This window comes from Miscanthus floridulus, chromosome 19 (genome assembly GCF_019320115.1).
Source record: "Miscanthus floridulus cultivar M001 chromosome 19, ASM1932011v1, whole genome shotgun sequence".
NCBI classification, from domain to species: Eukaryota; Viridiplantae; Streptophyta; class Magnoliopsida; order Poales; family Poaceae; genus Miscanthus; species Miscanthus floridulus.
In genome coordinates, this window is record NC_089598.1 from 59,901,420 (window position 1) to 59,973,508 (window position 72,089).

The 72,089-nt window shown below is 42.9% G+C and overlaps 1 long non-coding RNA gene and 1 other non-coding gene across 2 annotated transcripts; one reads left to right on the forward strand and one right to left on the reverse strand.

The window, feature by feature from the left end:
* The first annotated feature begins 38,705 nt into the window (after positions 1-38,705).
* LOC136530003 (small nucleolar RNA R71) lies at positions 38,706-38,814 on the forward strand. The gene has a single exon (XR_010777514.1). It is a non-coding gene; the product is annotated as a small nucleolar RNA R71 (small nucleolar RNA).
* Positions 38,815-44,562: 5,748 nt separating this feature from the next.
* Positions 44,563-48,374, reverse strand: LOC136528701 (uncharacterized). Its single transcript, XR_010777128.1, has 4 exons — positions 48,000-48,374; positions 46,476-46,597; positions 45,946-46,376; positions 44,563-44,838 (listed from the first exon to the last, which is right to left on the reverse strand). It is a non-coding gene; the product is annotated as an uncharacterized lncRNA (long non-coding RNA).
* Positions 48,375-72,089: the final 23,715 nt, after the last annotated feature.

Below are 72,089 nucleotides of genomic sequence, written 5' to 3' on the forward strand. Positions count from 1 at the left end.
GGAAGTGTGGCAGAGTTTCACTATGAAACCCTTAGCTAGTTGCACTAACAGGTCGTAGCTACAAAGGAATGGCACGCATGGGCATCGTAGCACGGTGCACACCCTAACAGAAAAAGGAAAGATACCCTCTTACCCCTTACTAGAGCGACAGAAGAGCTAGTACAATCTAGATAATAGGTTAAAGTCAGAGCCATGTGACACTCAGGGTTGTATGGTCCCTCCTGGGTTGCCGCTTCAGGATTAAGTCCTTATGGAGAGGCACTAGAGTACTCAACCCCGTACTCCAGCCCCTATCTATTGCTAAAAAGTTCCATTTTATCACATTGCATATAGTCTTTAAACATGTTTAACAATTACTTCATGTTAAGTGCTGCAGCATCTATCCAAAATGCCTACCCAATAAACCCAGGTATCAAGGATATGTGGTACAAGGAATCATCTAGGTAAAGTCCTTAAAGGCAATTCAAATTAAACACATGCATGAATGTAAAGTGGTAGTAGTTCATAGGTAACAAGGGGCCTTTGGTACACTTGCCTTCCTCAAAGTCATCCTAGGAGTACTGCTGATCCTGCTGGGGGTCCTCAGTCACCTCAAATGGCTCACCCTCTAATCGTGATCCAATCATCAATCAAGCATCATTCCAATCATTACATGCATACAAGATAGACCTCCATTAGAACAGTACACCAAACAGTGAAAACATATGTTGAAAAGCTTACAGATCTATTCTACGCTTTGCTACGAACACATGAGCGAAAGAATCACTCAAATCGGACTTAAAACGTGAAAGTTATGCTTGAAATAAGATGTAATGGCAATTCTGTAAATAAACCAACCTATTTTCGAATTAAAACAATTAAAAATCTGAATTTAAATGAAATTTGGACTGGGCATACTATTTCTAGAAACTACAGGGACTTGAACGAATAAAAACAGGACTGAAAAATAATTATTTTGAACTGGACTGGACTGCGGGTTGATTTACTAAAAACCGAGGGGCTAATCTGCAAAACAGATGCTGCTGACTGGGGGTTTGACCCAACGACTGACCGGGGCGACACGTGGCGGCTGCTCACTGGGTCCACGAGTCTATGGTGGACCGGCCACTTAATCCCCGAAGGGGTACGCAATCTCGTCCGTTCGTTCCAAATCCGATGGCGCAGGGGTGTGGGCCGGGCGGTGGCTCGCCGGGGAAGAAGAAGATGCCGGCGGCGCCATGGCCGGTGTGAACTGGAGCTTGGGCTATGACTTCCTAGGGCACCAAAACAAGAACTGAGGGCATGGGGACGGTCAGGAGCTCACTGGGAATCCGACGATGGTGGTCGCGGCGTCTAGAAGGCTCCGAAGTGAGTCATCGACAGTGGCCGCAAACTGGAGAGAGAGAGAGGGCGCGGTTGAGGTGGAATCCAAGGAAAACGAGGCCAAAATCGTGAAGTGGAGGTACCTACGGCTTCGGTGGGTCGCGGTGGATCTCCTGGGCACGTTGGCGTCGAGTTACGTGCTCGGGCGGAGGGATTAGCCGGTGGCGGTGGCTCACGGCAGTGAGTAGGGGATGGAGAAGGGCAGAGGGGGGGGGGCTCGACCTTTATAGGCGGGCGGCTATGGCGTACAAGGAAAGGGAGCAGGGCAGATTCGGCACCTTCCAAACATGGGCGCCGGTGGCCTTCCAATCGGGGCTGCGCCATTGATGGGCAGGCCCACTACCCCCTGATCGATCTCAAGCGCCTGGAAGCTAGATACCCGAAGGAGGTAGACCCAGACAAGGCGGAGGAGCTTCGGATGGCCTAGCTAGACCTGTCATCAAAGATAATTGGTGACATTAACCTGTGTGGAGGTGGGACAGCACCTGTACAGGGAACGCCATCGACAAGTCAGCTGGAAACGCCATCAGTTGCGAGCCAACCGACGAAGCCTGTGGTCTCGACCAGCCAGGCATCGGCGGGGCCATCCCCTTCAGCTCGACCAGCACAAGAGTCCTCAAGACCTAAGTAGGGTATCAGAAGCAGCGAGCAGTAGGTGCCGCGTGCCCCGACCAGCCAATGTAATAGGCTTAGAGCTGTAGAAGGGGGGAATAGTTGTGTTATTGTAAACTTGGGCCTCTTCAGGCAAGCTTGTAATAACGTAAATGTATATCATTATAAGCTTATTTCCTTTGTATAAAATGTTTTTAAGCTTGAAACTTATGCTGGTGTAACTAAGTGAGAACATGTTAACGTTCTATTTAGTTGTACCATTTTGCTTGACACATCATCCCGAAAAGTTTGTGCGGCCCTAGTTTGCCATGTGGTCGGAGTGTGAGGTTCATGACCTGTGCACACGTAGACACAGACAAGTCAAACTAAGGGGGACCTGCCGATCACCCATAACATAGAGAGCGGATCCCATGCACGTGTTGGGAGGAACCAGAGATAGGGCCTGCTCCAAAAACCGTAGAAGGAGTGGTGGTCGGCTTTTACTGGCTAAGTTAGAATAACCATAAAATTCGAAGTGACGCATTAGAGTGGTCGGAGAAATCATAATAGCTTTATTGAAGTAAATCAAAAGTATAAGAGGGGTACATATCTTAGTAGTTAAGCATAGAAACGTCTAAGCTTGTCGATGTGCCACGAGTTTGGTACGTCAGTACCGTCCAGGTGAGCTAACCTGTAAGACGTTGGTCGTGTGACCTCCTTGATCATGAAAGGACCCTCCCATGGGGTTGTGAGTTTATGGACACCAGCCTGGTTCATCTTCCACTTCAGGACCAGGTCCCCGACCACGAAGAACCGCTCTTTAACGTTCTTGTTGTAATACCTGTGCAAAACAGCAAGGTATTTGGCCGTATGTACACAAGAATCGAGCCGTTTCTCTTCTGCGCTGTTCACTTCTAGTTCCCGTACTTCATTGACCCTTCCTTCATCGAAGTTCTCTACCCGTGCTGATCTAAAAGCTATATCTGCTGGAAGGACTGCCTCAGCGCTGTAAACCATAAAGTACGGTGAGACGCCGGTGTTACAACTAGGCTGAGTTCTGAGGCCCCAGACCACGGTTGGTAACTCTTTGAGCCATCTTCCGGGAGCTTTGTCATTTTCTCTGTACATCCTCTTCTTCAATGCGTCCAAGATCATACCATTTGCCCGCTCGACTTGTCCATTAGCTCTAGGGTGCGCCACCGAGACGTATTTTACTACTATGCTCCTTTCATCGCAGAAGTCCCAAAAAGCGTTCCCGGTGAACTGAGTACCCAGATCAGTGATGATGCTGTTGGGTATGCCGAAACAGTGGATGACCTGGTCGAGGAACGTGACAGCCTTCTCTGAGGATGCCTGTACCAAAGGCATGTATTCTATCCACTTAGAAAATTTGTCGATCAGCATAAAGACGCATGTAAATTTCCCAGGAGCCGGCTTGATGGGCCCGATCATATCCAGTCCCCAGCATGCGATGGGCCAAGAGGCTGGTATTATCTGGATCTCATGTGCTGGTACGTGGATTCTCTTGGCGAAGAACTGACAACCCTCACAGTGGCGGACTAGCTTTTCTGCGTCGGCTACTGCTGACGGCCAATAGAACCCTGCTCGGAAAGCCTTGCCGACCAGTGTTCTTGAGGCCGCGTGGTTGCCGCAGGAGCTAGAGTGGATTTGGTCTAGGAGATGTTCACCTTCTTCCTAGGTTATACACTTCATCAAGATTTCCTCCTTTGCGTTTTTGTGCCATAACTTGCCATCAACGAGCAGATACTGCTTACTGCGACGTATTAGGCGCTCGTTTTATGTCCGATCAGTATAACCGCTGCCATCTGTTAAGTACTTGATGAAAGGTATTCTCCAGTCAGGCTCATGAGTGGTCGGAGGCAGCTTGATGGTGCTCGACGCTAGAACCGTAGCCACCAATTGCTGGTCTGGAGGCTTGTCTGCCGTGGAATCTTCTTCTTCGATGGAAGGCGTGAGTAGGTCTTGGACGAATACGCCATGTGGGATTTTAGCTCAGGATGATCCTAACTTTAACAGCGCATCTGCTGCTTGGTTCTTGTCCCGGACCACGTGTATGTACTCGATGCCATAGAACCTGCCTTCTAGCTTTCTTATCGATTTGCAGTATGCGTCCATCTTTTCGCTGGTCGTGTCCCAGTCCTTGTTGAGTTGGTTGATGACCAGAGCCGAGTCTCCATAGACATAGAGACGTTTAACACCAAGCTCAACCGCAATGCATAAACCATGCAGGCATGCTTCATACTCAGCGGCGTTATTAGATGCTGGGAAATAAATCCTGAGGACATACCAGAGTTGCTCCTTGGATGGTGACATGAAGAGGACTCCTACTCCCGCACCGCCAATGTTGAGAGAGCCATCGAAGTACATCGTCAAATACTCGTCGAATCCCAGGGAGGCAGGCATGCTTAAGTCTGTCCACTCGACGATGAAATCGACGAGTGCCTGAGACTTGATTGTAGTACGGCTTGCAAATTCCAAGGAGAAGGGGCATAGCTCCATTGCCCATTTGACGATGCGCCCGTTCGCATCCTTATTGCGAATGATGTCCCCCAAAGGGTACTCGGTCATGACCACCACATGATATCCATCGAAGTAATGTCTCAACTTTCGGGATGTTATCAGTATGGCGTAGAGTAGTTTCTGAATCTGTGGGTACCTGGTCTTGGATTCGTTGAGTACCTCACTGATGAAATAAATCGGCCGCTGTACCTTATAGGCATGGCCCGGCTCGTCGCGCTCGACCACCATGGCAGTGGAGATCACTCGATTGGTTGCCGCAATGTAAAGTAGGAGAGTTTCATCTTCTCTGGGAGCAGTGAGGACCGGTGGTGATGTAAGGTATTGTTTTAGCTACGTGAAGGCAGCGTCTGCTTCATCCGACCACTCAAACTTCTCGGATGCTTTGAGCAGTTTGAAAAACGGTAGTCCTTTTTCTCCCAATCTTGATATGAAACGGCTGAGAGCAACCATGCATCCGGTAAGCTTCTAGACATCCTTCACCTTTTTGGGGGGCTTCATGTCTAAGACAGCTTTGACTTTCTCCGGATTAGGGCGTATGCCATCGTAACTGACGACGTTGCCTAGCAATATACCAGAAGGAACACCAAAGATGCACTTCTTTGGGTTTAACTTCCATTGGAATGTATTGAGGGCTGCAAAGGTGCGTTCTAGGTTGTCAACAAGGGTATGTGCTTCCTTGGTTTTGACAACTACATCATCCACATAGGCCTCTACAAGGTCGTCTTTTATCTCATCTGTGAGGCAGGCCTGAATGGCGCGTTGGTATGTAGCCCTGACGTTCTTGAGCCCGAGCGACATAGTCATGTAGCAGTAGGCGCCGAAGGGCGTGATGAAAGACGTCTTGATCTAATCGTCCTTTTTGAGAGCGATCTGGTGATAACCAGAGTAGCAATCGAGAAAGGAAAGGAGCTCACAACCGGCGGTTGAATCTACGACCTCGTCTATGTGAGGTAAGCCAAAGGGGTCCTTAGGGCAGTGTTTGTTGAGATCAGTGTAATCAACGCACATTCTCCATTCATTATTCTTTTTGCATACAAGAACCGGGTTGGCTAACCACTCCGGATGATACACTTCTTTGATAAATCCGGCTGCCAGAAGCCATGTAACTTCTACCCTAATTGCCTCCTTTTTGTCGCGAGCGAACCATCGTAGCTTCTGCTTGATAGGTTTGGCCTTGCTGCTGACATTCAAGGAGTGCTCAATCAAATTCCGAGGTACACCGGGCATGTCGGCAGGTTTCCATGCGAACACATCCATGTTGCTCCTCAAGAACCTGACAAGCGCGTCTTCCTATTTGGGATCCAGGTTGGCCCCGATAAGGGCTGTTTTGCTGGAATCGCTGTCGACCAGCTGGATCACCTTGTGCTCCTCTGACTTGATGTTCTTGCGTGGAGCCTCGAGCTCTGGGATCTCCAGGTGGTCGGCTGAGGTCTTCTTAGCATCGAGCATGGTCTCGGCCATGTGAATAGAGAGGTCGTGGGCCTCTGCTATTTTGAAACTGTCGTCTTCACAGGTGTAAGCTGCGTACATGTTACCTTGGAGGGTTAGGACTCCTTTCTCGGTAGGCATCTTGAGCACCAGATACCTATAATGAGGTATGGCCATGAACTTGGTGAGCGACAGTCGACCAAGAATAGCATGGTAGGTGCCATCGAAGTCAGCGACCACGAAGTTGACGTAGTCGGTGCGGAAGTGGTCCGGGGTCCCAAACTGCATAGGTAGCGTAATCTGCCCGAGAGGTGTAGAGCTCTGTCCGGGGAGAACACCCCAGAACTGTGCCTCGTACGGCTTGAGATCTGCCTAAGCTATTTTCAGGGCGGGCAGGCTGTTCTTGAACAGAATATCGATGGAGCTGCCGCCGTCGATTAGTACCCTATTGAACTGAACCTTATCGATATAAGGATCGAGGACCAGGGGAAAACGCCCTAGCTCAGGTATTGCGGCCTATTGGTCCTTTCTGCTGAAGTAGATTTTGCGGTGAGACCACGGAGGGAGCCGTGGATCGGTGAGAAGGTTGTCAGTGTTTGCCACGTTCAAGCAAGCGCAGGCGAGCAGCTTGCGTTCTCGTTTGGTCTCAATGGACACTTTGCCACCAATGATGGTGTGCACGCGATCAGTTGGCTTGACGTATTTATAATGAGGGTCTGCATCGTTGTCGTCGTTATCCTCGTTGCGCTGTTCCCCTGTGTCGTTAGGCTTGTCGGACGTATCCAGAGCCTGTTGACGCGTGTAGATAGTCTTGAGGATGCGGCAATTCTCCATGGTATGGTTTGACTTAGGATGGAGCTGGCAGGGCCCTTTCAATGCTTTGGCGTAGTCGTCTTCGTAATTATGACGTTCGCCACCCTTTTTAACGGTATTGACCTCGCCATCGTCTTCCTGAGCATGCTTGCTCCTATAATCGTCATGGCGGCTACGCCGCTGATTACGTTGGTCGCGGTGGTCACGGGAGTCATTGCGCTGGTTGCGGCGGTCAAAATTGTCGTTCCCACCACGGTTGCCGCGGTAGTCGTCGCGGTGTGGGGGGTGGTCGGAGCGTGGAACCCTTGCTGCTTCTTCAATAATTATCTTCTTAGCGTCGTCGGCGTCCGCATATTTCTTAGCAGTGGCTAGGAGCGCTGTGACCGATTTAGGTCTCTTCCGGAGGAGCTTGTCTCTTAGGGCGTTGTGGAAGCGGAGGCCAGTGATGAAAGCCTCAATTGCCTCATTATCGGAGATTGATGGGACCTTGATGCGTATCTCCGAGAAACGCCAGACGTACTCGCGTAGTGGCTCATCTTTTTGATCTTGGATCCATTGCAGATCGTACTTGTTGCCCGGTTGTTCACAAGTAGCGATGAAATTGTCGATGAAGGCTTGCTTGAGCTCCTGCCAAGAATCAAAGTAGTTCGCCGGCAAGCTGACCAGCCATTGGTGACCTGCATGGCCAACAGCGACTGGGAAGTAGTTAGACATGACGTGCTCGTCAGCCATGGCTGATCTGCACGCAGTTTCGTAGAGCATGACCCATAATTCAGGGTTTTCCTTGCCGTCATACTTCTGAAGTTTCTCGAGCTTGACATTCTTGGGCCATATGACTTGGCGAAGGTGTGGAGTAAACTGCTTCAAACCCGGCGGGCCGTGGGCAGTGTCATACTCCATACGGCGATAGCTTTCATAGGACGCTCGATCGTTGGCTCTCTAGTTGATGCGAGCACGCAGATCGCGTCCACCGAGGTAATGGCGGAGATCGTTATTGCCGTCGCGGCGATCTTGATTGCCATCTGGATTAGCCCTGCGACCATGGTTATCGCGGCGATTGTCGCGGTTGTCTCGGCGATTATCGTCCCGGATGTCGCAGCGGTTGTCCTCCCGATGGCGGTTGTCATCCTGACCACCATCATGGCCACCGTTTCTACCTTGATGGTTGTCTGATGGGTCATTGTTGCGCGAGCCACATTGGTTGAGTGGCTATGAGCAACTTGGGTGCTGGCGGCTATGGCTTGACTCGACTGAGATGGATGGAGCCTGGACTTGATTTACAATCTCTGTGGTCTGGGCCATGGCAGCCATCAGATAGGCTTGTATTTCATCGTGAACCGCTTGGATTTCCGGGGTGTTGGGTAGCCATTGCATTGTCGCCATGGCAACGGCTACGTTGGCACTGGGAGTCCTGAAGACCTATTTGTCCCCCACCCTGTCGAAAGCATCATTGAGGTCGTGTGGCTTGACCCTTATGCGTCGCGCCTCCTGGTCTGCTTCGGCTTCGATTTGTCGACGATTAAACCGGTCAATATTGCGTGCTTTGCGTGCAGTCCTTTCTTGTTCTGTTTCGCCAACTGCTGGTGGTTCGTCATTGCTGACAACATGGATCAAATCCCCTCATCTTGGCGGGAAAGACGGGAATTGTGAAAACCCCGGGGCGTGGTCTGGCAGATCCAGATCGTACTTGACGCCTTCATCTTCGTGATGCTGAAGCTCGGTGTGGACAGATGCATTAGATGCGATGCCAGACGAGGAGCTGGAGTCGCCCTCTTAGACGGTATGGACGGATCCTTCTTGATAATCTTCAATCCGGACCATGTTGACGAAGTTGCGTGGCTTCGGCCGAGGTCGGTGTATAGGACACAGATCCAAGCGGTGTTGTAGGTTATACACGTAGCTAGAGGCAGCGTTTCACAAGCCGTAGGGCTGGACCTGGTGGTTCTCCGTCGAGGCTTCGTACTCGGAGAGTCGAAGACCCATCGCGAAGGCTGGCCGGCGACGAGTGGAGCGCCCCTCAGGAGTAGATATGACCATGAGATCTGTACCAAGTCGTGCAGGACGACTGGCCCGAGCTGGTCGGGTAGATCTATTGTGGGGAGCGGTTACCTGCTCATTAGGTTGACTTTTTATCGTACTTACCAGAGCTAGGGTTTCAGCGAGTTTGGTGTCGACACAATCGATGGAGTCGAGCAGGTCGGTGTTGTCGATCTGCTTCCCTTTGTAGTGGGGAAGCGGACGATGGGTTGTCGGCGTGGCTGAAGATGATGTAGGCGTGGTCGGAGCCAGATGTACCATGGTCGGAGCCATATCCATCGTGGTCGGAGCCGTATCCGTCGTGGTCGGAGCCGTATCCGTCGTGGTCAGAGCCGTAGCCGATGCAGGTGAAGTAGTGGTCGGCGCAGACTGAATCCACGCCTCCTCCATGGTCAAGGTGATGAAGTCGTCGGAGCCGGTGGTCTAGGTGATCTGGCCGACGGTGAACGTGAGGCCGTTCGGCGTAGCCATGGAGCCGGAGATGATGACCATCTTGTTTGCTTGGAGAGCAGTACGCACACCCCCTACCTAGCGCGCCACTGTCAATGAAATATGGTCGGCAGTCTACCTAGGGGTATGCCCAAGGTAGTAGATTGTCGGCAGACAGATGCTCAAGCCACAAACAATATGGTGACGTAAGACAGACATGAGGTTTTATCTAGGTTCGGCCGCCTGGAAGGCGTAATACCTACGTCCTGCATCTGATTTGTATTGCTGTATGTCAATGAGAGATGTTTTTTAGAGGGATCCCCTGCCCGCCTTATATAGTCCAGGGGGCAGGGTTATAGATCTGGAAACTAATCCTAGCCAGTTAGAATTGCCATATGTGGCCAGATAAGGATTCCTATTCTAACCGACCAGGATCTTGCTTGATCGCCAAATCCGCCTTGACTCCTTGTGCGGGACTCCGATCAGGTTGGCTGGGCCGCACGTTGTCTTTTGGTGGACCGGACCCGCCGATCCAGGCTGGCCCAAGCTTAGCCGTAAGGATATAGGGGTTAATACCCCCACAGGCAGAGAAAAGGAAAGGGGGCGTCGGGGAAGAAAGGAAGGAACGGGACGTGGCTGACGGGCGAGTCCTGGCCTGCAGCGAGGGAGAAGGGAACGGTGCATGCGGGCGAAGCTGAGGTGGGCCATGGCTGAGCTGGGCTAGGCGGAACGGTGGGCCGCCGAGCTAGCTAGAAGGGCCGCGTGCGGTGCGGGCCAAAGCGCTGATGCAAGGCAGGCCACCGGTTGATGCCAGCGTGGGGAAAAAATAGGAAGGGCTGGGCTGGGCTGCTTCGGTTGGGCTGAAAAAAAGAGAAGATGAATTCTTTTCAAATCCAATTTTTTCCAATTCTATTTTCTCCATTTCCATTTTTAAGCCAAATTCAAATAAGTTTTGAATTCGATTTCAAATCATCTAGCCCTACACTCAATCAAAAACCATATGATTCGGCATGAATGCAACAAACAAGTTTCTAAACTTATAGTTTATTTTATTTATACAATATTTACTATTTGGCCTAAGTTAAAAATACCTAAAAAATGTATTAAAAGGGCAAGAATTTAATTGCTAATTTGTAGTAGAATTTTGGGTGTTACAAACCTACCCCCTTAAGATGAATCTCGTCCTCGAGATTCGGATGGTTCAAAGAGATTGGGATAGTCAGTTCTCAGATCTTCCTCTCTTTCCCAAGTTGCCTCATCCACTGAGTGTCTGTTCCACTGAACCTTGCACATTCTTATTATTTTGCTCCTTATGATTCTCTCCGCTGTTTCTAGGATTCTTACTGGATATTCTTTGTATGATAGATCCCCTCAGATATCCAGTTCTTCCAAAGGTAGTTGTTCCTCAGGTACTCTCAAACATTTCTTAAGTTGTGACACATGGAAAACATCATGAACACCTGAGAGCTGCTCTAGTAACTATAGCTGATAAGCAACTTCTCCTCTCCTGTTGATGATCTTGAATGGTCCCACATACCTGGGTGACAACTTTCCCTTGGTATGAAATCTCTTTACTCCTTTCATAGGTGAAACTTTGAGATAGACAAAGTCACCAATTTCAAATGCCAAATCTCTTCTTCTCGTGTCCGCATAGCTTTTATGTCGGGACTGTGCAACCTTTAGGTTTTGCCTTATTGTTTGCACTTGTTTTTCTGCCAGTTGCAAAACATCTAGTCCAAAGACTTGGCTTTCCCCTGTTTGATTCCAAAACAATGGTGTTCTGCACTTCCTGCCATACAATGCCTCAAACGGTGCCATCTTAAGACTCTTTTGGTAGCTATTATTATAGGAGAATTCAGCATAAGGTAAACTCTTATCCCAACTTGTACCATACTGCAGAGCACAAGCTCTTAGCATATCCTCTAAGATCTGATTTGTTCTCTTGGTCTGTCCATCTGTTTGAGGATGGTAAGCTGAGCTAAAGTTCAACTTCGTATCCATTGACTCATGCAATTTCTGCCAAAAATGTGATGTGAACTGTGTACCCCTATCCGAAACAATCTTCTTTGGTACTCCATGTAAACACACAATCCTTTCCATGTATAACTCTGCTAACTTTGCACTCGAATAAGTTACCTTGACCAGAATGAAATGGGCCACTTTTGTTAGATGGTCAACAATCACCCAGATAGAGTCAAATCCTCTCTGTGTACGGGGTAATCCAACTATAAAGTCCATTCCAACTTCTTCCCATTTCCACTCGGGTATCTTCATAGGCTGTAGTAAACCTGCTGGCCTCTGATGTTCTGCTTTCACTCTTTGGCACGTATCACATATAGCCACATGTTCAGCTACATCTCTCTTTAGTCCATACCACCAGTATCTCTCTTTAAGATCAAGATACATTTTAGTACTTCCTGGGTGTATGGAATAGGCTGAGTCATGAGCTTCCCTCAAGATAGACTCCCTAATAGATTTTACTTCTGGCACACAAATCCTTTTACCAAACCATACTGTCCCTTGATCATCCATATGGAATCTTGGGGCTTTACCAATCACTATATGCTCTGCAATATCCTTGATCCTCTCATCACCCAGCTGTCCCTTATGAATCTCTTGTTCCAGAGTGGATTCTACCTCTAACTCCATGGTGTTGGCCACAATACCCAAATTCAAGTATTTGAACTCCTCACACAACTCTTCAGGTAGTTGAGTTGTATAGGCCATGTTCACATAACTCCTTCTACTCAAGGCATCTACTACAACGTTAGCCTTTCTCGAGTGATAGTGGATATCCAAATCATAATCCTTGATTAACTCGAGCCATCTACGCTGCCTCAGATTCAGATCTGACTGTGTGAATATATACTTCAGACTCTTATGGTCCGTATAAATCTCACACTTATGACCAATCAAGTAGTGCCTCCAAATCTTAAGAGCATGCACCATAGCTGCCAATTCCAGATCATGAGTTGGATAATTTAACTCATGTTTTCTCAGCTGTCTGGATGCGTAGGCAACAACTCTGCCTTCTTGCATAAGAACACCTCCTAGACCTTGCCGTGAGGCATCACAATAGATAGAGAAACTTTTGGTGAGATCAAGTAAGATGAGCACTGGAGCAGAAGTCAGTCCCTTCTTCAACTCCTCAAAACTGTCCTGGCATTGCTTAGTCCATACAAATTTGGCATTCTTCTCTAACAACGCAGTCATGGGCTTGGCTAACTTAGAGAATCCCTCGATGAATCTCCTATAATACCCAGACATACCCAGAAAACTCTGAATCTCACTAACATCTTTAGGTGGCTTCCAACTCAACACATCTCTAACCTTCTTGGGATCTACTGCTACTCCTCCATTAGAGATTATGTGACCAAGGAAAGATACTTCTTTTAGCCAGAACTCACATTTGCTGAACTTGGCATAAAGTTGATGTTCTCTAAGCTTCTACAACACCAATCTCAAATGTTCTTCATGCTCTTCTTCATTCTTAGAATACACTAGTATGTCATCAATGAACACGACGACAAACTTGTCAAGGTACTCCATGAACACTTTGTTCATCAGATACATGAAGTAGGCAGGTGCATTTGTCAGACCAAAAGACATGACTGTGAACTCATACAGTCCGTAATGGGTCACAAAGGCGGTCTTGGGGATGTCAGTATGCCTTATCCTCAACTGATGGTATCCAGATCGAAGGTCAATCTTGGAAAACACACAAGCCCCTTTCAATTGGTCAAATAGGTCATCAATTCTAGGTAATGGGTACTTGTTCTTAATTGTGACCTCATTAAGTGACCTGTAGTCTATGCATATCCTTTGTGTACCATCCTTCTTTTCTACAAACAGTACTGGTGCACCCCAAGGTGATGAACTAGGTTGAACATAACCCTTGTCTAACAATTCCCTTAATTGTTTCTTAAGTTCTGCTAATTCATTCACTCCCATTCTATAGGGTCTCTTAGCTATGGGTGCAGTTCCAGGTAAAAGTTCAATTATAAACTCGATGTCTCGGTCAGGTGGCATACCTAGCAATTCCTCAGGGAAGACATCCGGGTACTCATTTACTATCCTTATATCTTCTATGGTTGTGCCTTCCAACTGATTAACCCGGTAGATTTCTGCAGCTGACTGAGTTGTCACATACACCACTTCTTCTCCAGTTGAAGTGATAAGATTCACAGAACTATTACCACAATTAATAACTACTTTCTGCAACCTTAGCCAATCCATACCCAAGATGACATCGATACCAGTGGAATTTATGACTACAAGATTTGCTTGAAATTCTACCCCCCTTATGCTGAGACTAGCAGCTAAGCATATCCACTCTGCTTTCATTACCCCACCAGGTGAGCTTACTAACATGTGTTTCTTCATAACACTTACTAGAATACCATGCTTCTTTATGAATGTATATGTTATGAAGGAATGCGAAGCACCAGAATCAAAAAGTACTGTAGCTGAGTTTGAGTTGACCGGAAATGTACCGATCACCACATCCGGTGCCTCCTGAGCTATTTCAGCAGTAACATGGTTCACCTTTCCCCGAACGTAGTTCTGCTGTGAGTTAGCCGTCTTCTTGGGACATCTATTGGAGTAATGTCCCGGCTCTCCACAATTGAAGCACTTGTTGTCATTAACTACATTTGGCGCTTTTGGTGCGCCATTCCTCTGCAGAGCATTGGGGGCATTATTCCTCACTGGTACATTATTGGGTTGCTGCTGGCGCTGAGCTGGTGCCTTGTACTACTATTGCTGCTGCTATGCACGCTGCTGCTGCTGGTTGTGGTTGGGACCTGTCTGACCTTGATAGCGCTGCTGAGGTTGAGTTTGTTGAGGGTTGGTACGGAAGCGAGAGTTGCTCCCTGATTGCTGTCCTTGAAATTTCCTCTTCTTGTCCTCCATCTGGCGGCGCTTGTTCTCAATCACTAAAGCTTTGTCCACCAGCTACTGGAAGTTAGCAAAGGTATGGGACAACAGCTGGTACTGGAGACCATCATTGAAGCCCTCCATAAACAGCTCCTACCTCTTTCCATCCTCATCTACCTCAGTAGGTGCATACCGTGACAATTGTATAAACTTGTCATGATATTCAGCAACAGTCATGATCCCCTGCTTGAGAGCCAAGAACTCCTTCTTCAGCTTTATCAGTCCTGCAGGTACATGGTGAGTGCGAAAGGCACTGCAGAACTCAGCCCAAGTGATGGGATTAGCTTCAGTGTGGCCGAAGCGGAATGAGTCCCACCAATCCTGTGCAGCTTCCTGCAACTATCCAAAAGCATATAAAACTTTCTCCCTATCATCACATTGGGCAATCTCCAGTTGCCTCTCAATGGCACGTAGCCAATCATCAGCTTGGAGTGGGTCGACAGAGTGCTTGAATACAGGTGGGTGTCCTTTCAGGAACTCTCCCCTCTTATCTTTGACATGAGGGGGTGCATTCCCATTCCCTTGCCCCATGTTCTGCATGTTTTGGGCCATCTGTTGAAGCAACTGGGTCTGCATCATCATTAGCTGCTCCATGGTGACTGGGGGTGGTGGCGGCGGTTCCTCGCCTCCCTGGTTGTTCCTCCTGGTGTTCACCATCTGTAGAGGCATCAAATAAGTCTCACATGTCCAAGCATAATAAGTCTCACATGTCCAAGCATATAACTCTTACAAGATACTGGTGTAACAAGAGTAGGTGTAGACAAGAGATATATGTAGGGTATGCAAGAAGATATTTGTTCTGAACTTTTCCAGCAAGTTGGATAACAGCTGTGCTGTAAAACGAGCATATCTCACTCTCTGATTATCATATGACTGCGTAGCATACCTTTCTGGAAAGCTTATGAAATTCTCTACAACTTTTGTTTAGAACACTTTTTCAGATTCTGACGTTTACTTAGTCAAATACAAACGATAAGCAGTACTGTTTCGGAATCCTGACAGCGCAGAAACCTCAACTTACAACAGCTGTATCTCACAATTTATAATAGCTATTGAGGTGATTCCAGAGCCAAAAGAAAGATGTTGAAGTCTACTTATCTCCATAAAAATTTCATGACCTTTGAGTACCTAAATTACGAGATATGAACTTATAAAGACAGACTGTTCCTAATGATACAGAATGGACAGCATGATAAAACGAAACCCAACTATTTATTCATAATATCCTTAAACCATAACCTTAACTAAATGACCGTGGACATGCCCACAAGTCATCACAATCATATCAAAGATCCAAATCAAACATTATTCATAATGATAAACATCCAACCATGCAACTAACACTTGTCCAACCATTAAAAGAAAGAAACTAAATACTCTCTCGCGTAGCTACGCGTGCTTATTACATATTTTAAGACTCTCCTATGGGTACGGGTCGATGTTGGTGCTGGTGCTGGGGTCTCCAGACTCTCCTCTGGTCCTCGGGGGCTACTGAGCGGGTACTCCTGAATCTTCCACATCTAGACCTCCTAGCTGCTGCTTCAGTGTAGCGTTCTCACGAGCCAGCTGCATGTAGGCCCTCCCCATGACATCGAGCTCATCCAGGGCCTGATCCAAGTCAGTGTGGGTCTCAGCCAAGCACAACAGGGTAGGCCTCAGCCTCAGGTTCGCCTCTCCAAGTGGTGCAGCGATGTTGCACGTAGACTGTCTGCTCCGACGGCGGGGAAGATAGCGGTCATCCTCCCAGGCGATGTCGTCGAAGTGACGGTCGCGGTTGATCATCAACGCCTATCGAGCTTTAGAAGACAGATGTGGGTGTGTTTCACATTAAGAGAAAGATGAAAGAACAGGAAACCAAACATTTTCGGTGGACGAGAAGGGTGTGTTATGGTTTAAGGATCGACTAGTGGTACTGAAGGACCATGAACTGAGAAATCAAATCTTAGATGAAGCTCATTCAACCAAGTTGTCTATCCATCCAGGTAGTAGCAAGATGTATCATGATTTGAAAACCCATTTTTGGTGGACCAAGATGAAGAAAGAAATTGTCGCCTATGTTGCTAGATGTGATACTTGTAGTAGGGTCAAAGCGGATCATCTAAAACCTACTGGATTGCTCCAACCTTTGTCTGTTCTAGGATGGAAATGGGAGGAGATCAACATGGATTTTATTGTTGGACTCCCAACTACATAGAAAGGTTTCGACTCGATATGGGTAATTGTAGACCGTTTGACCAAGTCCGCACATTTCATTCCCATCAAGACCGGTTATTGACCACATCAATATGCAAAGTTGTACGTCACTCATATCATACGTTTACATGGTGTACCAAGAACCATTATGTCAGATAGAGGATCTCTATTTACTGCTCATTTCTAGGAGTAGTTGAACAAGGAGTTAGGCACCAACTTAGTCTGAAGTTCTGCTTAACACCGTCAAACCTCCGGACAAACTGAGCGAGTGAATCAAATCTTTGAAGATATGTTGAGAGCATGTGTGATCTCTTCCAAGGGTTCATGGGAAAAATGGCTACCTTTAGCTGAGTTTTCCTACAACAACAGTTATCAAGAGAGCATCAGAGTGGCTCCTTTTGAAGCCTTGCATGGTCGGAAATGTAGAACTCCCTTGAACTAGGTTGAGCCTGGGGAAAGGAGGTACTATAATATTGATTTTGTCAAAGAAGCTGAAGAGCAAGTGCGTATTATCCAACAACATATTGAAGCTGCTCAGTTTAGACAAAAAGAGCTATGCTAACAAAAGAAGATGGCCTATCGAGTTTGAGGATGGAGACTACGTATACCTAAAGGTATCACCTATGAAAGGAGTACAACGGTTTGGTGTAAAAAGAAAACTTGCACCTAGGTATGTAGGCCCAAACAAGATCATTGAGCAAAGTGGAAGGGTGGCTTACAAGCTCCAGTTACCTCTAGAAATGCAAACCGTTTTCAATGTTTTCCATGTTTCTCAGCTGAGAAGGTGTCTTCGCGTACATGATGAAGCTATTGAACCCACCAATATTAAACTCCAATTAGATTTGACTTATGAGGAGAAACTGATACAAGTTTTAGAAGAAATGGAAAGAGTAACCCGAAGCAAGGTCATCAAGTTCTACAAAGTGGTGTGGAATAACCACAGTGAACACAATGCTACGTGGGAACGAGATTATTACCTACGTGAAGTTCACACCACCTTTTATGAAGAATGGTAGGTCATTCGAATCTCGAGATGAGATTTCTATAAGGGGGAGGGGCTGTAACACCCTAGTGTTAAGCATTGCATTAGGCACTTGCATTTCATGAGGACAAGCATCATCCAAGCATTCATGAGCATGAACATGAGCATATGAAGTTTCATTTCATTCACCTTATCTTTATCACATGTGATGTTGATTATATGCATGTATATGCTTGTGATCATGTGTGACCAATGCAAGATATGGTTGTGAGGTCACAAAAACACCTTAGACACATCTAGGATGGAATATGGAACAATGTTTGTATTCATTACATGAGCCAATTTTGCTTCTAAGTCCTAGTTTACTCAAAACTTCATTTTTCATGATACTACTTTGACTAGAGTGTTTACATGACAGTGCACCCTTAATAAATATTGTAGTTCTTGACATGGGTAACAAACTTTATTTAAGGGTCATGAGCTGAATTAGTGCCTAGCTTAGTCAAATAGGGCCCACAAGAATCAAGTAAATGCTGTTTTCAAGACTTGAAATTTTTTCTAAGTCAAAAGCTAGTTTCAGTTTCAATGTAGCCTACTTTGGAACCTTATAATTTGAAAACCATTGTGAATTAGACAAAACTCCTTTAAGCAATCTTGTAGTGTTCATGTAGCTCTATAGTTTCTATTATGGAGATTTTTGCTAACTCGAACTGGTTTGGGAGATCTAGGGGTTCAAAGTTGCTTCGTTAGTCAGCCTGATTAAGCTCGCTGGCTCAGAGTTCACAGCGGCAGTGGCTGATCAGGCGAAGGCTGTGGCCACCGCATGGCACCACGCGTGCCACTGTCTCCTTGCAGTGCCATGCCAAAAGGCCAAGGCCAGGCGCTTGCTCTCTCTCATGTGCGCATTCCTTCGCTCTTCCTCGCTCTCTCCCTCTCGCTCACGCTCGCTCGCCGTAGCGACAGAGTACCACGCTGTTGCCTAGCTATGTTGGCCGAGCATGCCACCACCATAGCACCATTGCTCAATCCATCTCACCCAAAGCTCTACCACCATCTCCTCTACCTCCCTAACCAACCATTATAGCCGCTCAAGCCCAGGTGAGGCCACATTCTGAGTCACCATCGCTGCCATGGCCACGGTGCGCCGCCGAGCTCAAGCTCACCCATGGCTAACCATCTCCACTACTCCTACCTTCCTCTCATTTGGTCCATCATCACTTTAGGTCATAGAAGCTCATGTCGTAGCTCGTTTTACCGCTACTGCAGCAAACGTGCGGGAACGCCATGGTTGTGAGCTCAAGCTCACCGTGGCCAGCCCTAGCTGGCCTCCCTTTCCCCCTCTAGCGCGTGTTTCAGCGCCGCCATGCACCCTAGCACCATCAGTGAAGATGGAGACTCACCACCGGCAGCCGTCTCATCAGAATGGGAAGCATCGCCGCTGTGCGCTTGCACCGCCATGCCGCCACGCACGTGGCCAGAGCTCACCTCTACTTCACCATAGCTCAGACCTAGCCCTAGAGCTCCGCTAAGACCTCCTAACACCGTAGTCCTACTTGCCTAGCCTTATTGTCGCCGGAGATGGTGAGTCCACCACCATGTGCTACCGCTGAGCCACCATGCTCACCGGCGAGGTAGCTCCGATGATCCATCGAGCCAACCGAGGGTACCATTAGGTGCGCGAGAGGGTGGGGAACACGACAGTGGTGACCTCATCACCGCTGATCTCATCATTGGTGAGCTGTCCATGGTCAACCACCGCACCCTACTTCAGTGCCAATGACATGTGGGCCCGTTGACCCACGGGGCTCAGCTGTCAGCCAGGGTTTTAATTTTAATTTTTTTATTTTATTTATTTTGTTGAGATTTTGTTGGAAACTTCAAAAATTCATATCTAGAGTTAGGAATGTCCAAATTGAGTGAACCAAATTTTGTTGGATTCATCATGAAGTGTAATATTTGGAAAAAAAATATGAATCCTACTGTTTGGGGTATTTTTCTAGGGGAATTAAATTGAGCAAGTAAAGTGCTTTTAAATTAGTTTCTATCTTGTAAAATGCATAACTTGAGCTAGAGAAGTGCTAAAAATGTGATTCGAATTTTGTTGGTCTTATGTTGACATGCTATAGCTATGAAAAATACTAAACCTATAGTAGGCATACCTGGAATATGGTTTTACTATTTAACCTTAATTAATTGCTAGTTTCTGGTGAAATTAATTGGGGTAAATATACATAACTTATGATGATGAAAATTTTTACACAGTATTAGTATGCTAGGATAAAAGTAAGAAAAATATGAAATCTGTTGTTTGACACTTTTCACTAGGCTAAACTATTTTGATAAAATAAGCCTATGCAACTTGTCATTTTCGTAGAGGTGGCTGTACTTATCCAAATGGCATGAAATTTGTACAGTAGACTATTGGGGTCATGCATAAGCTATTGTAATTTTCTCAAAATTGATTGTGTGCTAGAAATATTTCTCCTTTAAATCACTCTATTATATGAGGAAATTAATAAATGCATATAAGTAAACTATTTTGCCTTAACCATGATGTTTTCTGTGGTGCTTGTGATGCATATGATCTGTTGATATGAGTAGTTGTGCTCAAAACTAATTGGTTTTAGGCAGCTAGTAATTATTGCTTTATAATTCAACTAGATGGTTGCATGTGTAGTTTCTGTTGTGGTGACAATTTTGTGGTGATAATGATCTCTTGCTATGAAGCTTGTTAATAACAAAGTTGTAGATAATTTTATAAGCTTTCCAGAAAGTCCTAGATCAGGTTAATTGGATGTGTAAAACTCTAGTTATGGTCAAAACAAGTGACTGCTGTTGCAGTCTAGTAAATACCAAAGTAAGTCCTTTATTAAGTACTAGAGAAGATATATGCACCTACTCAATAAAAGAAAGTTAATCTTGATATCACCCTAATGCCTTGCTATTAAGAACACTTATGATTTTGCATTTCATCATCCATGTCATTACATATGCATCCATGATATCTTATTTCATGCTCATGCATATAGGATCGCCTGAAGGAATCACCCTCTTAGAGTTCGAGGCCGGAGAGGAGGAGAATCAGGAGACACCATAGTCAGTAGCTCTCAAAAGTGAGGAGCAGGCTCCAGAAGAACTATTGGAGTGCCCTGATCATAGACCTACATCTTTTCTGAAAAGGCAAGCCCCGGAGCATTCTAAGCCTCCTATGTTTTATAAATACCACTTGAGTCCTTTATGTTTGATGCATTAGGTTATAAGAGTTGATTGGAAACACTTGATGCATATAACTTCCTTGTCTAGAAATATACCTTAAACCCTATGTAGGTCTAGGATTGAATGTATGCTTAGCCATGCTTAGACTAATAGAAGTCAGGTGATTTTCTATCACCTATGAGATATAGGTAGATACTATAGCACGATTGGCTATATTTGCTATCATGGAAAAGAACCATGGAATAATGTAACTAGAGGCCAAGCGGAGTCTAGGTGTAGGTTGACTCATTTGATTCCATCTGTGTCAATTTTGAATGCATGACTCTCACTTAGCTAGCTGGATAACTCAGTTCGACCGTGAAGCCGAGTAACTCAACTTAGGCTGGGACCCGTTAAGTGAAAGTGCACACACTAGAGGTAGTAAGGATGTGCAGGGAGCCGGTGTGAGGCCAAGGGTAGGTTAAAGTCCTAATCGACCTAGCATCCGGTAGTGTCCCTAAAGGTGCGGCGCTAATCGGACACACGAATTGTGTTCCTGAGTTGTACTAAAGGTGACCTAAGACTACCTTGGCGTAGGTATGTTTGGTTTTGTATTAGGAATAACTACCCAGCTGGTTGCAATCAATTCGAATCGCCGTCTCTCCCAGATAGTGAGAAACTTGACAGAGCTTCTTCATTGTAGTAATTGGCTATGGAAGGTGATGGTTATGTTGAACATGGAAATGTTACACCGGCTATGGTTATTATTGTTATGCTAACTAATTCTACATCACATGTTTGGCATAGGTTCGTTGCTAATCTAGAGATGAATAGCTATAGTTAACTTGATGATTGAATTATAAAATGTGTAGCTAAACTAGTGCCTTTTTGCAAAAATGTCGTCAAGCTAGCTCCTCTAATGTTGGTGTTAATCAAATTAACATTTATTTATGAAAGATCAAAGATTAGGCCCTAATCTGCTTTTAGTTTAAAAGGCATTCCATAAACATTAATCAAATTAATATGATTAAATTCATAAATACATAACGTGACATGGTAAACATAGTTAGTAATGCGTAGCTTACATCGGCACGGTCACAAAACAACAAGAAAGTAATGCGTAGCTTACATCGGCACGGTCACAACACAACAAGAACGTAGTTACAACCCTAGGTGGCTTTTAATTAGGAAACTATTAAATAAATATTAGTCAGATTGCATTTAAATTAATAAATTAACAATTGAGTGACACGATGAACACTAGCACTACTAAAATATTTGGAGCCCATAAAAAGGAATTTTACAACGTCCAAAAATTGGATTTTGCTCTAGGAAAAATGGCAAAACATTCTGAAAAAGTCCTGAAAATTCTCAGGAAGGATCGACCGGCGTCTAAACATGTTTTGAAAATTTACCACTCTCAAAAGCACCCAAAACAAGCAACAAGCAAGCATCACATCAATAAAAACCTGCCAAATTAATTCTAAAACATTATGAAAAGCACCATTTTCTTTAATGAAAATATACGGGAATCTAAACTAATGTTGACTAATTTTATCCAAATATTAAAAATCATTCATTTTGTTTAGTGTTTTCTATTCACAATCCAAAATGGAAATTTTGGGGTGTGATACAGGATGGCTTTAGGGAGGAGGTAGGGGCTGCTATATATAGGGGAACCATCAATTTTGAGCCCTCGGATCAAACCGACTTGAAACAACAGCGTAGATTTGATCTTTAAGATGGTGGGAAACCGACGTATGAAGGAGAGACTGACATGTGGCCCCACTAGGCCGGCCAGCCTATAGGTGGGGCCAGCTAGCCTATCTCTATGATAGGTGGGCCCCATCTTTGGTAGAGTCTTCTAGAGTGTTCTAGAGTGTTCCCAAGTCGGCACCGTCATGGATAAATCTGATTTGCTTTGACGAATACGTCCTCCTTGATGATTTTCTAATTAAATCCTCCTGCATTTATAGATTCATCAAAACTCATGAAATTTATTTATTTAAACCCCTAAACCTATGTTTGGTGATGGAATTAAGTACATATGCCAGATAAGTTACATGAGGAATTGGAATGGGTTGTCAACTGATCATCGAACAACTGACACCTTACCAAGTTCTTATCGCCTCTTGGCTTCAAGCTTAGGAGCTCCACTAGATGGTCTTTGCCTAAAAGCTATGACTTCAGACCCAACACCTTGTTAGTTACAACGAGCACCAGAAGAGCAGTCATGAGCTCAATGGGCTCTCCTAATGGACTGACAGCGTCGGGAGAGTCACACATCAGGGACATGCGTTCCCTGAGGGTTGGATCCACCTTCAAAAAAAGGCTGCCAGGAAAGCCAGATCAGTATCCCCTCTCCTCCGGTGATAATCCCATAGGTCACTTTCAAGTTCGTCCACTTCTTCCAGTTCGGACTTGAGAACTTCTTCTTTCTTTACCGCTGGCAGAGGGGGTGGGAACTTGTGGGAAAAGTCCAAAGTGGAGCAGTCATAAATATAAAACCACTTCTTCACCCAATTTGGGACGTTGGAAGGGAGATTAATGTGAAAAAATGGAGATTTGTCGGTGTTGGTATAAATTAATGCACATAGAGTAATCCGCAAGCGCACGGATATTATACCAATGTAGCACTTCATCGGGAGTACCCAGTTTTATATCGATCTCAAGGTAACATGTGTGAGAATAACCAAATCTAAGTTAACTCAACTTCACAATCAAGGCTAGATAATAGGAGCACAGAGGAGACCATTAAGGTCTACTAGTTCTAACTTTGGTAAGCTTTGTCTTCTATTATTTAATTTTGGGGATATTACTAGAGAAAACACATGCAGAGTATGTTCCCTATACTAACGGGAGGTGGACTACGAAGGATTCAATGAGGCTATAAGAGTTACCCTCATGAGCTACCACTGATCCAAAAAATAGGGTACATCCACGAGTAACCGAGTCTAAGCACAACGCTTATACTATGAATACTACTTTAACCCAGAAGCTACAAGGATTAAAGTACTCAAAAGAGAGTTGCAAACCTGAAGAACAATATGAACAAGATACTTACTTGAATTAGAAGTCGATTACCAGAGAAATCTTAGAAGCAAGCTCAAGAAGAACTTGATTCTATCAAGGTACAAGCCGTAGAGAGAGCACCGATAGGCCAGAACTCCTCCAAAACTCTTCCCTCTTACTCTATCTCTCTATCTCTAATACAAGACTAGATCCTATTGAGGACTAATCTTCTCTTGATTGCATCAAATTCGGTATGCCCTAGAGGGGGTGTAGCCAGGAATATATAGGCCACAGCATCAATCCTAAGCCCTTGGATCAAACCAACTTGAATAAGCGATGGAGATGCAATCCTTAAGGCGGTGGAGTACCGATATAGCAATGGGGGCCTAACATGTAGGGCCCATAGGCCGGCTGCCCTGCAGGTGGGGTGACCGGGCCCACATGTCAAGGGCACGGACTTCGCTTCGGTGGAGAGCCTCCTGGAGTATTCTAGAGTCTTCCTACGCTATTTACACTATAGAATTCCGTAATTTCCTTTGACGAATAGGTCCTCCTTCGCGGTTTTCTGATTAAACCCTGCTGAAAACACAGATTCACCAAAACTCATGAAATTTGTCAGTTTAAACCCCTAAGTCTACAGTGGTGATCCATTTTAGCCATTTATGCAAGTTATATTGATAGTTTGTGATGAATGTTTACTACCATCAACAAGTTCCCCCACACTTAGGCTTTTACTCATTCTCGATAAAAGGTTGGATTACTCAAGAAAAAACCTTAGGACAAGTCATCAACATAAAACTATTCCTAGTCATACATGCTCTGTAGGATTCAAAGTGTCTACCATGAAACTTTGGGCGGTTGAAGAATGGAACAGCGTGAAATAGATCACCATCTTCCTTCAGTCAAGTCAATTGGAGAAACATTTAAGATTTTTAAAAACAAAACATAGCTTAACTTCTCCTTTTGTAGTACTCTCAAGTATATATGGTATTTTTGGATCCTTACCAAGGCAATGATGACCTTGCCTTTTTTTGCATACTTCAAAAAGCTTATGTGGAGCTCAGGTAGGGGTGAATATGAAAACATACTTGCAATGCATATATTGTAAAGTCAAAACAAGGATCCAAAGAGAAAAATGTCATACTCTTAGATGAAGATGTGCATGTGTGTGGATATATAAGGTGGCTAACCTAATTCTGCTATGCTCCTTGAAACATATCTCTCTTATTTGAAACTTGAAAATACTTTGCAAGAAAACATGGGCTATCTTATTCATCTTACCTTTTTTAGGTGGGCATCTAAGTACCTATTGTTTTAGATATCTTGGACACTTGTCCATTTTTTCCAATACTTTTTCTTCTCTTCTCTTTTTTTTATGAATAACTTTTGCATAGCCCATGCCTCTTTTTCTGCAATTGAAACTTTTCAAGAGAGGTATTTACAAGAACTTGGAGTATTTATCCTAACAATCATAGTTTTGTGTCTATTTCCAATATAGGAGTAGAACATTTTTTGGTGGATGGAAACATGTTTTTGTGTACTCCCAGTGTAGGAGCAGCAGATATATGTGGAGTGTATGTGATCTTGATCTTAAGAGCATCATAAGTTTCTCAACAAGGGTCACATGGTTTGACCAAACTCAACACAACGGCAAGTAGTATATGTAGAAGGTTTCTCTAGTCTATATTTGGCTCTGGTAGGACATTACTTTACCACAAAGGAAAGGTGTAGCTATTCTTTTAACTTTTTGAAATAAAATTCTCCAATAACGAGACATCAGGAATCAAGTTTTAATTATTGTACTATATCTCATTCCACAACAACTTAAGTAACATGGGGTCCCTAAAAATAAGTTCCCAATAGTAGCATGACTTCTAGGAAAAGAGTTATGTGAGTCTATCCTTTAGTCATGAATAAAATAATATTTCCTTAGGTTTTAAAGTTGTTTATCAGAGGATTTTTAATTCAACTCAAAATGGAAAGCATAACATGTGAAAGTAGATAATATGGGCCACAAACCTGACCGTGGATGAAGCGTGAGGCGAGGCAGAGCTGAGCTAGGCCGTTCGGCCTATGTAGGAGGCCGGGCGGCCCACTCTCAGGCCCATTTTAGTCCAAATATGGCGAGCGTGGTTTTTGGTCAATTGCTTTATGAATTTCGTGATTTTCTCGAATCGAATTCTATCTTGTTGTCACGGTGTGTCTCCCCCACACTTGTTTTCCTGTATACCTTTATGCACAACATGTGGAGACAAAACACATATCCAAAAGAAATAGAGAGTAGATAATAATAATAAGACTCCATTAATATCATAAGACACTTTATTACACAAACCAACCTAAAGACAAACTTCAACCACTCTAACAATCTGAGGTAAGCGAATAACCTAAACATACTATGACCTAACCACTCATGCCTTATTATCAACTACCTAATTCTCACTTCCTCATCTTAGCAACAAAATGATTCAAAGTGTTTAAATCTTGTTGCAGGCTCTTGCGATAAACATGATCGATCGTTGATCCTCTATTCTAAGGTATAGATAACATCACTTAAATCTTCAATCTTCTTCTCTAAGAGTGCAATAGTCATCTATGGATGCTTATCCTCATTCTCTAGAATAGCTGGTGGCATCTTCACTTCTTAGAGGGAACATCCTTGATCTGATCCGGCATAGCCTAGACTCCATCAATGGTTGTACGAGGAGTGACCGATTTATACATTGCGCAAGTAATATCTCCAAACTTATTAGTCTTTACTTCGGTCGGTGTCTCGTTCACCCTTAGAGGAAGGAGGTTGATCTCCTTTGGGACCTTGATTGTCGGTGGTGTGTCGGGTTGATGTGGCTTGTCCTTGAGGAGTAGACGCAGCGGTAGCAGAGGAAGGACTGGACGATGGATCGCCTAGGCAAAGTAACATTGGTTGGAGGAAACAGGAGCTCCTCCTCATGGTAGGATGATGCTTAGCCATATGGGTTCATCGACTCCATAGGGAATGATCTGCTTGTTGGCCATGGGGACTAGAGAGGAGGAGAGCTTTGCTGCTGTTGGAGATGGAATGCTTTGATGGGATGGCTATGGAGGCAGGCAGGGGCTCACTTATATAGGGGGGAACAACTTACAGTAGGGGTCAAGATCTGTCCATTAGAGGTCTCATAACAAGGAAAAACTGAATGCATAAAAACTATGAGATTAATCAGGAGCTTTAGTTCCTTATCTCAGAAGTGGTGATAAAGGTGTTGAGGTCAAACCTATGAAATTGAGTCCCAACTTGAACTTGGACAACACCCCTTGCTTACATGTGGACCCTTGTGAAGATTATGCAAGAGTAATGTTAAACATGCTTATTTCATGTATATTACCTCAACATGCATCCATAGTCAACTTTGAAAAAGTTTCATGAAGTTTGAAATCAAGAAGTCACATGGAATGATGAATTATATCCTTGCTTGAATTGCGTTGTCAAGTGAATGGAAATATGTGAGTTCAACCAAACCTTGCAACCTTTCTCAAACAACTCTAATTCAACTCATGAACAAAAGTTAAGAAAGGTTCATGTTGATCAAGTGCCAAGAAAATGTCTCAATCGGTCTAAAACTCTAATTTAGGCTTTATCGGGATGCTGCTTTGACCAAGATGAAACTATGATTTTGGGACCAGATATGAAGTTTGACCTTTAACAAAAGTTGAAGTTTGAGTGGAGCACAACAAACTTTTTTTGGACCAAGCCCTGATTCAACTCCTCAGTGGCTCAAATAGTGACCTCTAGTTCGAATGTAGTGCTGTTTTGGTTTCACCATAATTTTTCTAAGTCCCTGATTGGCAGAATTAAGTTGACATGTTCCTAGCAATTTCTCGTCCAAATTCATATGGTAACTCAACTATATTCCTTAATATGAGTTAAAGTACACTTTGGGAAGGAAACAACAAAATAAGTCTCATCACTTTTGGAGCACGTTTGGACCGCCAAATTCAATTCCCAAAACTGCTAGTTTCACTGAACTTCGTGGACTTAACCTGAATTTCTAAATCATGATTTCAGTTTTCAAGTACCCTTCTTTGGGAATTTATATCTTTCAAACCAAGCCGAACCAATCCTAGATCCTTTAAGAAAAGTTGTAGTTTAGTTTAACTAGAACAACTTTTGTTTAAGTACTAAGACCTAGTTTAGTCTCTAACCTAGTATAACAGAGCCCCCAAGTTGGAACCCAATGTTGTTTTCAGGTTCCTGAAATTTAGCTGTCTGAGAACTTAACTTCGTCGGTTTCAGTTTTGATGGAGCTCTCTTTGAGAATTAATATCACGCAAACCAGTTCGAATTTGTCCAAGCTTCATTAATCAAAGTTGTAGTACTCATGTAGATCTACAATAAGGAATAATTGGTTGATTGAATCATCAAATGGTTTTTGAGATATATGGGGAGAAAGTTTGAGGTTTAGTCATTTTTTTGGCCAATTGGAACGCCTTCAGCAGAGCATCGTGGCCGACCGGCTGTAGCACGTTGCTGTCGTGTGGCCTCATGCACCTGCCTACATGTGCGCCACCTCGCCCCATGCTCGAGAGGAAAAGGAGACCCGACGCCCTCCTCTTGCTTGCTCTCCCTCTCGGTCTCTCTCTCTCGCTCTCTCTTTTGTTCTCTCTCCCTCGCTCTGGCCGAGCAAAGGAGCTCGCGTAGCCACTGCTCCTGCTTTGCTGCACCCCTCCTCTAGCCACTACTGCTAGCCAAGCTAGGGCTGGCCACGGCAGGAATCCAGCGCCCCCAGTCCTCCCAGACGTTCTCTATCACCGCCCTGCTCTGTTTCCCATCAAGGAAGAAGAAGAAGAAGGGTATAAAAGTAGATAGAAACTCTTTGTAGGGTTCCTGATGCAAGATTACTAGAGAGAAGGATTTTTTAGATCTAGGCTTATTTGATTCCTAGAAAGTTTAAGGTTCCAGATGCAAAAGTGTTTTTCCTTTTCTTTTTCTTATATGCATCTAAATCGGCTGAAACTTTGAAATTCGTAGTAAATTATAGAAAAATCATAAAATAACAAATGAACATGTTTTGGAATCCTTGTGAGTATCTCTATGTAGTAGTTCCATAATATCATATGTTTTAGTAGAAAAGTTTTACTGCACATATTTATCTTTGTAAATTAGGGTTTTCTAGGAATAAATTCATATCTATAGTTTTGGTGCTCCAAATGAGGTGAAATTTTTATGGTAGTTTACTGATGCTATATATGTGTTGTGGTAAAAATTTCATGTTCATTGGATGCGGTATGACTAAGTTATTGATTTATCTTGTTTAGTGTTTTTTAAATAGTTTTAAATGGTTCATAAATAAAATAAGTCTGTAAAAATAGAAAATATTGTTCCTTTGCTTTTGTATGATATTATTGTGACCTGAGAATACTTAATGTTACTGTGTGTTTATAGAAAATATTGATTTATAGATTTATCTTGCTCTCACATGCTTAATTTCAATTAAAACTGAATTGGTTGTAATAATGAATTTACAAAACCTGAGCAAGTAATCTTTCTACTGCAATTATGTTTTGTCATCACTTATCACCTATAAAAATCTCAGCTCCAAACTAGATGTTTGCCACATCACCTAAATATCTATATATACAAATAGGAGAGTGAAAGTTGCTAGTAGATGCATGTAGTTAAGTCATATGATGCTCCCTTGCTTACACTAAGTTGAATGTTGCTAAGCTATGATAAATAATAGTTTAAAGCTAGTTCAATGTCTTATGTGCTTGCTCTCTTGTTAATATAATAACTAGTGAGTATGTTGCTTATGCATATTTCTAGTCCTTGCTTTAGCTCTTGTGTGAATGTGTCATATGTGTATGCTAGTACATGTTTGGGTGTTGATAGGACCAGCCCTAAATCATCTAGAGGGCAGGTTACTCTTATTTGCATGTTGCTCATGTTTATTACTTGGTAAACGGAGGTCCAATGAATTGTTTGAAAGATGAACATTGCTATGTGGCATCCATGTTAGAGAAGTGTTAATGTGTATGTGGCTATGACTAATGTTAGTTTTCTATGTTAATAATAGTTTATGATCCATGTAATTAGTCATACATGTATAATCTTGTTAAAGAACTAGATGAAGAACCTTGACGCATATGTGCTGAAATGGCTGCATGTGCAGTTTCTGTTAAGTGAGTGTTTCCATGATACAAATGATGTTTTCTGTGAATCTGGTCAATACAAAAGTTGTAGATAACTTCCATATCTTGCTTGTCCTAAAATTTCATAATTTTAGGCCTGATGGTTTAGGTGTTATAGATTTTACAAGTTTGCTGTCAGCTTTTGCATGTGCTCTGAAGAGATCTGAATGATTATATTGTTTGGCTTATTTAAACCTAGAATCATGTATTGGTGATAATACAAGAATTGTCGTGCTTTTGTTATGATTTCCAAAATATCTAAGAGCACTACATTTTCTGGTTTAGAACTCCGGTTATAGCTACTCAAAGTGGAATAGCAGGTTCTGTCCAAATCTGGATAGAGATGCCTTCTTGGTGTGGTTTGACCTTGATAACTGTAGAATCATCTTAAGATGATAATAAGAAAGTTATAGGTAACTTAATAAGATTTCCATAAAGTTAAGAATCATGTTTGTTGGATGCTTATAACTCTAGTTATGGTTAAATTGAGTGACTGCTATGTTGCTGTCCAGATTTTGTGCATGTACTTGAAGATTGATTGCTCATGCTTGATATTGTTTGTATGATTGCTAGGATTAGCTTGTGCTAGATGATTGCTTAAAGTAGCTTAACTTGAGTGCCTCAATGGTGAATGCTTGGTGTTATTTTCTTGCTACCTTACCATGATAGGTTTGTGCAATAATTAGTTAAATGACTTGCTCTCTAGTGCTTAAGTCAATATGATGTTACCTTGCCCTTGCCTTGTATGCCTGTTGCAATGCATCATGAGTTGTTTTCTATGCATTCATACATCTACATTATGCATCTCATCTAGGTATGCTAGATGAACCATGCAAAGGACAGAAGGACATGATGTTGGAGTCGAACCCGAAGATGGTGTTGGTGGACCTATCCCGAAGATGGAAGGGCTAAGCAAGTGCTAGGGGCTAGAGATGCCACCAAGATGGTGCAAGCTAACTAAACTAACTTTGTGATGGATCCCAAGCAAGCCCCGGAGCATTCTAAGTCTCCAACCCTCTCTTTTTACAAATGCACATAAGTATAACTTTTGTATGCTGCATTAGGTGATAGGAGTTGAATGAAACCATTGGTGCATAATTCCTACCTTGTCCACTATATATAAATACATGAAATCTTACTAGTGTGAGTAGGACATTCTATGCTTAGCTATGCTTAGATCGGTAGAAGTGGATGATTTCCTATCACCTGCAATATAGGTGGATACCTGGTCACGGTTGACTATATTTGTTATTGTGGAAAATAACCATGTGATGATGAATAAATGGAGACCGGACGAGATCTAGTGATTGAGAGGTAGCAGGACATGGAGGTCTTGTGTTCATGTTTTATCCCATCTATGTCGATTAAGAACTGCATCATTGCTGGTCCTCGGTCATTTTGAACACAACCACTCACTTAGCTGGCCAGATAACTCATTCCGACCGCAAAGTCAAGTAGCTCAACTCTGGCCGAGAGTCATTCTATAAAAGTGCACACTCTGGATGGTAGTAAGGATGTGCGGGGAGCTAGACGTGAGCCCAACGGCAGGCTGGGCCTAACGGTCCTGGCAGCTGGTTGTCCCTAGTTGTGTGGTGCTGATCGAACCCACAGAATGTGTACCTAAGTTGTACCAAAGGTGACCTAAGACTACCTTGGCATAGGTATGTCTAGATTTGTGTTAGGAATACTGCCCAGTTTGTTGCAATCGATTCGAATCGCCCTCTCCTAGATAGTGACAAACTTGACCCTGGGCTTCCTCCATTCATACTAACACTTGATGGAACATGATGGTTATGATGATTATATGATAAGTCTGATATGGTTACTAATGTTTGCTTTAGCTTAATCAAGTGATTGCTCTAGAATAGGTGCAAAGCTAGCCATAATAAGCTTCACTAAATTTGTTGCTAAAATATTGACTGAAAGATTGAAAGTAAGGACTTATGGTAGTAATGTTTTTTTTGCAAAGTTATGCTATCCAACCAGCTCCACTAAATAAGCTTTGCATACCCTTGAGAGTCTTTTTATTTCTCTCCTATCGGGTAAGTCAAGCCGAGTACATTCGAGTACTCAGGGTTTATTCCACCATGTTGTAGGTGAAGTTCTTGGCCTGCTGAAGATGGTGGCTAACCGCCAGTGGGCTAGTGACTCTATATTTATTTCTCATCTATATGCTATTGTTGGAGGATGTAACTTATGCTAGCAGTGTATTTGAAACTTATGTTCTTGTAAAAACTTTAAAGCTATGTTGTTTTAGCCATCGCATTTGTAAACTTGGCAGCATATTATTATTTGTGAACTCAATTATAATATTATTCCGCTGAAACTCTATGTATATGATGTGTATTTTCTTAATCATGCGATGTTGGTTGTGATGTTGATTTACCGAGATCCTTCGTGACACTCGACAGACTACCAGATTTATATAAGTGCAAGTGTGTTCATGCCAATGTGTTAAGTGGGGGTAGCTGTGCTTGAGCTTGTATAAATTGGACGGTTCTGTCACATCGGACGAAGGCACACGGTGACCTTCACCTCGCCTTCAAGCCTTCATGAGCATGGATGATGCTCGAAAGATGCTTCGGGGAGTCTTACCTCATGGAGCTTCCTCTAACATCCAAGAGGAGGAGGAGCCTCGTGAGTAGGACAACTCGCGCCATCTTCTGCGGTGTCGGGGAGGAGCGAACAGTGATGACTCAGTGGATCCAAGCCTCCAAATCGATACACGAGAGCACCTAGGTCAAGATCTATGGGGCAAAGGGTTTCCCAGCAACAACATGCTGCCCTTTGCCCTCTAGGATTTTGTACAGATATTCTGACCTAGAAAGCCCCCATGTGTCGACCATCGGCAAGCTCGGCCGCAATTCCTTCGATGACCCAAGCCACCAATGGTATTGTTCCTCCCCTTCTTCGTGGAACATCCTCTAACACCCAAGGAGAGCGGCCACCATGGAACCCAATCTTGAAAGCCTTCTCCCATCGATGGCACGACCACCAAAGAGAGCCGTGAACCATAACACACGGATTGAATCACCACTCTCGCACCCAGTCTAAGGCTAGGGGATTTGGGGAAGGAAGGAGTGAGACTCACTGGCCTCGATACCCTCTGCTTAAATAAGCACCCCAAAGATGGTAGTGGGGGAGTTGGTGGTTGTCATTAAAGGTAGACTCAGGCATCGAGAGAGTTCCATAAAATAAAAGCGTGGGGAATGGAACGGTTGGAGTCCCTAGGCACCTCCATCCTTATCTTTCACAGGATTCAATGATGCACAAATGATGCGTTCAAATGGGTGGGAGACTTCCGCCCACACGGTTCTCGTGACTCGAGAAGGCATTACTGCCAGTAAGTGCGAAGCTCACAGTCATCCCGATACTCGGGGTCACTCTGGTTGTATTCAAACATCTCGACACCCGAGAGATGGTCATCGGACCCAAAGGTTATAGGGACCTTTAGTACCTGACAGATTGTGCAGCTCTATGAGCCAGTCATTAAATCCTATGGGGGCTACTATCAGAGATATGGGCCCAAGGTACCCTCACCAGCCATGTATCTAGCCCATCAAGGACGACCAAGGGGGAAGCCCACGAGGACTAGGCACAACTACCCACTTAGAGATCACGACGTATCGAAGATATCTGCTGCCATCATAGCCGTGGTAGGATAGAATTGATCTGTTGTAACAAACTAGGAATCCAGTCTATAGCGCCAATCGCCCTTGCTATAACCCTACCCCTCTGCCTATATAAAGAGGGGTAAGGACTCCACAATCATCACGTCCACCATGACACCATCCGCCATTCCAATCTACCTCATAGCTAGGAGCAACAACCTCTATAATTGAGCTTACAAATACAAGAAGTGTACCTGCACCACTGGAGTAGGGTTTAGTGCACTACCGTGCCCTTTGCTAGTATAAACCCTTGTGTCTCGTGTGCTACCATCTGGATCTATCTACGCGATCACGTTGCTAGGCATTGCCGAAGCTAAATAATCCGACAAGCAGTGGTGGCCGTCTACTTCACCAATGGCGAGTGGTACGGCAGTGATGACAAAACAGCCAATGATCCTTACATTCGAAGGTGATAGAATTGCATCCAGTTATCACAATTTATTTACTAATTCAGCTAGCCTTAATAACTTACTGAACACACACCATACAAATATAATCATTACACACCATTCACCATGTCCACAACAAAGAGTACTTTTTATAATAATAACAAGCGACACTAACATAACAATTGTGTCAACAAAAGAATTAACACAAGTGGTACATAGATGGGAGAATAAAGGTTATGCTCCCTATAGACTTACATAACAAAAAACAAGGTAGATGTGCTCTGCTCCTTCAGATTGCACTCCTGCTTGCAAGGCAAAGCTTCCTTTAGCTTGGTAGCTAGTGCACCATGGAACCCCTCTTCTTCCTCCCTTAGCCATTGCACGAAAATCATTCAAAAGTACTTAGACTCCACAACCTGCACAAAGCAGCAACTTTAATAATATTCAATAGACAATTGCTTTAGTTACCAAGGCAAAATTAGACTATATGTAGAATCAAAACAACTCCCTACCAGAAGAAAGACATGCCATAACAAGAAAAATAGCATATGCAACTTTACTGCTCTCCTACTGACTCCACGAACAATGGAACATAAGGAAGATAGTGAGGTCCCTACGGACATAGCCTCTAGGTAGGTTGTTGACATTTCTTAGCGTTGCTACTAAGAACAGAGTTTTAAATCTAGTCCCTAGTAACAACACCAGAAATGCTTGTTGGTATTTATTAACGTGTCACTTGTTTTTAAATAGCCAACTATTTTAAACATATATCTCCTAATTTTACTAGGTTGTCATCCCTAGTGATGATATTAAAGATATTTGTTGGTACTACATAGCATTCCTACAAGAATAATACTAAGCAGTTCTTTATTAATTATGTGACTAGGAAGAATAAATAAATATATGAATGAAACCCGAGAGTATTCCAGGTATCGTTATTTATATTTTTACCATAGGGAAGGTCTAGCATGGCCGTGTATTGATAACTTATACTATTGAAGGAGAGGTAAATCATAACCAATATTCTACTCATAATAGGGGTAAGTCAAAGGATAAGATATATATATATATATATATATATATATATATATATATATATATATATATATATATATATATGATAAGTATTGATGAATGATAATAACAAATCACTCGGAGTACTCCTTTCTATGGCATTAGCATGGTCATGTAGAATATTAAAGGAATAATTCCTAAGTCATTCTTAATTATAAGTGAAAGCATACATTGATTAGTGCAATTATACCTAGTAATCATCATCATATCTACACGTAAGGGATATTACTAAGGAAGATTAAGAACAAAGCTTGCTCTTCCTTCGTCAATGAACCCTATATGTGCCTATATTCGGGGAGTGGACTACAAAGGACTCTATGGGAGTGTCACATTCATGATCTACCACATGGCCTAGAATATAGGGTGTATCCACAGGTAAACAACATATAAGCACCACGCTTACACAATGTCGACCACAAACCCATGGATCCTTAGAGTGAGCGCTATACGAACTTATGCATAAACATAATGATAATCCAACTATACAAAGCATATAATCAAATTAGACCATGAACATTATAACAAAGAACATGAATAAGATGAATACAAATATTGTCATAACAATTTTAACTAGCATATAAAAGTAATGGAGATACAAAAGAGAGAGGGGTACAAAGATTATATCAAACCATGCTCTTGACAAGATCAGGAATCCATGTGAAGCCTGCTTGCCTCCCTCTAGACCTAGCCTAACTAGTTATGACCTAGAATATGGTGGAGCTCTAAGGATGATTAGGGTTTCTGTCTTCTCAAATGACTTATGCCTTCTTAGGGGGGGCAGGGGCTGATATATATAAGCCCTTAGATCAAACTGATTTAAATGATGGCGTAGATGCAACCTAGGAGGTGGTGAAGAACTGATATAACAACTAGGGGCTGATAGGTGGGCCCTAGGGGCCAGGCGGCTTACAGGAGCCAGCCCCACCTGGTAGCGTCTCGCACTCTACTTTGGTGTGGAGTCCTCTTGAATCTTCTAGAGTCTTCTGGTGTCCGTTTTGCTGTGGATAAGCATAATTAAATCTGACATGTAGGTCCACCTTGATGGTTTTTTGGATAAACCCTGTAGAATATACAGATTCACCAAAACTCGTGGAATTTGTTAGTTTAACCCCCTAAACCTTCATTGGTGATTATATTTATGCCCTTATACATGTTATATTGATGGTTTATAATGGTTATTAACTACCATCAACAAACTCCTTTGAGCTTAACCTTTGCTAGTCACTTAGCAAAGCTAAACTCAGTAAATGGATCAAGAGTTTAAGGATTTAAAAAAAATATTGATGCAACTCCTCAAAAGTACACATGGGCTCAAATAAGAATTCTCCTCCAGATTAGAATAAACCGATCTAACTTTCAAACTCACCCATATTACCTTCAATCATGGGGCTCCTCAGCCTTCACTTGGGTCTTGAGCAATTGAAAGACAGAATGATCAAGTTAAGCACACTATCTCAACTTCTTTGCTCAACCATTATTCTAGAGTTTTTATAGGTTTTCAAAATAAAACTCAAAATTTCCATTGTATGACACTCTCAAGTCTCACAACATATGTGGTATTTGTGGATCCTCAACAAGGCAAAAGTGATGTTATGACTTTCTCTCTTCCTACAACTAAAGCTTATGTGGAGCTCATAGGAGTGGAGAAAGCATAAAAGAGCATACTTGCAGTACATATATTGTAAAGTCAAACCTCAGATCCAAAGAGAGTTGAGTCATACAATCAAATCAAGATGTGCATATGTATGGATGTATGTAGGAGTAAAACCTTTTTGGGTGGATCTAGATAGATTGTCATGGTGTTGCGCCTACCCCTAGTATAGGAGTAGTGCATATTTGGGTAGTGTGTACGTGATCTTGATTTTAAGAGCATGACAAAACTCTCATAAGGGTCAACAAAGTTTGACAAAATGCAATACAATACAATCAACATATATGTGGAAGTTTTCCTAATCTAAATATCATATAGGCTCTGGTAGGAATTCAAGCTTTGTCATATAGGAGCTCATCATGTAGGATTTTCATATATTTTTTTTGAAAAGATCAATCTCTAGAACTTTAGTGTCACTTGGAACAAGATAAACAACAGCTCAGACCTTCTCATATCACATCCGTCAATTACCTAGACTTAGATCAAGCATATGCTACCCACGAGTTTTAAGTTCAGAGTAAATTCTTATATCAAAATAGTCGTATCCAAAACTCAGGAGAATTGAAGGCTAAAAACTAAGTACTTGAAAGGAATTATGACAGAGCAACTATTCATCATTTCCATTACAAGAGATTATCCTTAGAGTCCATTTATTTAGCTTTTTAAAAATAGAAAACTAGACACACTCTTTATTTTGTTTTCATTTTTAGATCACGCCTTACTAACATATATATTTCTAACACAAGGATAAATTTTTATTTTGTTTTAAGTTATTCATCTTTTTATTTTATTATTATTATTATTTAGCAAATATATAGCAAACTTAAAAATAGCAAATGAAAAGTAATACTTAGCTAGATACACGGGGATGCTCCTCCCCCAAGCTGGATGTTGTCGTGGTCTTTCTTAGAGTGAGTCTACCAACAGAAGTCTTTGTGACTGTCTGGCTTTGTTCTTCCTCCTTCTCCTATTCTTCTTCTTCTTGGTCACTATTGTCTCTTTGGGCAGGTACGACATTTATGGATGTCCAGGAGATTGCAAGATACGATTCTTGAAAGAGAACTTCTCCTTTTTATCCTTGATTGTGAAGAAAATCTTGGCACTATCCACGTAGATTATGGCTTTTGAGGTGCTTAGGAAAGGTCAGCCCAAAATAATGGGTGCCCTTACATCTCCACCTATTTCCAAAACCACAAAGTCTATGAGAACATATGATTGTCCCACTAGAACAATGACATCTTCAAGAACTCTCTTAGGGTAGCAGAGTAACTGATCTACAAGCTGCAAACACATATTTGTGTACAACAAAGTATCTCCATTAATTTGATCATATATTACCTTAGGTATGATGTTGACACTTGCTCTAATGTCATAGACAGCTTCTTAGAAAATAAGAGGTCCAATGGCGATGGGGATGACAGGTTTTCCTAGATCGCTCTTCTTTTTCGACAAGGTACAATCTATCCACCTTCCCATCGATGGTTGTATACAATAATATGTTGCATTGTGAATATCGACACGATTTGCATTTTCTAGATCTTGTAGTTGCCCCAGAATCTTACCTTTGTCGGACGGAGGAACAGCAGCAGCCGGCTGAGCTATTTGTGATTCTATCATTTTATTAAAGCAATGATGATTCTTAATGGTAGAAGCAAATCTATCCATTCTATTATTTATATTCTCTAGAATTTTATCATTGGTAGCTACCTTTCTAGATAATCCCTCCATAAGTTTGGATTGGCCAGCAATTAATTCTCTCAAGGGTGGTTGATTGAAATTATTAAAATTATTACCTTGATAGTTACCTTGGTAATTACCTTGGTAATTATCGAGGATGAAAGTAGTAGTTGTTGTTGATAAAGTTCATATCCTCATGGGTTTTAGGACAGTTGCTCCATAAATGCCTAGTGTTTCCACACGCTTCACATGTCATGCGAGAATCCTAAATGTGCATGACTTCTTGCTTCTCATTGGCTCGATCTTCAAGCTTCTTCATCAGTAGGTCCATCTTCACAGATATCATGTCTACCTCCTTGAGTTGATGTATACCTCCACCTCTCTTGTGGGTTAAAATGTGTTCTTCATTCCAGCCTTGATTGGAGGCCATCGTCTCCACAAGAGCTGTTGTAGCTGGTATGTTGAGTGACAGGAATGCACCTCCAGCAGCAGCATCCATAGTCTCATGGGTACTGTTGGTCAACCCATGGTAGAAAGTCTGCATGAGTAAACAATTCTAAATCCCATGATGAGGACATTCCGCAATGTAATCTTGAAAGCGTTCCCAAGCCTCAGGGACAGATTCATCATGTTGTTGCTGAAAGCTTGAGATTCTCTCATGTAGAGCATTCGTCTTGCCTGTGAGAAAGAACTTTGCTAGGAAGGTAGTGGAGCAGTCATGTAGTATTTCTATCTTTGTTGGTGTAGAACCATTGCTTTGCCTTCCCCAAGAGTGAGAATGGGAAGAGGTGAACTAATATGGCATCTTGGGTTATTCCTTTGATGATGAAAGTGCTGCAGATCTCTAGGAAGTGTTGGAGATGTGCACTCACATCTTCCTGTGGCTTTGCACAAAACTGGCTTGCTTACACCATGTTGATGAGGGCTAGCTTGAGCTTGAATCCATTATTATCTGCAACATTGACTGTCGGTCCAATATGGATGTTGGCCATAGTTGGAGTAGACAATTCACGGAGAGTCCTGTTAGCCATAGCTTCAAATTCAGGTGTTAAGCTTTGCCTTATCTGTTTGTCTTCCGACTCTAAAGCTAATACATTCTTGAGTTTAGCCTTAGTCCTTTTAAGTAATTCTTTTGGATCTTCAACGTAGTTCGTCGGAAGGTCAAAACTGGTCATACATTACCCTACATAAGATACACAAGTAGATAAAATAAGGGTAAGCCTGTTTGAGCAGAGGTCAATGGTTTTTCTCGATCACATCAATAAGTATAAGTTTATCAATACTTCCTTTGCCTAGCTACCTTCCCCAACAATGGCGCCAAAAATACTTGTTGACATTTCTTAGTGTTGCTAGTAAGAACAGAGTTTTAAATCTAGTCCCTAGTAACAGCACCAGAAATGTTTATTGGTATTTATTAACGTGTCACTTGTTTTTAAATAGCCACCTATTATAAACCAATATCTTCTAATTTTACTAGGTTGTCATCCCTAGTGATGATATTAGAGATACTTGATGGTACTACATAGCATTACTGCTAGAATAATACTAAGCAGTTCTTTATTCATTATATGCCTAGGAAGAATACATAAATATATGAATGAAAAGGATATGTAAGCGCACAGATAATATACTATTGTAGCATTTTACCTGAGAGTATTCTAGGTATCGTTATTTATATTCTTACCACAGGGAAGGTCTAGCATGGACATGTACTAATAACTTATACTATTGAAGGAGAAGTAAACCATAACCAATATTCTACTCATAACATGGGTAAGTCATAGGATAAGATATATGTATATATGATAAGTATTGATCAATGATATTAATAAATCACTCAGAGTACTCCTTTCTATGGCATTAGCATCGTCAGATAGAATATTAGAGTAATAATTCCTAAGTCATTCTTAATTATAAGTCAAAGCATACATTGACTAGTGCATTTATACTTAGTAATCATTGGTAAGATCATCGTCATATCTACACATAAGGGATATTACTAAGGAAGATTAAGAACAGAGCTTGCTCTTCCTTCGTAACCGAACCCTACATGCGCCTATATTCGGGGAGTGGACTACAAAGGACTCAATAGGAGTGTCACATCCTCAATCTACCACATGACCCAGAATATAGGGTGTATCTACAGGTAAACAACGTATAAGCACCATGCTTACACAATGTTAACCACCCACCCATGAATCCTTAGAGTGAGTGCTATACGGACTTATGCATTAACATAATGATAATCCAACTATACTAAGCATATAATCAAAGTAGACCATACACATTATAACAAAGAACATGAATAAGAGAATATTAATATTGTCATAACAATTGTAACTAGCATATAAAAGTAATGGAGATACAAAAGAGAGAGGGGTACAAAGATTATATCAAACCACGCTCTTGACAAGAATGAGAATCCATGCGAAGCCTGCTTGCCTCTCTCTAGACCTAGCCTAACTAGGTATGCCCTAGAATATGGTGGAGCTCTGAGGATGATTAGGGTTTCTGTCTTCTCAAATGACTTATGCCTTCTTAGGGGGCAGGGGCTAATATATATTGGTCAGAGCGCCTAACGTGAGCCCTTGGATCAAACCGACTTAAAGGACGGCATAGATACAACCTAGGAGGTGGTGGGGAACTGACATAACAATGAGCGGCTGATAGGTGGGCCCCAGGGGCTAGGCGGCTTATAGGTGGGGCCAGCCAGCCCCACCTAGCGACGTCTGGCCCTCCGCTTCGGTGTGGAGCCCTCCCGAATCTTCTAGAATCTTCTGGTGTCTGTTTCGCTATGGATAAACGCAATTAAATCTGACATATAGGTCCACCTTGATAGTTTTCTGGATAAACCCTACAGAAAATACAGAATCACCAAAACTCATGGAATTTATTATTTTAAACCCCTAAACCTTCATTGGTAATTATATTTATGCCCTTATCCTTGTTATATTGATGGTTTATAATGGTTGTTAACTACCGTTAACATAGGTCAAGGATACCACATGATCTAGGCAGGGAGGACAAGAACTTTTCTGAGGTTCTTATCATATGTGATCAGTGTTATATCCTCTCCAATAAGGAAAATCAAATTCCATTCTAGGTGAATTACAATCACTCTGTAGTCTGCATCGCAAACATCATAACCAAATTGAATATTGTTCCGTCCAAATATCTCCAGAGTGGTTACTGTATGATTCAATGTCCTATTATCAGTACCATAGTCTTCTAGGATCCAAAACGAAAGCTGAGAGTTCCTAAACATACTAGCAGTACATAAACACAACTGACCTTGAGCTTCATGGATTGAGATTGCTTCACCACATGGCCTACAAATTTTCCTCCATGTATTTCCCTGCATATCAACAACAACTATCTGGGACAACTCTAGCCAGTGCATAGAACATTAAGAAACACACTTGTCAAATATGTGCATACAACACCCTTGTCCCATTTAGATTCCTTAAACATCCATGCTGTACTCTTAGATGAGTAGATGTTCAGACCTACAGACTCACCCACCCTCTTCTTCCCATATTCAATCACATAGAAGTGTGAAGAGACTGTCGGATCAAACCCCAAGCGAGCTGAACCAAAAGAATGGTTATTATCCGAAGTAATCACCATTTGTTAGTCACTAGATTTTAGACAACATTGTGAAACACAGTGCACCAGCAGAGGATGAGCCCATGGTAGCAATCTGAGATCACAACATCTTGAACGGGGAAGGGCCAGAATGTCAAGGAGGGGTATTCACAGGTGATGCTGGTGAACTTGAGTTTGCCTTTCCAGCTGTGAAAGATGAATCCGGTGATAATCTAGGGCAGGTCCTTATGGTACTCAGATTCAGAGATGAGGTGGTTCAAGGAGCGATAGACACATTTGCAGCTACACAAGGAGTGCACGGTGAGGCAGCAGAGGATTGTGGGACATAGTCCCTGGGTACACTGCAAGGAAGGGAGAAGATCTAGTCCGACTAGAAATTCTCCACATGTAATTCTACTAACATTATGATCATGTAATCTTACTAGGACTCTTAGATTATAACCGACTAGGAGACTTACCTCCTAGGCTACATAAAGGAGGGTAGGGCTCTGTAGATCAGCACCCAAGTGAAACAGAACTCACGGTCTAAACCCTAACAATCATACAATCAATCCAACATAAAAGGCAACACGCCGACTAGACGTAAAGGCTATTACTCGACAAGAGGGCCCGACCAGTATAAATTGTTCATCTCTTTGTGTTTACTGTCGAGTTCTGCGTATGCCAAAGCCCTTTGAACATCGTCCCGGGTAACCCCATGATGAGTTGCTGGTCATCAAACATCGACAGTTGGTGCGCCAGTTAGGGGCTTTGGGTGACTTCGCAATCGAGAGCTTGACGGACCTCAAGATTATAATCACGTCGCTAGAGGGATCAACTTTCATCGACTTGCGGCGATTTGATGACTAGACACTGTGGGTCAGCGGCTTGCATCATCAACTGGGCACATCGTGGTAGTTTACGGCAACACGCTATCGTACATAGATACCTCAAGTTTATTAATCCACAAGCCGTCGGCCTATGATGACCATCGGTCCTAGCATTGGCTCCAATTCCCTGGATTCCGATCCGTCAAAGAAGAAAGCTGGCGAATACATCCATGGTGACGTCAACAACCTACATCCAATCTGATCTAATTAGAGTACAAGTCGGTCTTTAACGCTGCCTTCATCTCCGGCACGCATCAACATAGGAATTTCGAAATCAAGGTTTTAAGGGATCAAGGCATTGATCCACAACCGCACATGGCAAGTTGGATGAAGGACGACAAGCCAGCGAAGACATGTATACATGTATACATGCACGTATGTCTCTAACCTACATGTACAAGGCTTAGGGATGAGATATCACGCATACACTCGATGCATCTTTGAAGTTAGAATTACGAGCAGGCAAACTCAACATGCAACGCTAGGTGCGCCCTAGCACGATTGAAGCTATCGTCGGTAGCACGTGGCCGCCACTCCAAATTGGCAAAAAAGGCCAACGTCTGAGTCCTCAACCAATAAGGAAGGAGGCGTTCATAGCTACGTAGATTTCAGCAACAGCACTACACGGCAGCACCCTGCAAGCCACAAAGCAGGCCGTCCGACTATATGCAAGATGACTACCATACTGATTGGGCTAGCATGCAAGCGTGTTGTACAACACATCTATCTACTCGGATACTATGCCGACTACTCGACAACAACACTTCACGTGTCAGTCGACCGATTGGTTTACTTTATCAACAACCTCGGACGATGACTAAGCTGATGCTCAGGGGCTCCCAAACCTGAATTGATCAATTGGCTGCTACTCATTCATGACTCGACGTCAACACATAAGGGCAACATACGTGCTGCCGTCGGGCGACTGGACTCTGTCAGGCTAGGTCATGACTCCGCACGACCATGGGCCTCGGCCCTTTCACGGCCAACACTGTCTGACTATGCATTGACACGCCTACTACTTCACTCAGATCGTCAATCAATCTAAGTCACAATTTTAATATTTTTCTAAATATTCTTAGTTCTATATATATATATCAGGATATTATACATGTGCCTCCACGGCCATACCATAATCGCATTCCCAACTACCTATACAGCTCCACGCTAGAGTCGGTACGACATGCGCTCCACGCATATTCTCTTTTTTCGTGCAACATCGACTGCTCTAGTCTTCTCTTAACGGTTATGAAATTACTTGAGTAATTCGATTATTTGTGATGCATTTACTCGCATGGCTCACACGGTCACGGTCATGAACCTCACGACCACACACCGGAGATACAAGTGCTTACACAGTCAGGAGCAACTACTCGGGGAATTTACACAGCCTAGCAAGAGCAAGTCGCGAAATGTTTTACATGCATTTCATAATACTAGTATCCGCTCTCGACCTATTATTTTACATACATGGGACCTGCTCCTGACTTGATATCATGAATATTAATAACTACAAAATTTTGTATATTTGTCTTGTAGGCAACCAGATCTAGACCATCCCTGTTGGGTAAGGTACGTGCCTCCGCGGGCTACCTTATTTTGACCACTACTTAGCTAGCCAACTGGGTGTGGGTTCCTTGCCGTTATTCGGCGGCTCTTGACGTCACTCATATTGTCGACTCATTGTCATCCCACAACAACTCTATCATCAGCATGTTGCGGTTCTCGTAGCCAGCACGCCACGGCTTGCATCGCCGGTTTGGTCGTGCCTCATCAACACAACTGTAACAGAACCATCCAATTTATAAAAGCATAAGTATAATAGCAATCACCAAAGCGATCAAACTATCATACTTGAGCACATATAAACCCAGTAGTTCGATGAAATCGCAAAGGATCTCAAACAAACCAACATACAAACCAAGATCGTACATGATTCAACCCAACCAGTCACATATTACATTACAGTTCACAAATAGTTCACAAGTATCTCACATACATCGGAGTTACATAGTTATTACAAACCAAGTTCAAATAGCGGAAGCAAAGTAGTTTGACATCAACATCACACTTAGTTCAAATACATGCCAGTACCACGGTCATTTCTAGCAAAAGCAGAACAAAGGGGGTAACTCAGGAGTACCATGCCCTGTGGTTTAGTCCTCATCCACGGTAGGATGAAGACAGTTCTTACAATACCCATGATGCATCATGTCCTCTGCAACAAGAGGGAATAAACCCTGAGTACGAGAATATACTCAGCTAGACTTAACCATCATAAACCAGAAATAATGACTCCGAGGAGTATGCAAGGCTTTATCGGTAGAGTTAGCTTGACAATATTTTGCATAAAAGCTTAAGTAACATAACTTGGAAATTTAATATCTCTAGCATCAATTTGAATACCTATTCAAATAAGCATCTCTAGATTAGCACTTGTACTAAAGCAATCACTTGATTAAACTAACAAGCATTAGTAACCATATCTGGTTATAAGAATAATTTGAGCATCATCATAACCATCAAGTATCCATTAAGTTACTCTACGTTGCCGCTGCTTAGTCAAGTTCTCACTATCCGGGAGAGACGGCGATTCAAATTGATTCCTACCTAGCTGAGGAATTATTCCTAACACAAACCCATACTTCTCCCATCGGGGTCGCATCGGGTCACCTTTGGTACAACTCAGGAACAAACTTCGCAGGTCCGATCAGCGCCTCACCCTTAGAGATTCTACCAATCTGCCAGGAAGATCAAGACTCAAACTCGCCCTTGAACTCACACCATTGGCTCTCCACACATCCTTATTGTCTCCAGTGTGCGCACTTTCACTTACCGGGGCCGGCCTGAATTGAGCTACTCGGCTTTGCGGTTGGAACGACTTATCCGGGCAACTAAGTGCTAGGCATGCGTTCAACATGACATGACGACATATAGCGAATTGGTCCTTAATCGACACAGATGGGGATAAATAGGCACCAAGACCTCCATGCCTTGTGCTTCTCTATCACAATCCCGTTCGGTCTCCTTTTCATTTATCAACACATGGTTATTTCCACGATAGCAATTATAGCCAACCATGATCAGATATCTACCTATATCTTGTAGGTGACAGGAAATCACTCGACTTCTACCGGACTAAGCAAGGCTAAGCATATATTTGATCCTGTACCTACAAAGGATTCAAGATATATTTATCTGGACAAGGTTGTTCTATGCATCAAGTGGTTCCAATCAACTCCTATAACATAATGCATCAAACATAAGGGATGCAAGTGACATTTGTAAAAAAAACATAGGAGGCTTATAATGCTCCGAGGCTTGCCTTTCAAGAACAAGGAAGGTTGGTCGTTAGGACACTCAGGGAGATCTTCTACGTTGACTCCTCCTTCTGCCTGAACTTCAAGCTCCTAGGCTGCCTGCTACTCCTCCTGATGCTCGGGTTCGAACTCAAGAAGCGTCACACCTTCCGGGAGCCTATTGCATGCATATGCACAAATGAGTACCATGAATGCATAAGAGATGAGACGATATGATAAATTGTGTATGCATGAGCATGGTTATATACGTCTGCATTCCTAATCCGGTAGAATATTTCCACTGTTGTCCGTCCATTGGTGATCATTTGTTTTGTTTGGGAAGAGCCTTGTGTGGTGCTTCTTCTGGAATACTATGAACTGATCTTGCCATTGGCGGTAGAATGCTGCTTCCTTAGCTCTTGATTATTTGGATCAAGACTGATGGCAAATTCAGCATCTATACACATAATTAGTGTACAATACAGGTCAATGTTCAGAAAGTGAAAAAAATTGATTATAGAAAAGACAAAGACAGAAGGATTAGAGCATGGAATACCATCCTTTGCCTCCTTAACCTTCCCAAGTTCTTTTCATGCAGTAATTCGGCATGAGTATGCTTTAATATAGCGATCATCCAGATTCAGAGCTTCTGGGCAATCGTCCTCTCCCTCCTTGAATCTGATGAATTCCATATCTATAATATAAGATTTCACCAGAAACCAGATCTTGGAAACATAACTTCAAGGTTCCACAGGACACATCAGATAGGTAAAATATATCATAAATAACACTGATAGCAAGAACCAAGACTACAGAAAATATGCCCCAGCAGCAGTCTCAGATAGCTGGTGACAACCAAAACATGCCTCTTCAGTTTGTGGCTAGTTGCCTACACTGTAACAATGTGACTGATACATCGAACTTCTAAAGTCAACAATGATGTTTGATCCCGAATCAAATGTTTTTCAGGTTTTTACCAGCCAATGTGGACACCTTCCTCTTTTGGTAATTCTATTCCTTTAATCGAAAGAAGTCCCAAGTCATTCTCATGCCTAAATTCTTAGAATACTACACAGCGTCCATCTAGCTGACTCTAAATATCAAGTTATTTTACAGCAGATTAGTATGCCATAGAAACTGTTTAACTCTTTTTTTACTTACACAGTGTCCTACAAAGCTAATGCAGTTAGTGTGAGTGGTTGACAACCTAAAATTTAAATATCAGCTTGCGTGTGATATACTGATTTTCCACATTATGCCATGCAGATGGAGAGCATGTACAAGGAATTGAGGACATCAAGGTTACCGGAGCAGTTGAACAAGCATGCTGCAATTGCTATTCCTAAAGGCCTTTATTGCCTTTCATTGCGTTTAACTGACAATAAATCCCACTGGCCTACTACGATAATACATGTGTCCATGGCATACAGAATTTATCTTTCTGGTCAGAGAAAGACAATCCTTACTTTGTGAAGCTTTGCTTTCTGAAACATGTGAAGCAAATATCATGGCCTAGTTATTCATCTCGACCTGAAATATGATGAAGCAAACTTCCATAATGCAAACTGCCATGGAGTAACAACACACGCTGGATGGGGTTGGTAGTTTTGGAGATGCTTCTGTTTTTAGTTAAGGTCGCTCAGTCCACTGGGGTAGTAGCAGCAACCGGCCTGCGCGCCGTGGTAGCAAGGAGAATAGTCTCCATTCCCACCTTTGTAATTACTGTTTTTTTTCTTTTCCATCGTCTAATAAAATCTCGGCAAAGCTTTTGCCGCCTTTCTAAAAAAAGTTTAAGTTGTAGTAGGCACTTTAAATAGGTGGGCTAGGTGGGCTGCAGGGATGCTCAGTGTTTTCTTCGGATATTAGGAGTCCTTATTATCAGACAACAGACACAACCAAACAAATTGACATTATTTATTAGTCTCAAATATCTACTCCTAAGTGCTCTTTGTTTTGAACATATGAACATGATGATCAGAGAAGCATGAGACTCAAAAGCAAATTCAGTAGTTGTGGCCTGTGGGAGGCATAGAGATGCTACAGCACGGGCACTATCTGTGTTGTGGGAAGTAACTATCACCTGGACTCTCTGCGTCATAGATCGGGGATGGGCGAGGCCGCGGCACCAGTCGTGGACTCCCTGTGGCGGCGGCTCGGCCGGGTCGGGGATGGGCGACGCTGGCGTAGACCGGGAATGGGTGGGGCGGTCGCACCGGTCGTGGATTCTGGCGGCTGCCGAGCCCTGTGGCGTGGGCGTGGCGTTCGTGGGCGTGGCGCAGGGACTCGTGCACGGCGGCGACGGAGACGGGCAAGGGCAGAGCGAGGAGGTGGAGGGAGAGGGCGTGCGGGCGTGTGCTGGTCGAGGCTGAAGAACTGAGGCGATGCGACGTGGCGGAAACAGCGCCAGTGCGTCACGGCGGCAGCGGGTTTGCAGGCTTCACCAGTGGCCAGCAGTGCGCGTCCAGAGACCTCTCTTCCCTTCCCATCCCTTCCCTTCCCTTCCGCGATGCGCGATCACAGGATTGGGCGGACCCACCTGCGCCGCGGGATCGCAGGCCTTGGAGGCCGAATTTTTTACAATTTAGCCCTTTTTTTAAGTTTCTCACAAATAGAACCATGGCGGAAAGAATTCAGAAAATTGACCCTTAGCTCGGCCCCATTAATGTTGGCGCCTACCTCGGCGCCAGTGTCTCTGGCGCCGAGCTCTTGGGCACGGAGGATGGCATGGCAGGGAGCTCGGCGCCAGTCACTCTGGCGCCGAGCTTGGCGCCAACGTTAATGGCGCCGAGCCTTTAATACCTACTGGGCCCGCGCCTTTTCTCTCTTCTTCTCCCTCTCTCGCCCTAGGATAGCCGCCGCCGCCCTCGCTTGCGCCGCCGCCACTGCCGCCCTCGCCCGCGCCGCGCCACTGCGGCCGTGCGCGTGCCCCGAGGCCGCCCCACGCCGCGCGCCCAGCGGACGGCCCACGCCCTTTGGCTGCGCCGCGCCCTGCGTCGCGCCGCCTCCGCCGCCGGCCTCGCCCCGCGTTTCCGCCATCCAGCGCTGGCGTGCCTCCCATGCCCGCCGCGCGCCATCGCTGTTGTCGGCCGTGCTACCGCCGACCCCGCCACCTACAGCGGCCGGCCGTGCCACCGCCGGTCCAGATCGTCGGCCGGACCCAAGCCCATCGTGATGAGGACATGACACCCATGCATATGACCATGTTTGGCACATGGTATGGAGGGGTAGGAGGCCAGCAAGGGTGTCCAAGTCAAGAAGGAAGTCCGAAGTTAATTCGGTTCGAGTCCCCGAGGTGGAGGCCCAAAGCAACTCAAGTTATTAAACTGGTCACCCAGGACGCATCCGGACTCCATTTTCGATGATCCACATATGTATGGAAAGCTAATTGGATAAGGAAGCCAACCCAATTGGTCTCATGTCAAAAGCCCTTCCGAATCAACGGGAATCGTCGAAACAAGTCAGCGTCCAGAATCTGTCATGGTGCTGCGACACCGTCTTTTGGTCCGTTGGACCGTGTATCGTGTTTGGGCCCATTAGGGGGCGCGTCCAGGGGGGTGACGCCCAAGACTATATAAATACCAGCCGTCGCTCTCCTTAGGGTTTGGGTTTTGTTTAGTTCTTGATTTACTCGTGAAATAGACGTCGTGTTGCTGCAACTATCGCCGTCAAGGCCACTTGCTGTGAATCAGGGCCCTAGTTCTTGATCTTGTTCGCTTGTGGCGATTAGTCCTTTTGAATAAAGACTTGAACTCTTTCTCATTATCATAAGCCTCATATTTATTTGCAATTTCAGATTGCGTTTATCTCGTTCTTGCTTGTGTTCTCGATTCGCTTGCAGAAAAGCCTTCTCGGCGAGGTCAATCACGTTCGCGAGGTTGATAACCAATGGAGCAGTGGTGTAATAGTTGCGGGGTCCGAATTAGTCTTGGTTCGAAGCCTAGATCATGAACGTCGGGTCTCCACCAATCGACGCTATCATACCTTTCGGAAGATCGGGCCTAGCCTACATCAAGTAGTATCAGAGACCTTGTTGCCTGTTGGGTATAACTTTGTTTCCCTTTAGATTGTTACTGTTTTTGCATTACCTATAGTCCACAAAAAGCCAAAAAAATATACATCGTCACATATTCCCTGTCCTATAGCCTTATTGTGCCGTGCAATTTCGTCTCTATTTCGCGTTGTTGAGTTTGTGCCCTAGGTCAAGTTCTTATTGCTGGTTTTAGATCATTTTTTAGTCCAATTTGTGTTTTCTCCTTTGTTTTTCATCATAATCCGTGAACATCTCCAAGTCTTGTTGAGTTTCCTTTGTATTTATTAAACCCTAGTCCACGCCATCTTATTTGTTATACTTGTCTTCACTGTTTCCATCAAATCCTTGCACCCGTGACCAATTTTGCGCGTATTATTCCCGTTTTGTCCTCTAATTCAGAGTCCGTTCTTAAAATTGGTCTAGTTTTCGCATACGAACTCGGATTTCGATGTTCCATATATCAAAATCGATCAAAAAAATTTGGATCCGTCCATCCCCGCCCTGTCGGGTCAGAGATTTTTATTTTGGTTAAAAAGTGGTCACCAGATCCTCTTTTTGTGGTCACAAGGTCTTTGTCGATTTCGAGCACGTCTTCTGGAAATTCCACAGGCCACGTCTTTCACTTGTTTAAGCTCATATTTTCTGTGGTTACTTCTTTTGTGCTCCTAAGTGAAGAAAAAATATCAAAAAAAGAAAAAGAAAAAGTCAAAGAATTCCAAAAAAACAACGACAGCCCAAAAATAGAGAAAAAAGAGAGGTGCAAAAGTGAAACAATATCTAGAGGAGCACATAAAGAGCGCCATTTGAGCTGTGTTTACGTGTGCTGATTTCTGCCATGTTCCTAATCATATTCTTGTTGTTCACATCACTTGATACATCTGGTATTTGGAACGTGAGTATGCCAGCAACTAAGACAAGTACTTGGGATACTTATTCAGTTTTGCCATTCAGTTGCGAATTTTGCTATTCCTTGCTACTATATTGTGCCTGTCCAAGCTCCACTTTCTTCTAACCATGTACATGTTCGCCTTGCAACTGTTACACTCAAGCTGCAACGGTATCCACAGGTCACGTCTTTCACTTGTTTAAGCTCATATTTTATGTGGTTACTTCTTTTGTGCTCCTAAGTGAAGAAAAAATATCAAAAAATAAAAAGAAAAAGTCAAAGAATCCCAAAAAAACAACGATAGCCCAAAAATAAAGAAAAAAGAGGGGCAAAAGTGGAACAATATCTAGAGAAGCACATAGAGAGCGTCATTTGAGCTGTGTTTACGTGTGCTGATTTCTGCCTTGTTCCTAATCATATTCTTGCTGTTCACATCACTTGATACATCTGGTATTTGGAACGTGAGTCGGCCAGCAACTAAGACAAGTACTTGGGATACTTATTCAGCTTTGCCATTCAGTTGCGAATTTTGCTATTCCTTGCTACTATATTATGCCTGTCCAAGCTCCACTTTCTTCTAACCAAGTACAGGTTCACCTTGCAACTATTACACTCAAGCTACAACGGTATCACAGTCACCGACCGATTGCACCGCCTGTTGCTTTGGTAAGAACACTTGTAAGACCGTGGTAAGATGCTTGAGAGTTGAGTGCCTTATTTTTCCTTGTCCACAACCTAAGTAGTTGGTAGGGATAATATTTTTGTGTTGTCTTTTGCTGTCTTCTAATAATGACATGTTGTTCGTATCCACTGACTTATGATGGTATAGGTGCTGATGACTACAAGGAGTGGGAAATTGCCATCGATAACATTTTTGCTACTCGCTTTATGTGTCCAAGGAGAAAGGTAAAAAATGCAGCTAGTGTTTTACGACATTCTGCTTTATCTTGGTGGGAGTCTTTAGATCCTTCTGATAAACCTCAAACTTAAAATGATATGAAACTTCTCATGCGAGAAACCTTTGTTAATCCACCTCCTGTTTTAACTTCATATGATGAGGTGTACCATTTAGAGGAAGAGTCTGTTGTTATTCCTCTTGCTATGACTAACCTTCTGCAGGATAATGTATATAAGCGAGAGGATGACATGGAAGAAAATGAGGAGCTCACAACCTCATATGCAAATTCAAAACCATCACTTCACAATGCACCTATTACTCCTGCTGAAAACACAGGTAATGCCCATGGTGCTACACTCATAGAAGGTGAGAATTGTTTTAATATACTAAATTCTTCCACACACCATGCTATCATAGAGCAATTGTTAGTGGAACCCTCTCTTGATTTATCTTTGTCTCATGATAATTTGCTTGATGTTCCTTGTGATAAAGATAAATTGGTTGATGATGCTTTAGTTTTACATGTTTTGGAACCAACCACTTGCGCTGAAAATAAACATGTTATTCATATTGCTACTAAAACTGATGAGTTCAAATTGTTGTCTTCTTTACATACTTTGGGTTACATTGAATTTGATGTTTTGTGTAACCTAGATTGTTTGGAGGAGAGCCTATTTAAATATGTTGATTTGCCTTGGTTTTCTAAACATACATATCATGTTATTGGCAAATATAACAACAAGGGACAATATATGATACATCGAGTATACATTCGCAGTAATATGAATTCTCCTTTTGTTGTACAAGATTATGATCGTTTAGAGGTCAGCCATAATAATACAAACATTTTCTCATGTTCCTCAAAGAAACAAGTTTACTTCCAAGAAGGGGAGCATTGTTGGTTGCTACCTATGTCTACTAGATCATCTATTCCTGCATTGTCTTTGGTTAGTTCTAATCTTTTGCAGGATAGTGTTGACATACATCATGTGCGTTCAGATCATGGAGTCTACATGATTGCTGAAATTTTTATGCGAGATGACATGCTACAAACTTGAAAACATGGTCATGTTCCTTCTCACAATTATTTTAGTTCCCTTTGTTTTCGCAACCCCGTTCTCCTTTATGTTGTGCAGGATCAGTTTCAAGAACAATCGACGCCGAGGACGGCTTTTCGTTAAGAAGGGGAGGATAATGAGGACATGACACCCATGCATATGACCATGTTTGGCACATGGTATGGAGGGGTAGGAGGCCAGAAAGGGTGTCCAAGCTAAGAAGGAGGTCCGAGGATAATTCGGTCCGAGTCCCCGAGGTGGAGGCCCAAAGCAACTCAAGTTCGAGTCTGCCTCGGCCTCCAGGACCAGTCTGCCTTAAACTGGTCACCCAGGACGCATCCGGACTCCATTTTTGATGATCCACATATGGATGGAAAGCTAATTGGATAAGGAAACCAACCCAGTTGGTCTCACATCAAAAGCCCTTCGGAATCAATGGGAATCGTTGAAACAAGTCAGTGTCCAGAATCTATTAGGGTGCTGCGACACCATCTTTTGGTCCGTTGGACCGTGTATCGTGTTTGGACCCATTAGGGGGCAAGACTCTATAAATATCGGCCATCGCTCTCCTTAGGGTTTGGGTTTTGTTTAGTTCTTGATTTCCTCATGTAACATACGTCATTTTGCTGCAACTGTCGCCGCCAAGGTCGCTTGCTGTGAACCAGGGCCCCAGTTCTTGATCTTGTTAGCCTATGGCGATTAGTCCTTTTGAATAAAGACTTGAACTCTTTCTCATTATCATAAGCCTCATATTTATTTGCAATTTCAAATTGCGTTTATCTTGTTCTTGCTTGTGTTCTCGATTCGCTTGCAGGAAAGCCTTCTCGGTGAGGTCAATCGCGTTCACGAGGTTGATAACCAACGGAGCAGTGGTGTAACGGTTGCGGGGGTCCGAATCAGTCTTAGTTCGAAGCCTAGATTGTGAACATCGAGTCTCCACCAATCGACGCTATCATACCTTTCAGAAGATCAGGCCTAGTCTACATCACATTGTCTGTTGCGACTCCTTCGACGTCCGCGGAGCAGTCGTTGGAAAGGTAAAATTATGAATATGCAATGTACCTACTTAGTTGGCATTTGTTATTTACTAGTTAATGTGATGACTCAGGTAGTTGATTTAGTTAGTGATCTAGTGAGATATATATATGTAGATAGATAGTAACATAGATACATAGGTTCATAGATATAGTTAGATAGCTACTTAGATATGTAGTTACATATTTAGTTAACTACATATGATCTAGCTATTTATTGAGTACATTGTATATATATACGTAGTTATTATCTTGATTACTTAGTTTGTAGCTAGAAAGTACTTGTTAGGTACTATTTATCGTCTAATTTTGACTAAAGGACATGTGTTTCGTTACGTGTTTGAACTAGATGGACAACCTAGTGACCATATATCATGGAGGCACCATTGAAAGGGATCGCTATGGATATGTTGAGTTTCTTGATATGCAAAGCGTGCCTGTGCTATTCAATGATAGGCCTTCAATTAGTGAGATGGTTGCAAAGGCTCAGGAGGAGCTGCATTGCCTTGGAGATGATGACATTGCAGTTGATGGTGTACTGCACCTAGGTTCTCCTCCGAACATCTTCAGGCGCATGATCTCAATTGGTTGTGCGGATCAGTGGGAGAACTATGTGAGATCGGCTATGAAGAGCCAGCTGTAATGTTTGGATGTGGTTGTGCATTAGGTGTTAGTTGATCCCATCTATCATGGGTTTACCCTAACAATGGATCATCAAGCACACATTGACCCTCCCATTCCGGAACCTTACCTGCATGTGCAGATTGCACCTACGGTTCCTTGCTGAGAATCTACTCCGAAAGGATGGTGTCAAGGGTAACTTTGATCTGTTCTAGGAGGCACCTTGCCGAGAATCTATTCCGAAAGGATGGTGTCAAGGGTAACTTTGATATGTTCTAGGAGGCTGCTCGACAGCTTGAGGACAAGTACTTTAAGGAAAAGTTGGAGCAGGTCAGAACCACATCAAATGCAAAAGGCAGACAATGGCTCACAAGTTTGATGAGGGATTTGGAGAAATAGACGAGAGCTCACAACGCCGGTGGATGGAGGTACGAGTTTCAGTGCAGCAACATGGCAGAGTCATTCAATAAGTTGCTATTGGGGATACGTGGTATGCCCATGAATGCAATCATTCAATTCACCTTCTATAAGCTTGTTGCCTGGTTCAACGATAGACATGCCCATGCATTGCAGTTGCGGAGTGATGGAGAGATATGGGCTCCGAAACCAAAGGTACACCTAAAGAAGGCAAGAGAAAGGGCTGGCACACATGAGGTTGCATGCTTTGACCATGCCATAGGGACTTATTAGGTCGAGCATAGGGGCGGTATAACATCCGACGGCGAGGTCCGAGAGTTGAGGATACATGTGGTTGTCCTCCAAGATTTCAAGTGCACTTGTGGTAAACCAAGGCAGTACCACTTTCTATGTTCTCATTTGGTGGCAACAGCTAGGCATCGCAACTATAATATCGAGAGGAGGATACCTCATGAGTTCAATGTCGACATGCTTATGCACACATGGAGCCCCTGCTTCGTGCCTTTCCGGGACCCTAGAGAGTGGCCTCCATATGATGGGCCAAAGTACATTGCGGATCTAACTTACCGTTGGAACAAGCGTGGATCAAGGCAGAGGACGAAGCACAGGATGGTTATGGATCAGATACCCAGAAGAACGAGGTGTGGGAGAGAAACTCCATTTATTACTGACCCCGAGCAGTATGAGTGCGGCAAGTGCGGTAGACTTGGCCACAATTCACAAAGTTGCCATTGGCAGATTAGTGAGGTGCGACTATTGGTTTATTTTATTATTTTATATTTGTCGTCTTCATTTAATTAATTATGCATGTCTCTTTTTGTGCTTGTATTGGTGTCAATTACTTATACATTTGTAAGTTCATGCTTCATTGTATATTGAAATTCTAATTCATTCACTTTTTTGTAGGATGGAGCAATTCCACCTGCTCGACCCGACGTACGAGGCGACCCACCGAGGACGTCTCATAGCGCTGGGGTAGGTAATAATCTATAAATTTTGTTCAAAATTTTGTGAACGTACATGTGTTCGTGAAGTAACATGAGAGTATGTTTTATTCGATGCAGGACCTTCCGCTCCTTTGGCCTAGAACCCACAGTGGGTTCTTGGACATGCGGTACGACGATAGGTACACTCCTTTCCTACAAAGAGCTGTCCTGGATGCCATCTCTTTTCAGGTTCATCGTGGGTTGCCCAAGTTCAACTCAGCGGCCATAACTGCGCTGGTTGACAGGTATCAAAATTGAATCATTGCCTCCATTCATGGCCATTTGTTCATGTGATTGACTTTTTGACAATTAATATTGCTTTGTCTTAAATATAGGTGGCAGCCGAAGACTCACAGCTTCCACTTACCTTTCGGGGAGATGACAGTCATGCTCCAAGACTATCAGAAGATGCTAGGCCTAAGGATTCACGGCAACCCAGTCACCAGGCAGTGCAGGTCAGAGGGCTAGAGAGCACGAGTGGAGGCCTTCCTTGGGCGTGAGCTTGGCGAGTAGGTGGCTCGCACTTCTAGAGTTCCTATCTTCTAGCTACAGGAAGAGTTCGCACAGTGCCCCGAGAAGGCAGATGAGGAGACAGTTGGGTACTACTGCAGGGCGTGGATCCTACACCTGCTTGCTTGCTTTCTCTTCCCTGACACCATGGGTGATAGTGCATCCTAGATGTGGATCCACTGCCTCGGTGACTGGGACCAGGCAGGTCACTACAGCTGGGGCTCTGCAGTCTTATGTTTTCTATATCGGCAGCTGTGCGAGGGTGTCGTCGGTCTTCGTCAAACCCATCACTTGGTGGATGCATGTACCTATTATAGCTGTGGATGTGGGCTCGTCTTCCAGTTGGCCATCCTGAGGTTCTAGATCGTCATGAGTGGTTCCAAGGTTAGCCTCAAAGACAGCAGACGATGTGGGCATACCTTTGGGACCAGGCTAGGGTTCTGTACACAAGGTTAGACTGTGCGTACATTGAGTTCACCAATGAGCTAGACACGCTGACGGCGTCTAGTGTAAGTAAATTTTATTTCCCATGCTGGTTTGAAAAGGATTAGTATACCATCTAACATCTTGTTTGGACATGTTGTAGGTGGAGTGGGAGCCGTATGGCCAAGAGGACGCACTTCCTTTTCAGCTAAGCAACGTTTGTGGGGCCGATGATGACTTCTATAGGATGAGGTGCCCTCTAATCTGCTTCTATGCTGTCGAGTACCTTCTGCCAGATAGGGTTGCACACCAATTTGGAGTGAGACAGCTTTCGCCTATGGCTCTGTTCTCGACTGGGGTTGACTTACATAAGTAAGTGTTTTGATATTTCAAATGTCTCATGATGATGGTCCATTTCTATTAATATGGTGACATGTACATGGATTCAAGTAACGATGACATACGTGCAGGTTGGATCATCAGAGGAACAAGAAGATTTTTGACTAGGATAGGCACCACCAGTCCTTCATTGAGGAATGGGAGGAGATGCAAGACAACGTGGACGACAACAACGAGCTGCACACGAACCATGAGTTTAGGCGGTACCAAGCTTGGTACCAGTGTGTGACACGGTGCAGGCTGAGGCTACAGTGGACCGAAGCTGACTAAGTCGACATCGAGCCCTCCAACAATGAAGACACAGCGTATGACCAGTCGACTCATGCAGGAAGGCAGGTGGAGGCAGGACCGATCTTAGACAGAGTGGTAAGCCAATTGCCTTATTTTTGTACATTAAGTTGCATAACAATACATTAGGCGTTGTTGGACCGACATTAGGAGTTATCTATTGTAGTTAGTGCAACCTTCGAGCCGTATAACCCTTATAATACGTTAGATTCTTGTACAAAAGAAAACAAAACCTATTGCTATCTGTTCAGAAGTATTATTATTGAGAACTTTGTTGCAGGGCAATACACTCAAATGCTCAGTTGAAGAGATCGAGCGCGTTCGGCCGAGAGTCAATGACGACTACATACTTGGCTTCCTGGACGTAAGATTAAAAATATTCTTTCAAACATATCATTAATACATTAGATTCTTTCAGTTAATATAGTTTTGTACAACAGAGGTTGTCACGTCGTCTACGCTGTGTGGCTGGTCGTTGTGGTTGCAGGACAGACATGACACAAGACATGTACATTCCTTCCACAGGCAGAGGAGGCTTGGGTTCCACTAGTCAAGCAGCTACAGGGGACAGGGACGAGGACGAGGAAGATGACGATGACGTGGACAAGAGGCATGAGGAGCTTGGCCCCTCTCAGCTCCATGATGCTCCCTCGACTCATCCTACACCGCCTCTAGGCACTAGGCGACGCCGTCCGCATGACCCTTACACTCTAGGTACGAGCACTCTCGGTCACAACGGTAAGGGCAAGAGTAGGAGGCAGTGAGGGATGTGGTAGTTGTTAGTATGCACTATTATGGATTTTGTATTAACTTTTCTATAACTATTTGGGACTATATGGACATTGTGGACTATTTAGACTGTGCAGGACATATTATGTTGGTTGTGATGTTCGTTGTGGTTGCATTTCGCTCCTTGGATGATTAAATGTTTGGAATATATAATGATGTCTCTGTTTGTAACTGTGGATGCTCCTAAAACAAGGTAAACTCTTGTGATTTTTTTCCGTGAAACAATAATCATACTACACTGCTAAAAAGGCACAAATGTAGTACATAGATTAACTATAAATTTATTAGAATGAGTATAATCCAAACGTATCGTACATACGCTTTGTAGATGAATCTAGGATTACCAAGCAACAGTGAATTATTCTATGGTTTTCAGATAATAAAAATAGACTTTTTAGATACAGGGACAACAACGATTTATCACATCACTAACATAGTACTAGCATGCAAGGAAGCACAACTCCACTCTATCTCCACCATCCATCTTATTATTGTTTGATCCAAGGGCTTAGGTGAAGAGGCACATGGATCGCTGACATGGCACACTGAGATGCCTCCATTCCTCCTCTCAACCTATAAATAACCACTCACTCCCTCTCATTCACACACACAACAAGGAAGAAGAACACTCCTCAGCATTTTCTTTTGTTGCAGTACCAATGTCTAGAGGGTCGTCCAGAGAGAGAGAAAAGAGAAAGGGAACTACCTGGGGGTGGGAGGGTCCTCTTGGTCCCGATTTCTTTGAGGAAGCTCTTTATGAGAGGTTCCCAGTTCAGAGCAAAAGTGATTTCACCAAAGAGGCACCACTAAGAGGATACGATGAAAGGAAAGAAGAGTGGCCAAAATGCATGCATGGTGAGGACTGCCTAGTGCAGATGTTCACCGAGGGAATAGATGGAGGTCGTCGTTTCTTCAAATGCCCCCGAACATGGGTAATTGCTATTACTTTTTGTTTCTTCAATATGTTTCTCTTGTATATAACTTACACGACATACTTATTGTAGTCTTCCTTGGCCAAAGAAAACTATGGGTTCAGTAGGTGGGTCGATCCTCGACCTATTTATCCACATGCGGAGTACATCTACTACCTACAGGACCGTATCTTCGATCTAGAAAGGGAAGTAAGCAGCGGTTACAAGGACAACGGACATGACGACAACAACAATGGTGCCGATTCACAGTAGGCACTCTACAATGATCCATATTGCACTTGCCCTAACCACAACAACAAGGGGCCTCCCCCGTCACCCCCGCCACCACCACCAACAACAATGGGAGGCTACTATGGAAAAGGTGCAACACAATTTGCTATGTGGCCACACTACTAGGATGACTTTATCTTTTTCACATACCACATCTATGTGTTTGTTGTTTGGTTTAATTACCTAAGGTATGTTAGGTTTAGTCGAAGGAAACTCTATACCCAGGTTCGGTACATGTAGTCACATGACATTTCATGTGTTTCGTGTGTTGATTTATATAATGTCGTACGTCGTTAGTTTTTTTACAGCAAGTATTCACATTTCAATACGTCTGTATCATTAAGCGGAATATTAAGACCATAAATAATGAAAACAACCATATAATGAAAAGTTCAATCCTATGCCACATTAAACAACATATTAATACTAGAAGTACGTGCCGACAGTAGACATAGGGGCAAATGCACTTTCAAATCCTCAGTCTAAAATGTACTGAGTAAGCAACTCATCATCCAAGTACCAGTCCTCTACCACAACCCTGTTGCTGTGGCTAGGCTCACCTGCATTGCTCTAACCTGCCTGTCGCCTGTAGTAAGAGGCATCCACTTCATCTGCAGACGCTGCGGCCTGAGTGAAGAATGTGTCGTCATCCTCCTCCTCCTATAAGCCCGCCTCTCCGCCTGTAAGCCCGCCTCTGCTAGAGCGATGAGCTCACTCAGTCTGCCAGTGTCGTCCTCAGCCTCCTTCGCCTGCATGCCCGTCTCTGCTAGAGCAATGAGCTCGCTCAGTCTACCAGTGTCGTCCTCAGCCTCCTGTATCTGCATGCCTGCCTCTGCTAGAGCAATGAGCTCACTCAGTCTGCCAGTGTCGTCCTCATCCTCGTCCCCCTCATCAGACAACACAATCGGTGATTGAACGGTGTGACCAGCTCACAATCTATGCTCATCTAACTTCTTCTCCTCATACCTTGCACGAGCCACCTCTGCGGCATGTTCCTCGCTGCAACCAATCCCTTCATATATAAAATGCAATCAGTTAGCAATGCGATTATATTACTTTTAAAATCAGGCAATGAAAAACAGGCTTTCAAGCACTCACTAGCACATAAAGTAGCAACATGCTCGTTCAAGACCTGCATCTGTACTCTTGTCTCCTCCCTTGCCTCATTCCTTGCCCTCTCCTCCTCTAACGTCATCTGCCTCTCCAATCCCTATTTGTTAAGCCCAACATCGATCGAGTTGCAAATACCGCGTTGTCTAGCAAACTCACGTATCTTTTCTTTGTGATGTTTAACGAATAGGTTGACGTAGTCAGGTCCATATCCCCTCTTTTGTGCAATTAGTTGCCTCTTCTTTAGTTCATCCAAGAACTTAGCTTAACCATCATAACATTCCCACCTGCATTTTCTAGTGCTCTATTCAAAAGAAATATTATATCATATATGTCTTAGCAAAAGAAACAAAATACGATTCCATGTTTACCACAAAAATAATGAACCTCATCATACTCAATCATATGGCCACAATAATGGCCTATTCCAAGCTCCAAAGGAACTAGGCCATAGTTGGATTTAACACCACATTCGCACATGACAGGAGGTGCTTTGTAGATTACCCTTTCTTTCTTATTTTCCTTAATCCTCCGCGGTTCTTCCAGCCATTGGTTCTTAGGACCATACAACCATTCCTTGAAACGACACTTCGCCATTGAAAACACCTAAATAATGAGACATTAGTATATGAACACATATAGCTCAAGATTTGAACACATACACTTTGCACTTACTTCATGCTTGTTTGGACACACAAACTCGAACGTATTCTCAGGGTTTATCACAGCTCGATCTCCTCAATCGCACAGAGGAGGTTCCTCAAGTCGTCTAACTACGGCTAGGTGCTTCTCCTTAGCCATCATTGGCGGAGGGTTAGGGGGGTGGAACCCACCGCTTGAAGTGCTCACATGGATGTCTCCCTCTAAACCAATCGTCGAAAAGGAGGTACCTAGGATCAAACTTGTCTGCACCGTCGATCCACTAAAAGAAAAAACACCTGTCATGGTCCTACACAACGAGATTCCAATAAAATATTAGTAGCATACTTACACAAATAAAGAAAAAGGATAGTGGAAACAATTTCTTACATTAAAATGATTGCATGTGTAGAAGCAACGCGCCGCTGTGTCCAGATGTTTCGATTGAAAAACATGGGCCGAGAAACAATAGTCACAGTTAGGGATAGGGAGGTCCGGAGGGACGGGGGCATCTTTGCTAGATGCGTCGGGGTATAATTCTCAAGGACAGCCCTGTTTTCGCCAAAACTCCTCCCGAAACATTTCTTGCATCTAACAAAACAGATGTAATTTAACAAACATAAATCAAAACATCACAAATAAATATCAATGAGAACCATAACTACAATACAACCAATTTCGTTCTAAGAAACGAAAGCAGTTAACATTAAACCCTAAACCTAGGGTTTCCCATTTGATGCACAGCAATGAACCCATAACATAACTACATGCGCCTAGGTTTGCTAGCTTTTTCCACGCCTTGGTATCATCCAACGGTTGTATAATATATATATTGAGGGATACAATGAAACCCTAAGTGATGACGATTCTTAGGTTGAAAAATCCGACTAATATATACCGAATCGATGCGAAAAAAAAAACTAGGAGGGGAGCGAGGATACCTTGCTCTCGAAGATCTACGGATCAAATCAAGGTTTTCAAGGCCCAATATGCAGATTCATGAGGTAGGGTGAAGTGGGGAGAGAAAAAACCTGAGAGGGAGGAGAAAGAAGAGGAAGAACGCTCAGGCAGGAAGGTTGGGCCGGGGTTAAATGCTGGAAGCTCGGTGCCAGTCACTCTGGCGCCGAGCTCGGCGCCAGAGTGACTGGTGCTGAGCTCCCTGCCATGCCATCCTCCATGCCCAGGAGCTCGGCGCTAGAGACGCTGGCGCCGAGGTAGGCGCCGAGCTAAGGGTCAATTTTCTGAATTCTTTCCGCTAGGGGTCTATTTGTGAGAAACTTTCAAAAAAAGGGCTAAATTGTAAAAAATTCGGCCTTGGAGGATGTCCCACCTGCCGGCGCCGCGGGATCGCATCCTTGGAGTCGCGGTATCGAACAGGGGAGAGCGACGAACCCAGCAGTTGTCGGTTGTCTTAGTTTTAGTTTTGTTCTAGTTGTAGGAGAAGAAGGGAATAATAATAATAATAAATTGACGAAGGAAGAGGGGAGGATGATGGTGGGGGCCGTGGTTGCACAATTAAATTGCTTCCCACTTATTATTGTGGAAGTACAAATGTAAATGAAAGGAAGAATTTATGTATTCATTGTTCTGATGCATGGATATATGTATGCATGGTGAGAGGGTGTGGTCAAATAGTTTGTCACGGGGCTCAAGCAAAGCAACAATTCATACTTCTTGTTCCAAAGGAGAGGCGTCTCTTTGAAGAGACAATGTTTCTCAGCCCCCCCCCCCCCCCTCTTATTGAATCTTGCTTGAGATCAATACGTTCAAAATTCCTTTAAAAACTTGTCGAAAAAATTGTTTCTTGACACTCTTATTAAATCTCCCAAAAAATCTAAGAAACATATTTATATGACATGTAAACTCTTAAATCTCATGGGAAATATGAGGAAAGGATATGACATATGTAGGCTATTGCTCAACTGAACTCATGTGGGAGACTTTTTGGGATAGGAAAAGCCCATAAGTAATAGTTGTGATTTATAGATCACTATGTTTGGTATCCAAAACTTATGTGAAAAAATTGGAGATATGATATATAATATCAAAACTCATCAAAAAACCTTTTAGAAAATATGAGGAGAAAGACATCTTGGTATGTCTCTCACAAAACCTAATGGGGAAATTAGGAGAAGATTGTTAAAATCAATGTACTCACAATGTAAATGGAGAGACAAAAGAATGAACACAAGATTGAGAGAATCAATGATTGAATTGTGTTGACTCCATTGATTGATCGGATTTATATACAAACCAAAAAAACGTGTTGTTGTCAGTTCGGGAAGCCGGTGGATTACAAGGGGTGAACAGTAATCATCCGATTATATGGAAAACTTAAGACTAATCCAACACACTACCCTCTAGGCTAGGTCCGTGGGATGAGGTCACTTCTTTCCTATTGGTTGATGAGCTTTTCCACAGATCAATGTGCTTTTCAATACTCCGCCTTTATCAAATCCAGTCTTAAGATCAATAAATACCTTTGTCCTAGCAACAATGTTTATTGATATGTTGTTAAAGTCCTTAAAAACTTGTACGTTCAAAAAAAAAGTCCTTAAAAACCCGGTGGAAACCATAAGGAAAAATGTTATGACATATCAGGGATTTATTGTTCAATGTAAACTTATGAGAAAACCTTTATAGAAAAAAACATAAGTGAGTTCAGAGAACAATACGTGTGATTTAGATCACTATGTCTTTGGTATCGCAATTAACAAAGCGTCAACTAGTAATTTTGTAGCCGTGTGTATGGTCTCGAATAGCTTGGTGCTTGAGGACTCAAGAATTATACTAGTTTAGACAACTTGCCCTATGTCCAGTTCAAGGTGTTTGTTCGTGATCCTATGTTCAAGGGCCCAAGTGTTTGCAGTAGAGGTTACAAATAGAAGGTTCGAGAGTGGGAGGTTCGGATAGAGTCTAGCGAGTCTAGGAAACTATGTGAGGTGTGAGTCTAGAGAGAGAAGGAGAGCACTGGCCTCCCCTTATATAGCTTTGGGGGGAGGTTAAAAAAGATGGAGGAGGTATGTTGACACCACCGGTGGCACATAGGGAAAACTGTAAGCGCATTGTTGTTAATGTAGCTTTCATCTAAGAGTATTTAGAGTATCTATTTTCATGGGGAGTGTGAAATGAGAACTAACGAAGAATCAAGTTTCTTTCTATGATGACATAGGGGTATATTAGGGTAGAAAGGATTTCTATGGTTGTAAAACTAGATAGATAAGATGGATACTTAAGATTGCTCACTTCGTGTCATTGGCTCAACCTAGTAGCGAAAAGAGGAGAGAAGGGTGCTAAGCAGGAGACCAACGCTTTAAAAGCTTTCCCAAGCATGGTGGAGTAAAAAGGCCAACACATGGCTATCACTGCCTCCTGACTACCACAGGGGCAAATTGCGAACACAGGTAAAGTATTAGATACCACATTTACACTAAAGATTACTACTCTAATCCAGATCCCGATGATTGAGAGAGCACTAGTGAGGAGCATTGAACCCATAAACAATTAAAATAAACACTTCTCAATTTAGGAATCAAAGAATCTCAGATGATCACCTGAAGACAAGATCTCATCCGGTGAGGTACAACTAGTAAAAGATGCGAACAAGCCTGACTCTCCTCGCTCTCTATTTTATCATGATATTTTGGTTTTAGTTTGACCGGTATTTCAAACAAGACACACTGAATTCTTTTATTATTTTCATTAAAAATCATACGTGCACTCTTCTAGTAGTCTTGCCGCTAGTCGTTTTCATATTACTAGCTTTGTTCGTAAAAGAATACAATTGTATTAAATGATTTAAAGTTTGATCAAATATATATATAAAAGAAAGAGTTAAATGTACCAACGACTCTTAAACTAAGGGTGTGTCAATTAGGTTCACGAACTTTGAAAATGTATTTCTGAATCCCTAAACTGATTAAGTGATGCACTGCAGGTCCATACCAGTCACATAGACAATTTTTGCTCATGTGACATGTCAACATGACATGTTTTTTTTTCATTTAACCTCTCTCCTTCCCTCTTCTCTCACGAATGGATCCTTGTTTCCCTCTTCTCCCACTCCAACCTTAGCCCGTCTAACGCCATGACTGTCCACGGGCTGCAGTTGCCATTAAAGAAGAAGGAAGCGAGGAGAAGAAAGGACCCAAAGATGGGAGCTTAAATATAGAAAAATATGTCACGCTAGTATGTCACATTAGCAAATAAATATCCACGTGACTGGCATGATCCTGTGATGTACCGCTTAATAAGTTTAGAGACCCGTTGGTAGGCCTAATTGCACTGGCGGAGCCTATTGGAGGCCAACCTGGGCTCCGGGCCCCCTTCCTTGTTGCACGTATACATATATATTATCCTTCTCTAGTTGTTGCACGTATACATGTATTGCTACTACCTGTTAACTATTAGTGGGGAAATAGATAGAAGTTGCTTATTGTATATATACATGCTTCTAAATTTTGAAGTTTACAATACAAATCTAGCTAAAGTTCAAGGAAGAGCATGTATGTACAAGAATAGAATCTCAAAGTCTTGAATTTGAGAGAAAACACTAGAAAACTGCGTGCGGCGTTGCCACGCTCTTGCTAGTTGCTACTGCTGGATCCCGGTTTGGCGTCCCATTGGAGCAAGCAAACCCATGAATCTCTCGTCCAAATGGGCCACTATTGACCTTCATCTTTATTACAGCAGTGTCAAAACTTCAGAGTATTAAGTTAAAAACAGGAATATGACTCTGCACATATATTATTTGTAAATATATGTATTCTAGCGACATTAAGCTAATACTTTTTTTTTGTGAACAAAGCATGAGAACAACGTGCCATTTCATTAAGAAGAAAAAGTACATAAAAGAGAGGGGGATGTTAAACCCTTCGCCCCCTTTTGGAAACTCAAATCCTCTTAGGATCCCTGACTTTTTTTTGAGAGAATTCCTTATTTGACACTGGGAAAATGAGTCGTTCCTTTCTTGGCCCTGAAATTTTCTTCGTTCCCTATTTGACACTCACTTCAACTTTCATTCCTAATTTGACATTACCGTTAAATCCGTTAGCTAACGGTGTTAACTGGCTGTTAAAAAGACATTTTTGCCCCTAGAAAAAAAAGCGGCGAAGCAAATTTGAGAGGAAAAAAACCTGCGCCCGCCTCTGATGCATGCGCCCAGCTGCAAACAAAAGACGCAGGTTTTTTTTTTCCTCTCAAATTTGCTTCACCGCTTTTTTTCTAGGGGCAAAAACGTCTTTTTAACAGCCAGTTAACACCGTTAGCTAACGAATTTGACGGTAGTGTCAAATTAGGGATGAAAGTTGAAGTGAGTGTCAAATAGGGAACGAAGAAAATTTCAGGGCCAAGAAAGGAACGACTCATTTTCCCAGTGTCAAATAAGGAATTCTCTCCTTTTTTTTTAGGATGGAAAATCTATGAGGAAATAATTTGAAGAATTATTTAGTTTTTTATGGAGGTTTTTTCATCCCTGGGTGTGCCTCTCCCTTGCTTCCAAATTAGCCCTCCAAGTACATACAACCCTGACCAAGTAAGCTAATATTCAACTACATATTATAGTTATATTGGTGTCATGATACTTACTTTGTCTATTGTATCTCATAAGATGGAAATTGTAAAAACAACCAATCAATTATATACTGCATGTACGCATGGTTGTTTAGCACAACTTTATTACAATAATGAAATGTACAGGTAGGGATCAACGGCTTAGTTAATAGTAGTATAAACAATATAAACATAGTATGTTCTATTTACACAATTACACTACAATACAAGTGTTTTCCATCTGACTACAAAGTATCCTGCTTTCCTACACAACAATATTGTTTGGTCTTAATATACTAAGTATAAAGAAAGAAAACATATAACTATCGCGTAGCACATGGCATATCATTCGGTTCAGTTTATCGGAAAAATATTGTTAATATTAAGTACCTGATCTTTCTCCACCTATGCTAATTACCCTCCATTGACACTCTTCAAGTATATATATTTCTCTGAACGGCCACTGTTGTAGGATCTCTATCTAATTGAAAGAGAGGTATTGGTGCTGGGTACCTCAAGTAGTGTTCTCATGGTGAGCTCGATGGTCTCCTTGCAGACCTCTTCTTGCTGTTCTTCTCGAGGAATTCAAGCATGGAGTTGGAGACATACCTCACACTACCACTAGCACACATTTGTAAGGAAGGTCAGGGTCAGCTATATCAGCTACTAACATCATAGTTAAAGGGTCAAAGCATCATTTCAAAAGGTATTGATAACAATAGGAGCTGTCCTTACCTGTGTTTGTTTAAGCCTATCATCACAAATTCGCAGAAATTACCTTTCCATGGAGAACGAGGGAATAAAATTTGCCAGCATGGGTGCGACATCTGGATGCCTGTGAGCGCTGGAGGTGGACCAGGCAGCATCATGGATTAGGTCGACAACCACAGACTAAGCCTGCACATCTGTTTCATGGTAAACATGAGATAAGCACACCTCTGGTTGTACCCAGCACCTGTGTCTCTGCAGTGGCCATGGCAAGATTTATCAGGATAGCTCAAAAATCACAAAGTTGATTCAGCAAGATGTAAAACAAGATTAAAATTGACTTCTGATGGATTTCAATTGGAATTAACCCTGGTGCTAGATTACCTCCACTGAAACATTACCATGAAAGTAACTTCAAATAGTTCATATAATATAAATAGAAAAAATGTGATTTTGAACATAAAATTTTACCAAGCAGGGCACGTGGTGGGTCTCCCATCAGGAACTTTAAACTCATGAACTGAAAATAGATGTGTACCGGTTGACAACCAAAATTGTCCATTTTGTGAAGTTGTCAAAATATGGAACCGACTTCACCGTTGCGTTTCTCTTGTCGAGACTGTCAAAAAACATATATGGAATGTCTAATTCGGAGTTCGGATGAAGGAATTATGTCCTCGAAAAGATGCTCCGTTGTCGGGAGTTCTGGCTCAAGTCGGGACTTCCGACCGTCGGAAGTTCCGATAGATGTCAGGACTTCCAGGAAGCCTGAAGAAATCTTCTTGGGAGTCTGGAGTTATCCCCACGTCGGGAGTTCCGACTGTCCGGAGTTTCGATCCAAGTCGGGACTTCCAACGGAACTAACAAAAAACCCTGTTCAGATATGGCCTTTTGGATTCCGATCCGAATTGTTCTAAACTCGTGGGAAACTTAAAAAATAAGGCTTGAAGAGGTTTTCTACTGGGATAAGACCACCTCCTCTATATATATGAGAGGATCATGGTCGATTGAGTTCTAATCTATCCAATCGACAAACAAATTAATCTACTACCTCTACTCCAACCCTTTTACTCTCTTCTCCAACCCTCATGTTGTTCATCTCTTGATCCGATGACCAAGGATGGCGCCCTAGGCTTGTTGGCCGACCTAGGGCAACCCGGCGATGTCCTTGCCCTGATAGGGTCCCTCTCGGGTGAGAGCTTCGACGGTTTCTTTGCTAGTTTGCCTAAAAACTAGCCGGTTTTTCGTCACGCAAGCACATTGGTTATCCTTTGGTGGTTTACTTGTAAACCTCTCCGTTCTTCACCACGAAAGCATGACATCCTCACTGCGTTCTTCGGTCCTTAGCAGCCTAGGCATCTAAGGCCCTGATGGTGTGTGATTCGAATCACTTCCGACATCAACACACTTTTTGGTGACTACGCTGGGTACGATTGGTTCGGCTATCTCTTATAGCTGATATCTCTGACCTAGCCTTACTCCTCGTTGATCTATCTTCTCGTGCTCGCCATTACCATTGCATCTGGCCCAAAAGGCCGATCGCATCTAGTTTTGAAACCTTGTGATCTCGTTTGTGACTTTGCAACAAGTTGCGCTGCTTATTGTAAAATTCAGTAAAGCAGTCAAGTTAAAAACCATGGAGTACCAAGGTGTTGCATTACAATATTACTACAATCACCCCAAGGTACAACTTGCAAATGTATTTTATGATTCCAATAGTTATTTTGCAAGTTCTATGAGCTCTCATGTTGGTGTTGCTAGTTGTAATGATACTAGATATGTTACATAGGCTAATACTTTTGTTAATGCTCCTCATAATAAACATCATGATTATGAATATTATGGTCAAGAGCCGATGTCAATTGTAAATTCTTCGAGTTTTAATGCTACTAGCAACATACAAAATATAAATCCTTATTCATCGGCTATAAGTTCACAATATGTGGTTCCACCACATGACATGCCGATGAATGAGAGAATTGGCTATGATAATGCTAATTTTTTACCCAATTGCTCTCAAAATTCAGCACCATATGTCAATGCTAATATTCATAATTTGTCTTCACATGTTACTCCCAACTCGAGTCAAATTAATAAAAATACAGCAAGGTATTTAAATGCTAATACTCATGATTCAGCTTCACGTGTTACTAGTAACCATAGCCGAATTAATAAAAATTCAGCACCTTATGCAAAGATCAATGCCCACAATTTGGCTTCGTATTTCACTCATGACCATAGCTGAATTAGTGATATTTTAGCAAGGCATTCGAGTGCTAATTCTCATAATTTGGCTCCACATATTGCTAATAATTATAGTCGAATCAATGAAAATTCAGCAATATATGCACATGCAAACAGTCATGATTCGGCTTTATATGATGCTCTCAAATCAAGCCGAATCGATGAAGATTTAGCCCTTACTAGAAATCCATATGGCTCCTCTAAATGGAAGGTGCCCGCGTATCATAGATCGTACCCATTATGCATTGAGTACTAAAAAATTCCTGATGGATGTGGGTATGGGATTTTTATGAATTTAGTGGTGAAGATGATAAGACCGTTGTGGAACACATTAGTATATATCTCTCACAACTGGGTTTTGTCAGTAAAGAAGACTATATGAGAGTACGAAATTTTCCTTTATCTCTTACTGGTATTGTCTTTGCATGGTTATATGTTTGCCTCGGTGCACTGTTGGTTCATGATCTCAATTAGAGGAGCAATTCTATGAATATTTTGGAAAGACCAATGAGAAAAGGGCGATCACAGTTGAGTCATCGGCTAAAACAGGACTGCTAGTGGGCATGAAAGAAAGAATTAATTCGGATAGAAGCAAAGGTTCTGCTACAAAAGACGAACAACGCAATATCCTTTCCGAATCAACCACATATCAAGAAACAAGTCTTGCTATAGAAAAGCATGAGAAGCGCAAGAAAATAGCTAGACTTAATTTTTCAGGAGATAAAGGGGTTGTACACTTATCTAGTAATTACCGCATCATTGATGGAGATCAAGCCCCTACAAGCAACAAAGGAGGGTTGCTTGCCTGCTCAGAATTGGCTGAGCCAACTTTAAAGTCAGCTGAGTTGACTGCTGCCTTCCCTGAGTCAGCTAGGCCGACTGCCCTAAGTCAGCTAGGCTGACTTCCCAGTCGGCCAGGCCGACTGCCCCTGCTAGTGCCCAAGTCTGACTTTCTCTGTTTCGGCAGCTGCCAATGCATCTTCAAAAGATTTGGCACCTATTGTTGATCGTTCTCTGGAGATGAAGAGCAACATCATTCAAATCAAGGACGTGAACTTCTCTAACATGATCAACAAGGTAGAGAACACAAATATTTTGCTCAAATTCCAATCTGGTCATACTATTTCAATTTAAGCATCTGTTAGAGATATCCTTACTAATAGTTATAAAAGACCGATTGAGAAAGGCATTTTATTTGTAGAGGATAACATAAAATCAGATTCTATTGACCAACACATTGTTCCATATGGCAAGGCCGATAGTGGTAGGTCGTCAAAGCAAAAGCTTTTTAAAAGCAAATACAAAGGTGTGGTCGAATGGATTGATGTCAGTCTGATCCAATCATTTGCCTAGCTTTAAAGCCAACTCCACAAAAGAATCAACTAAGAAAATCAAAGTACACCTTTCACTTTACTTTTTGTGATCATGTCTTTGATATCTTGCTCAAGAATAATTTTATTAGAATCATTGATCACAATGCTTTGACATAAATTCAAAGTTTAGAAGAGCTTACATATTGCAAATGGCATAATTCTTTTGATCATAATACTTCTAATTGCAATATGTTTCGTCGAGTGATCCAATTGGCCATTGATAAAGGATGATTGAGATTTTCTAAAGCTCAACAAATGGACCAATTGGATTCAATTGGCCTTGATGGCAAATAGGTTTCGAATTGGCTTGCATTAGTCGATTCACTCAAAGATCAAGGCTTTAATGCCCAAGAGAGAGATGTGGAGCCCTCAAGTGAAGACAAGGTTGTTGTCCATGAACTGCAAATAAAAGATATTCTAGAGGACAATGAAGTTATCATAGTTTCAGAAGACATTGGGGGGTAGGTGAAATCTCTTTAGCCAAAGCAAATGACGATTGATCCCGTTGAGCAAGAGGAATCGACTAAGGATCTATGGTAGAACCGTTCGAAATAGCACGCTTCTAGAGGCGCTCGTTTTCCACTAGACACTAAGCACCCTGAAAGTAAGCTACATCGGATGGTTCCATCGAGCATACCCCAAGGGAGAACTCAAATAATCCATGTTTTTTTCTCTAGGATCCAATAATGAGAACGAGTTTATAATACTTAGTCCATTTCATACAACAAGAGTTCTTAGAAATATATTATTACAATACCAAGTTCAGAGTATAGAATTTAAACAGTGGAACTACAATAAACACCTAACGGTAAGAAACAAGGATCCGTCCATGCCCACTAGAAGAATCCTCCACACAATAACCATTTCTCAAGTTGCACCTGCAACAGGGGTAAATAAACCTTGAGTATACAATGTACTCGTAAGACTTACCCGACTAGTGGGAATAATTTCCCGACTCCAAAGGATATGATAGGCTTTATGGTTTGCTAGGTTTCCTTTTTGCAA